Source organism: Hippichthys cyanospilos, chromosome 2, assembly GCF_059441005.1.
Source record: "Hippichthys cyanospilos isolate Australia breed blue-spotted pipefish chromosome 2, RoL_Hcya_1.0, whole genome shotgun sequence".
NCBI classification, from domain to species: Eukaryota; Metazoa; Chordata; class Actinopteri; order Syngnathiformes; family Syngnathidae; genus Hippichthys; species Hippichthys cyanospilos.
In genome coordinates, this window is record NC_142370.1 from 28,313,165 (window position 1) to 28,383,490 (window position 70,326).

General features: G+C 41.0%; 5 protein-coding genes and 2 long non-coding RNA genes across 7 annotated transcripts; 4 read left to right on the forward strand and 3 right to left on the reverse strand.

The window, feature by feature from the left end:
* Positions 1-484: 484 nt before the first annotated feature.
* Positions 485-5,578, reverse strand: pjvk (pejvakin). Its single transcript, XM_088408561.1, has 6 exons — positions 5,365-5,578; positions 5,100-5,295; positions 4,614-4,755; positions 2,748-2,865; positions 851-994; positions 485-786 (listed from the first exon to the last, which is right to left on the reverse strand). Exons 1-6 carry the CDS (start codon positions 5,576-5,578, stop codon positions 485-487), a joined length of 1,116 nt encoding a protein of 371 aa, XP_088264687.1.
* Positions 5,579-15,200: 9,622 nt separating this feature from the next.
* LOC148428127 (uncharacterized) lies at positions 15,201-16,019 on the forward strand. Its single transcript, XR_015863939.1, has 4 exons — positions 15,201-15,273; positions 15,439-15,455; positions 15,868-15,900; positions 15,986-16,019. It is a non-coding gene; the product is annotated as an uncharacterized LOC148428127 (long non-coding RNA).
* A 1,635-nt stretch (positions 16,020-17,654) lies between these two features.
* LOC148428128 (uncharacterized) lies at positions 17,655-18,451 on the forward strand. Its single transcript, XR_015863936.1, has 6 exons — positions 17,655-17,710; positions 17,797-17,841; positions 17,914-17,967; positions 18,051-18,095; positions 18,210-18,263; positions 18,352-18,451. It is a non-coding gene; the product is annotated as an uncharacterized LOC148428128 (long non-coding RNA).
* Positions 18,452-18,488: 37 nt separating this feature from the next.
* On the forward strand, positions 18,489-27,541 carry LOC148428129 (uncharacterized). The gene is made up of 35 exons (XM_088436129.1): positions 18,489-18,584; positions 18,658-18,756; positions 18,832-18,885; positions 18,977-19,084; positions 19,214-19,267; positions 19,611-19,709; positions 19,799-19,852; positions 19,930-20,028; positions 20,128-20,181; positions 20,275-20,328; positions 20,840-20,893; positions 20,974-21,027; positions 21,132-21,176; positions 21,262-21,360; positions 21,450-21,557; positions 21,642-21,695; positions 22,470-22,523; positions 22,623-22,676; positions 22,754-22,807; positions 22,891-22,998; positions 23,603-23,656; positions 23,741-23,794; positions 23,873-24,034; positions 24,123-24,230; positions 24,313-24,420; positions 24,495-24,548; positions 24,625-24,732; positions 24,836-24,889; positions 24,961-25,068; positions 25,149-25,202; positions 25,270-25,377; positions 25,451-25,787; positions 25,877-26,067; positions 26,566-26,805; positions 26,886-27,541. Exons 1-35 carry the CDS (start codon positions 18,489-18,491, stop codon positions 27,030-27,032), a joined length of 3,342 nt encoding a protein of 1,113 aa, XP_088292255.1. The 3' UTR covers positions 27,033-27,541.
* Positions 27,542-32,201: 4,660 nt separating this feature from the next.
* LOC148428130 (calcitonin gene-related peptide type 1 receptor-like) lies at positions 32,202-39,103 on the reverse strand. Its single transcript, XM_088404398.1, has 13 exons — positions 38,919-39,103; positions 37,480-37,545; positions 37,253-37,397; positions 37,074-37,184; positions 36,667-36,779; positions 36,513-36,604; positions 35,208-35,334; positions 34,983-35,136; positions 34,848-34,908; positions 34,263-34,329; positions 33,753-33,971; positions 33,566-33,607; positions 32,202-33,478 (listed from the first exon to the last, which is right to left on the reverse strand). Exons 2-13 carry the CDS (start codon positions 37,522-37,524, stop codon positions 33,272-33,274), a joined length of 1,383 nt encoding a protein of 460 aa, XP_088260524.1. The 5' UTR covers positions 37,525-37,545; positions 38,919-39,103; the 3' UTR covers positions 32,202-33,271.
* Positions 39,104-40,831: 1,728 nt separating this feature from the next.
* On the reverse strand, positions 40,832-48,114 carry fam171b (family with sequence similarity 171 member B). Its single transcript, XM_088404385.1, has 8 exons — positions 47,760-48,114; positions 47,152-47,385; positions 45,819-45,911; positions 45,593-45,745; positions 44,084-44,254; positions 43,901-44,014; positions 43,725-43,839; positions 40,832-43,649 (listed from the first exon to the last, which is right to left on the reverse strand). The coding sequence occupies exons 1-8, from the start codon at positions 47,968-47,970 to the stop codon at positions 42,353-42,355; spliced, it is 2,388 nt and encodes a 795-aa protein (XP_088260511.1). The 5' UTR covers positions 47,971-48,114; the 3' UTR covers positions 40,832-42,352.
* A 2,769-nt stretch (positions 48,115-50,883) lies between these two features.
* osbpl11 (oxysterol binding protein-like 11) lies at positions 50,884-60,661 on the forward strand. Its single transcript, XM_088408701.1, has 13 exons — positions 50,884-51,241; positions 51,522-51,590; positions 51,679-51,854; positions 53,273-53,352; positions 53,428-53,613; positions 53,769-53,955; positions 54,764-54,909; positions 54,985-55,125; positions 57,768-58,230; positions 58,318-58,504; positions 58,577-58,759; positions 59,705-59,858; positions 59,942-60,661. Exons 1-13 carry the CDS (start codon positions 51,126-51,128, stop codon positions 59,996-59,998), a joined length of 2,145 nt encoding a protein of 714 aa, XP_088264827.1. The 5' UTR covers positions 50,884-51,125; the 3' UTR covers positions 59,999-60,661.
* Positions 60,662-70,326: the final 9,665 nt, after the last annotated feature.

Genomic DNA, 70,326 nt, shown 5'->3' on the forward strand with positions numbered 1-70,326 from the left:
GAACTTGGGACTCTGAAATATGAAGCGGATGCGCTAAACACTCTACTGTACCACACATTCATTTTGTGAATGGATGTGTTGTAATAGAATTGCTCATTTTCAATTGTCTTGTTTAGAGCAGTGAACATTTCTCAGGAGGTAGTTTCCCTGTGTGTGAAACACAGAAATGTGAATAGAGAGTTGAGATATGTGTCATAGTGGCTAAATGAGATGGCAATAAAATGAGAAATAAAAATCATACAGAAAGTTGGCAAAGGTACTCACACTCTATACTTACCATTACAAAACATAGCCTACAGATTTTGTAATACAGTGATCTGATGTCAAATGTAAGGATTACTAGTCCTTACTCATCGATTCTCAAGAAGCTGAAAACAGTACCCAGGACTTTATGAAGAGCTTGGTTACCTCCCACCACGATCAATAATTACTTTTATTTAGGAACAACACAAACATTTCACTTTGAAAACAAAAACACATTTTATCATTTAAGAGTTTTGTGCCAGAGATCAAAGCAGGGTACAACATGCAGCCGTACGTACTTTTGACCACCGAATGAGCATTCCACACAGCCATAGACAGTTTCTCTCCTTTGTTGGCCCATGCCGCACAGGGCACATGGCCCCTTGGGGATGTTGTGTTTGAGTAGGTTGACACGTGTATGGGAGCTTTCTCTCAGGTAGGCAGTGGAAACATCGGTCATGCTGGCGGCTTTCTCGTAGTAGTCGGTCATGGTGTCATCCATGAAGGTATCAGAGTGAGTGAGCTCTTCAAATGTTCTATCATCTGCATAAACAAAAAGCCCAATGTCACTATATGGTGGAAGACTGAAGCTCATGGTAGTGAACACCTGCTCTGAAGGGATTCCCGTAGATGATGCCTGACAGGAAGCGACGTAGTCGGCCCATGGAGAAGTCACCAATAAAACCACCCAGCTGCTCCCTGATTTGCTCCTGTTCAAAACCACCTTGAGACCCCGGTGCAACACAGATATCTGATACAGCAAAATAATACATAGTTAACTTACTTAAATAGACTGCCAAGCTTTTAATGCTGGTGTGTCAAACTTTTCACATCAAGTAGCATCTAAAATATTTGTTCATTTATGAGACAGAGGTTTTATTGCTAAGAGAATATTCAATATAATTGCAAACTGCTGTAACTTTGTGTTGAATTAGGAATCATTGTACTTGTACTTGAACATGGGAAACTTAAAAAAACAAAAACAACAACCTTTGATTCATTAATTTCACTGCTAAATGCTAAATAAAAAAAAAAAAAAAATTGTACCTAAATTAAAAGGTGGGCAGTTCATCGGGACTGACTGACTGTCTGTAGGTCCGTCACTGAGGAGCAAAGTTTTGTCGATGGACCCCCGAATGACTAAGATCGACAGAACAATTAGATTATTTTAATCCATCGCTGTGATGGTCGCCACCTGTTGACTTGTCACTGTTGGTAATCGTTTGGGACCTCGCCCAGTCAAATCTTCCAAATTTCTGAGAAATGGTTAAAGTGCCATATACTTGGGAGCATGGAAGTGTACATACCGTCTAAGTAAGTAGCAAGCATTTCTCCATGCTCCCAGGATTAACTGGCTGAGAGCTAGAGCATCGGCATGCAAGATATACTATTAAGATGAAAAGCCTCCATAATATACTGCTCTGAGCAAAACTTTCTCTTTTTTGAAAAGATGCGGCATGACTGGCAAGTCATTGTGCTACATTTCAGAGTCATGGTTTCATGAACAGAATTGCATACTGCCTAAAATCTTGCTCAGCGCATTCATTGCATTGATCCATAGTAAAATGTTTAGAATTAAGTATTGAAAGATTTTTGTGTTATTTTGCTTCTTAATTATGAACAAAATGAACAAATTGCTTGCACATAGTTAGCAAAGCATGAGGTCAAATGTGGATTTTGTGTAATGCAACTGTCACTTAAAATGTTTTTTCAAGCGGTAAAATGATTGGTTGAATGTAAAGACAGTAGAGGTTAATAACTCTTTGAAGCACAATAATGTTTCATGATGGACATGATGACTTAACTCCAGTGTAATTCCATGGTTACACAGGGTCGGCATTGTGTACCTGTGGTTTATTGTGCCGCAAGATCTTCGACTTAATTTGGGTGATTAATGTGAGGACTGTAAAATCTAGCTTTTGCTTTATGTTCAAAGCCAAGCTGTGGAGATTACCGCTTAACAGTATTTTTCAGAGATTTCATTTTTTTAGTAAGATGTTGGAGGTTTTTTTTGTTGTTGTTGATGACGGACATGATCGAAGAATGACAGATGGAGCGACGGACCGACAAACTAGAATTTTTGGCTTGAAGGCATGGAGAACAAATGACAAAAGCGCGGCGGGGCACCGACCTCTGACATCAGACGGACCAAGAAAAAAAAAAGTAAAATACCCACCTCTGATAACAAGCAAATTCATTTGAAGCCAATATATTGTACTAACATTTAGATACAACTTAACTCTACCAATACCATGAGAGGGGTACCATCTTTTGAAAATCACTGCTGCACAGCATTTTATGCAAAAAAAAATGTCATCATGGAGATGTCTTAGGTGTCAACCACATGAATTGTTTTCATGCGGTCCTAAATACAATACTACCAAGTACACACATTTCTAATCCTTGAAGTGACCTTTCTGCTATATTACTTAGTAAAGTACAGTATATGTGTTTGGAAGGTGCACCAGCGGGCTTGATTCCAACCTGTATCTAACCTTTCTTACCGAGTCGCCCATCCAGTCGAACAAACAGCTCGCATACGCTATAGGCGATAGTGGTGTGAGCCGGGATAACAATGGCTTTATCTCGGCCTTTTGGGTTTCTGCCATCGTCAATCTGAAACTGCATCAAAACACATGAACGTCATTTTAGTTCATTTGCTTCCTGTTCTGGAAACCTCAGTATTACATGAATACTGCCCCATAATTAAATGCCTTCTAACAGAATGTTGAGAGGATGTTGAGTTAAACTAAACAACGTCAGAGACTAAAAAAAAAAAAAAAAAAGTTTTTTTTTTTTTTTTTAATTACATTATCCGAATAATTGCATATCCGAATAAGAATTGCTTGGGCTCCGTTCAAGTCAAGAAAAATGTGATTTTCAAAACTTTAGTAGCATGCAGAATTACTTTAGTGGTATCAAAAGAATCTCAGAATAAGATATTCTTTTTTTTTTTCCTGTACAGTTCCCTGGTTGAGCATTCAATTTTTAAAAAGTATCATATTTGTTTTCAAACATTTTCAAGTTGTTTTTTTTGTAACATGTATAATAGGCATTGTACAGCCTCTAGTTGTTGTCTGAAAAAGACTGTCTGAGGTTTCAGCTTACAAACGTCACATGACCAAATGCCAGGAGATAGGTGAGCTGCTACGCTGTCGTTATCGGGAACCCTTGGGCACTGTGATTCATTTTCAGTCGACAACAAGCAGCACTAATAGCCAAAACGCTGTCCCCGGAGATGAAAAAAAAAGGAGTGTGCTCATTTTGTTTCATAGCCCATGAATGCTATATTAATCAGAATATCATGGTTAAACCAGTGGGAGTGCATAGAATATAATTGTATGATTGTATTTTTACCTGACTTCCTCATTAAGTTCAGTGCTAATGTTCAGAATGTGCAGATGCTTTATAACCAATTAATCCAACAATTCTTTCGGTCATGACCCACAACTCGTGGCCATAGGTGAGTGCAGGAACGTCGATCGACCAGAAAATTGAGAGGTTTGCCGTTACTGTAAACGGCAACTCCGGAGTGGAAGAGAGTCCAACCCCTCTCGAGAGGACCGGTACCAGAGCCCAAGCTTTGTGTGGAGGCGAGTCCGACAATATTTAGTCTGAACTTTTCCGCCTCACACACCAGTTCCGGATTCTTCCCTGTCAGAGAGGTAACATTCCACGCCCACCTTTGGCCACCGCCAAGCTTACGTTGCATTCAGCCCATATGGCCCTTCCCACAGACGGTGAGCCTATGGGAAGGGGGAGCCACGTTACTGCGCCAGCTGAGCTCCATGGGTGCAGGCTACCAGGTGCTCGCCAATGAGCCCCAACCTCCAGGCCTGGCTCCAGAGGGAGGTCCTGGTGACCCGCGTCCGGGAAAGGGACAACCAGATCCGATAATATCATTCATCACTAAGGTTGAATGGTCCGTGTCTAGTCTAGTCCCTTATTGAGGACCTGTTTGCCGTGAGTGACCCTGCCTGGGGCATTAAGTCCCAGAGAACTTAGCTCCTATGATCATTGGGACACGCAAAGCCCTTCACCACAACAATGTGACAGCCCACAGAGGGGGCCAATCTAACCAATCTATAAGTACAATAAAGTAATCCAAACCATTAATTTAATAAGAATCGATAAGCCTCCTTTTTTTTTATCACCACTTAAAACCACTCATGCTATTGCATTTTCATGATTGTTGTGATTGTTGTACTTAAAAGGAGTTACAGTAACTATTTTTGTGATGGAAGTTGTAAGGTGTAAAAACCTTGACGTACAGTATTCTGGTTGAGGAACCAAGAAAGTCTTTCTCTTTTGTTTTTATATGTTTATATGTAAAACTTTCTGAAATGTATTTTAGTGTAGGATTTCATTACCCTCATGGTAGCTCCCCTCATGCCAGCATGAACCGTCAGAGAACACTGGCGAGTTGTGCGGATGCTTTCCATGACGACACATAGGACACTCCATCCACTCTCCCTAGACTGGCGGACCAGGCAGTGTTGCACATCCACTTTCCTATAACAGTTCATTTTCAGTACTGTGAGTGTTTTCTACAAAGTCTTAGTTTAAGTGTAGTATAAGTGTAGAATAACAATCATTTATTCAGGGGAGCTCTCGTCTCATATTATCTCAGCCACAAATTGGTCAAAGGTCATTAGGATATATGTTTTATCTTCAGTTTAGGTAAGAAAAGAATGTGCTTTTTGTTGACGATATACGTAACGTATCGGCCCACGAGCCTCACAGGTGTAATAACCGCTTAGGTGGAATAGGATTATCATACTGTATGTCAACAAAACAAAGAACTGAAAGTTCAGATCCATAGAATGTGAATGAAAGTAATTTGTGTAGTGTTATACCTGGAGTTGAGTTCCCGCAGTAACGTGGGCACTTCCACCTCATGTTTGGTCACAATGCCAAAGGAAGCTTTGACAGCCACAGAGTCGGAGCCGCTTACATTGACGCCCACGTCATTGAGGAGGTGGTTTCCAAGGCGACCGTTGAGGGCCACGTCCGATTTGTCCTCATAGTTTAACAACTGATAAGAGGATACACCTGAAGACAGTTCAAAATGAGATCATGGTCATGATCAACCTGTGGACCGTTTCCTCTCACTACATATACCTGCTGTGATCTCCTTCTCCCCCACCAGGATATCTTTGAGGGAGAATGCAGTGGAGGCATACTTGTTCTTCTTTTTCCAGAAACGCCTCTTTCTCTTCCTGGTGACAAGGCTGAGGGGCTGGTAGCGGTCTGCTTCACTCAGGCTTGGTACAGGGATCAACCTCCCGGTATCTCCCACCTGCTTGACAAAGTTCTTGGTGGCCGCTGCAAACATATCAAATGGAGGACCAGCAGCTGAAACTAGTCCAGCATGCTCATCACTGTGTCCCTTCTCACGCTGGCTGTTCAATAATGCAGAGTTTGTAAGTTAATACGTGTGTTCACCTGGTCACCATAAGGTGGCAACTTCCTGTCACATGATGTGTGTTGTGAAAAAAACAATTATGGAGATTTTAATTGCAATTATATTGCAGGGGAACATTTTTTTGGGGGGTGGGGGGGGTTTGATGACATGCGTTCTATATACAGTACATGTGGGCAAACCATCCCTCTTTTGTGGTTCACTTATGATTTGACATAGACAGAAATAGAATTGGCGCTTATTCTCTGTGTCATTTCAACATCACTTAGGGGGGGGGGAATATTTTGGCTTTTCCTTTCCTTTCCTTCCTTTCATTTCAGATCTTAGTTTTCTGAGGGCTTAGACATTGTACCAATCCCGCAAGCAAACAGGCCTTAGTTGAATGTTTTTTTGAAACACAGAAACAAAGTTATTAATTTAATAAAACATCCATCCATCCAGCCATCTTTAAAGCCACTTATCCTCAAAAGGGTTGTAGGCTTGCTGGTGCCTATCCGAGCAAGCTTCGGGCAGTAGGCGGGGGACAATCTGAACTGGTTGCCTGCCAATTGCAGAGCACACAGAGATGAACTACCATTTATGTACCCAATCACACCTAAAGACAATTTAGTATGTCCAATTTGCCTGCCATGCATGTTGGAATGTGGGAGGAAGCCGGAGTCCCTGGAGAGAACCCACACACACTCGGGGAGAACATGCAAACGCCACACAGGATGGCAAGAGCCAGCTGGATTCGGACTTGGGTCCTTTTAATGGTGAGGTTTTCTTTGGAATTTCTTTACAATAATATGTTCTATCCGCCCCCCTACTAGTCTAAAGAAGGTATACTGATCAATACTGTGTTTGCATAATACGAACTAGGCAGTAAAATCTACCTTTTTTTTTTTTTTACCTTGGGGACAGCCATTTTTTTCACTGTCACTTGATTTTCACTAAACTGGTTTTGTTATCACCCAATTGGGCTGAAAGGGTCAAAACTAAAACGTCAAATAGAAATACAGTTTATTTTTACTTTCAACTACTCAAAATGCTAGTGGCATCAGCCCTATCCATACATATGTACATTTATATATGCCTATTTTTGGAACATACGTCCCTTTTATGGACAATAATCCCAGCAATTCGATAATAGCAAAAGTAACTACAGTGTGCTGCATATATATATATATATATATATATATATATATATATATATATATATATATATATATATATATATATATATATATGTATATATATATATATATATATATATATATATATATATATATATATATATATATATATATATATATATATATATATATATATATATATATATATATATATATTATTTTCTATGCACTCCCACTGGATTAATATAGCATTCATGGGCTATGAAATATATGAAATTGAAAGAGGAATATTTTAGTTGTCTTAGTATTGAGTATACAGTAGAATATTGAATAAGTAAAAGAACAACAGAATACATGTATGCAAATGTCCAGACAGATCAAAAGTAATTCTGTATTCTCAAGCTGCGTAGGATGAGATAAGAAAATAACCTGACACATTTAGTTATCCGCACAAGGCTTTCCTTCAATAATATATCCATTGATGCAACGTAAGCATGATGCATGATAGAATTCCAATCCTGCAGATTTCGCTGGCAGGAATATTCGGATACTGTATAATGTTATGTGTTACATGAAATAAAATGTTTCCCAGCAGCAAAATGAAAGCTTTCCTGCAATATTTCGTTCTTGGATCAGGGGAAATGCATGATAAGTATGTTCAAATACGTCCAAAATTGGCAATATTTCTATTTTTCATGGCAGTAAATGAGCCTGACATGAGCTAAATTTGATATCTGCAGGGCGTACCGTTCGATCTCCTGTTTGCAAGCATTTAGAAGGGACGGCTAGATGGCAAATTGAAAGTCAACATGTTTTAACAATCTATCCAATATTTTACCCTCCAAGCGTTCATCAAAAATGAATAAAAGCCTAAATTGGGTCTTAAGCCCGGGGCTTAAAATGCGATCACATTTGCTCAGCGCTCAGGTGATGACCAATCACTTGTTTTCTGAGTTAGATCATGTGACACTCGCAAGGTGAGCCACGATTGGTTGTTTACTGAGCGCTGAATAATGAAGGTGTCATTCTCAGTCAACCGCAAGAGGCAAAATGACCAACCCCTGAGATGGAGAAAAATAAGTCTTTTATTTTGCTCAATCCTTATTCCACTAATGCAATATTAACTTCTTACCCTCTCCATAAAACATTGGAACACCCTTATTAATCTGAGCATCTGATAAACTGGCATCTTGACTATTATGAATTATACACCAAGAGGATGCAACCTACATATGATGACAAATCAGAATTTTGGACACACCTTCTCAATTGTAGAATGACAATGTGTGTCCTAAACTTTGACGTGTTCTGTACTTACGGTGGAATGTGAGATTGTATGTGCACATCAAAATTAAGAGCAAGCAAATTTCATCAACGTCAATCAGCCAATGTAAAGAATTCATTAAATGTTGATGTGCTGGATCTTGATACATTTCCGCAAATTTGGGTCAAAGATTCAGAAAGATTACATTTCTTTCTTTTTGGTGAATTATTGCAAATCTGGGTCAAAGGTTTTTTAAAAAAAAATGTTTCTTTTTTTTGCTTTTCCATCTTTCAAAATTCTTATTTGATCCGGGAGGATTTTCATGCAGCCTTTAATTATGTGCGTTGTTCAAAGACCCAAGTGGCGTCTGTCGGCGGAGGTTGGCCCTCAAGTGGAACGAAAAGCGCTGACGAAGAGGGAGGAGGAGGTGGGAGGAAGATGCAGTGAGGAGGAGGAGAAGGAGCCCAGCTCATCCGGGAGTCCGGTGCACTCAGGGATATTCAGATCTTTCGGGCTGGATGCTGTAGCTCGGGGTCGGCCGCTTTTGAGTGTGTTTGTGTGCGAGGTCCTTGCATGCTTGGCGTGCAGAGATGGACTCCTCTGCGCACATGAGAATTACTGTACTCCTGGCTGCCATCTCCCTAATTCAGGTGATTACTGTCTCCTGCCAGGAAATCCCCAAGAACGGTGAGTATCTTCCCTTCTTATTCCAATGCTTGTCTGCGTGGGTTTTCTCGTGGCATTCTGACTTCCTCCCATATTCTTAAGACATGCATGATAGGTTAATTGAAGACTCTAAATTGTCATTTGATGCAAAAGTTGGTTGTTCTCCATATGTGCTTTGAGATTGCTTGGTGACCACCAGTCCGGGGTGAAGTCCATCCATCGGCCAATGTGAACTAGGCTCTAGGTCACCAGCTATGCCAATGAAAACAAATATAGGTATTAAAATGTGGATGGATGGATGGATGGATGGATGGATGGATGGATTTATTAATGGATGAACTAATGGGTGGATGGATGGATTTTTTTTCCAGTGGTTTTTAATCCAGTTTTTGATAAAGCATCCGTTCACATAAAGAGGATTTATACTCTTTTGTTGTCATGATTATTATTTTTTTTACATTTGCAGCGGGTCTTCCTGCATCACACTGATGTCATTTATGATGTAATGTAAAGAAAATGAAACATATTTTTTTCTAATAGGGTAGATAGGGGAGGGGAGGGGGGGTGTCACAGGCCTAATTCTCATCCAATGGGCCATCACTCCTTAAAGGGGAAATAAAACAAAATGTTCTTTACAGGAATATATTTCAACCCAACTCAATATGGCATCCTGAATAATACTACGCTTGTGGAATATGAATTCAAGCAGAAAATGTACCCATCTTTATTCATCTTAGGGAGCGGCCATTTTGCCACTTGTCAACTGAAAAGGGCAACTATTTCTCAGGCCTTAGGTAACAACCAATCATGTCTCACCTGTTTTCCAACTTTGGTCATGTGACAATTACAAGATGAGTTGTGTCTGGTCGTTACCTGAGCCCTGTGTAATTCTGATGTCAATTTTAGTCAACAAAAAATAGCAAAATGGCCGTCAGCTGAGTGGGATAAAAACTTTTTTTTTTTTTTAAACAAATATTGCTGGTTCCGTAAACACATTACCAGAATGCAGTGTTTGGACTAGTGGGGCCACATTGAACATATTGTAAAGAACATTTTTGACTTGACTTCTCCTTTAGGTTTTCCGAGTGGCAGTCATAACTTTGACTTTTTTTTCTTTTTGAAGAAGCCTCTTATGTGATGTGCAAGAATAAAACAAAATTTAAAACAATTTGGGACAAAATAAAAAGCATGTGTTTTCTTCTTCTTGGGCACTTTTTGTTCATTACAAATATGCCAAACCGGAGAAAAACAATACTTCTTTGCTCCCACTGAGTCCAGTATGTGCTCAAAGGAGCTTGCAAGACAGCCGTTCTATTTCAGTGCGAGGTCGGCTTCCAATGAAGGGGTTTCGAGCTCCACTCCTGTAATGATGTGGCCTAGTGGATGGGACAGACAAAAGCAGGCCACTAATTTTGGTCAGCCTTGGGCTCAGAGGCGCACAAGACACACCCTGAGTGAAAGGATGCTGAATTATGCTCTACTGAAAGAGACAACTTTAATTTGCTGATTTAACTCATTGCTTTTTTGTGCTGGTGGAGGACAGTGTTTTTAACTGGTCTTCCAATATGTTCGAAAGGTTTACATAATATTGGCCTGTAAATATGAAATTTAGGGTATTTCATTACCTAATGTAGTGCCAACATTTGAAATAATAACACAAGGATGACAACATGTTCTTCAACAGTTGGCCAAATTATTTGCCATTTCTAGGCATATCTTGAGAAGTGACCGAATAGAAAGTGTGATTCACTCAAAACACACATACTGTCTTAGAGATTCAATGCTGCAAATAGGATTGAAAATAATCCAAACGTGATACCTCCAAATAGATTTTTGGTTCTGCACCAAAGGTTGCAGAAGACTCCTGCGGGTGTGGCACCCCCTCCCCCCACCCCCTCCAAAATAAAAGACAAACCACACGTTTCAGGCCAAAGCCAACGTATATAACTTTTACTGTGGTTTACCCTAAAATAACTGCTGCTGGTGAGAAGGAGCATCTTGCACGGGGAGAGGCTTCACCACATAATTACAACCCAGATGGAAAGGCTCACAAAGACTGCAGCAGGTGGCCAAAGTCTGGACAAAACTGGCCCAAACAGTTTCTAGATTTTAGCTCATTCGACCATATAGAACAGTTCACCAAAAATAGACATTTGCATTAAATATCCCATAAAATCAATGCATACATGCAATAGAATTCTATGAGGAATAGATGGCAAGATTCATGCACGAAGGAGCTGCTAAAAATCTAGTCAGACTGATGGTTGTTCACTTGGTGGATTCTTGTCATGATTGTACATGTTTTGAACCACATCTTAATTGCTCTTTAATCACTAAGTTCCACCATACACAACGGTGGAAATTCCCAATAAAGTTAATTGTCGAGCACTTTCTCTGTTATTTTCTGGAGGTGCATTATGGGGCGGCATTGCTTGGTGGTAGAGTGGTCATCTCCCAGCTGAGAAGCTGTGGGTTCGATCCCCAGACCATCAAGACAATGTCAAAGTGTCCTTCAGCAAGACACTGAACCCCTAGTTGCTCCAGATGCTGTGTCATCAGTAGGTGAATGACTAGTTAATGTAAGGCGTTTTGAGTACCCAAGGTAGAAAAGCACTATATAAATCGATTTACCATTATGTATTAAATCAATATAAAGATCTTAGTAACACAACTTTACAAACGATTACTTTAAGCATACCCATGAGCAATTTAATGGAAGAAATTTTAAATTAAACCCCACATTCCCAAAACACGAACACTATCTCATGCAATATTACCCTAATCTGTATCGAGCCAATCCATCCTAAGCTTCGATAAAACCTTGCTGCACACCACCAACAAAAAATGGCACAAAAATATATGCATGCTAAAGAATCTGGTGGTCTAGTTTTACTCAGAAATTTACCTAGAGTGGATTTTTGAGCCTGTTTAATGACAAACATGACAAATTGCAAGTAGAAAATTAAGTTTAATGTACCCTCTGGTAGAAGCTTTTAACCTTTGTGCCCGTGCCCATATGTTGCTGGGATAGATAAACAAACATTGTTGGAAAATGAATAAAGTGAATATGGGCACCTTTTTGTCGCACCCCTATGATCTGTCTTGCCACACCAGTGTGCCACAGCATCCTGGTTGTGTCTGATTTGGTGGATATAACTAGGAAGGATGGTTTTTTTGAACCTCAGAGGCAAAGTGCATATCCCACAACAACACAGAGATTTTACACAGTTCTTGCGAACACATTTAAGCTGTGCAAACACATTTTTGTTTGAGCTATGTCTTTAATTTGGTGATTAAAGCTGAATGTTTTCCTTTCAGATTAGAATGTGAAAAATTTAATTTTAAAAGATTTTAACATTAATACAACATGGCTGGTTGTTTTTGTGAATGACTTTTAAAGTACATTTAAAAGGAAGTACCATCAATGGAAAGTGGATGATGTCTGGTGGCATAGGACAAGCAATTCAGCACAAGCTATACTAAATCCATCAAGAGTAAAATGCAACATATACTGCAACGCATTCCCTTTTATTCATATGTGTTAGTTAAGAATTAGCTATTATCTTTGGTATTGTAACTTCCAGGCTTTCTGATTGTTGCAACATCATGTAAATGTATATCTTTTTTTTTCAATAGTTTTGCTATTTAGAGTGTTAGCCACAAATTCCTCGATAAAGAATAAAGAAAAACATGTTCTCGTGTGAAGGATCTTAAACTGCTTTTCATCATTTTACCTTTAACTGATGCCCTGATCATTTTCATTTGGTTGTCAACTAAAGTTCATTCATTCATCATTTTATTCTGTATTGCTTCTCTTCATTACTGTTTTAAGTGAGCTGGATGAGGTGACTTGATGAGAGGCAATGTACACGCTGACATGGTAGCCAGCTAATCATATAGCACATACAAAAAAACAACTATTCACTCTGACTTAAGACTGTACAATGAAAGGAACAAGCATGTTTTCTGAAGTAGGAGTACCTGTTGAAAACACAGGCAGGCATGGGGAGAACATTTAAACTTCACACAAAAAGGGAACCGAAGATTTGCATTGTGGATGTCAGAAATGCAATGCCTGCATAGACCCTGAGCTAGTTACTAGGACACCAACCATCTGACTCTTATATAAATAACATTAAAAGCTGCACATTTGACTTCTTCCAAATAGACACGTGTGCTGACAATGGACAAGTTTATGGCAACAAAGAAATGTGGAGCCCTGAGCCTTGCAGGATCTGCGTGTGCGAGTCCGGCACCACTATGTGTGAGACCGTGGTCTGCGACAACCTCGGTGACTGCACCCAGTCGATGACTCCGGAGGGCGAGTGTTGCCCAGTGTGCATCACTCCCACTGCCAATCCCACGGTTGACCCTTCTGCAGGTTTGTGTGTAAGCTGTGTCACTTTGGCAGTGTTTTCCAAACATTATAGAGCCAAAGCACATTTCTAGAATTCTCAATACACAAAAACAACTCAAAAGCATGCTTTATGTTTCCTCTGCCGCCAGCAAAGAATAGGATTCCTAGATGAATAAAGCTCTCGTCGTCGATTGTGGTACTAAGTTCCCATGTGCCAGATCCCTCCTCGTGTCTAAATGGAGAGCCCCTACACACTTTAGCGTACTGTAGTTCCTTGACAGTAAGAGGCCACAAGATGGTGGAAAAACACTTCATTTGAATGAATGAAGCTCCTCTCAAATTCATAGCTGGCATCCGTATGCTACAGAAGACTCTTTAGACTTTGGTATGAGAACAAACACAACACTGAATAAATTAAAGGGTCAGGTGGTGTCAAAGAATAAACGGGTTGGCTTTTTACTGCAATAATGATGCTCTCAACTCACTTTGTTCAAATTCGTTGCATTTACACATGGTATGTTATAGGCCAGATCCCATAATTGCCAAAGTAATATTTCAATGTTTTTGGAAACAGCAAAAAAAAAAAAAAAAAAAAGCGAAAAGTATTCTGAACACATCCTCCATAGAGCTCTTCAAGAGACATGGTCTTATACCTTCTCCAAGTCTACAAAACAAATGTAGACAGGTTGGATGAACTTGAGGACCCTTGAGCACCCTTGAGGATCTGCCAATGGTTTAGAGCAGGGGTGGGCAATTCCAGGCCTCGGGGGCCGGTGTCCTGCATGATTTCCTGTTTTCTCTGTCAAACACACCTGATTCAAATGATTAGGATTATTCTCAAGATCCAGCAGAGCTTGTTGATGAGCTAATGATTTAAATCAGGTGTGTTAGGGAGAGAAAACTGGAAAACATGCAGGACATCGGCCCTCGAGCCCTGGAGTTGCCCACCCCTGGTTTAGAGCGAGCCCACTGTTCCACAGCTGAGAGGAAAACCACACTGCTCCTCCTGAATCCGTTTTGACTCCACCCCTGAATAGCCCTTACCCGGGAGGCTTAGAAGTATGATCACTCTATATCGATACCTTCTTAAAAAGGGGGACCATCGCCCCTCCGTCTACCAATCCAGAGACACTCTCCACAACGGCCAATTGATGTTATACAGGTGTGTCAACCAAGACAGAACTACAACATTCAAAGTCTTTAAGAAGTGCCAGTGTACACAGTATTAATGGTGAACTGCTTCCCCCTCCTGAGACGTTGGAATGTCCTCAAAGACAAATGAACAGAAGTCATACCCCATGGCCTCACCAAACTCCTCCCACACCCGAGTTTTTGCCTCGGCAACCACCCCAGCCGGTACCTGTCAGTTGCCTCGGGTGTCCCACAGCCCAAAAAGGCCCATTATGGACTTCTTCTTCAGCTTGGCGCCATCCCTTACTGCGGGTGTCCATCAGCGGCTTCAGGGATTGCTGTTACGACAGGAACGACAACCTCATGAACACAACTGCGATCAATCACCTCTGCACAGTACATGGCTCACTCTCCAGCGCACCCTCCAAGGATCCTAAAGGATGGGTACTCTGAACTGTCATTTGGTTTGATTGGTCACAAAAAACAGTCAGGGCCTATCCCCCTACCAAAGGCAAAGGGAGGCTACCCACTGCTCTCATCCACTGGGGTGAACCCCAATGTACAGGTGGAGGCATTATGTATCCCCACTCCTGCACTCACTATTCTTAAAAAAACTTTATTTTCCAAAAACTTTGAAATATGACTTACGTAATCATCCTATATGACTGATGGTATACTGTATATGTACTGTAATTCTGCCATCTTTTGGAAGAGTATTTCATTTTTCTGTCAGTCATTACACATCAATGGTGTCGATAGATGTACATACTGTAGGTACTTGCAGTGGTTGGGAATCACTGCCCTATGTTGATTATATCCTTGACTCATTTTGCATTTGCTGCTGCTGCAGATACCATGGAGAAGGGGGGCTCAAGCTGTGAAGTGGATGGTGAGATCTACGCTCACAATGCCATCTGGAAACCCGCACCATGCAGTGTGTGTGTTTGTGACAATGGCGTGAGCATCTGCAGTGACGTGCAGTGTGAGGTGGTACCTAACTGCCACAAGGTGGTGACCCCGGAGGGCGAGTGCTGCCCAGTGTGTGAAAACCTGGCCAGCGCCACCAGGCATATTGGTAAGGCCGCAGGAATCGATCTGTAGTTATGCAACCTACCCAATATCCGCAAGGATGCGCTGCTTTGTACTGTTGAATCATTCATCACTAACTGCAAAATACCTTCCCAACGAAATGATCTTTTTTTTTTGTTTGTTTTCCCTATGTTTTACGACTCTCCTCAAGCAATCATGGGTTATAGGGTAAGTCATGATATTCTCATTTTCGATACCATTGAAGAATTATAGAGAAAATGGGTGGGGTTACATCACATGGATATATACCTGGAATAAAATAGACAGCCTTGAAAATGCTCAGCATCTATGATTTTTTTTAAAATTTTAATTAGGTTGTAGTTGATTTTAAAAACAAGCTTTCATACTGCCTAAATTTCAAATAGAAAGAGTATTCAGAACATTTAGTAGGATAAAATAAAAAATGATCAAGATAACAAAATTGTCCATTTTTGGGGGGGGGGGGGGGGGGCGGGGGTGGGGGGGGGGTGTCTCAAGTTCTTCCAGACTTATTGTAGATGTGGTAAAAGTAATATTCCAAAATATTCAAGTACTTGAAAGAGATGTTGGTGTAATAAAGCTAAAATTCTTTCTTATTCAGGGACAGAAAGGTGAACCAGGTGATATTCCACAAGTAAGTTCTAAATTGTGATTTGTGCAAATTCAAGGATAATGTCGCTCATTAGAAATGTGGTGACATGATACTTTCTTTTGTTCAGCTGGTGGGAATCCCTGGACCTCAAGGACCTGCAGTGAGTTTTTTTTTTATTAGATAACAGTATCAGCAAGATTACAAGTTATGTGTGAATTTAAAAATGGATGTATTTGGTACATTTCCATTCTAGGGTCCCCCAGGTGCCCAGGGAAGACCTGGACATAGAGGATTTAAAGGCAGAAGGGTATGTCGGTTGGGACCTTGAAATTTGACCCTTAGGATAACGATTGGTTCAATCACCTGGGAAAGTGATAAATAATCCTAGTCTTTGTAATTGCATCTGTTATTGCTTTAATGGTTCACATAGCATTAAAGAATGAAATGTTCCTTACCTTTTATATTGTGCTTTATTTAAAGTCTAATGACAAAAATGTTCATGTGAACATTTTACTAAACAATCTACAGGGATTCCAAGGGCCTCCGGGTTTTGATGGAGAGCCTGGCATACCCGGAAATCCAGGTGAGCCTGGCCCCCCAGGCTTTCCTTCCCTTCCTGGGGTGAGATTGCTTCTTCATACAGATTTTCATCATAGACAACCAAGAAAACGAATCTCAAAAACACCCCACAAAAAACAAAACATAAAAAAACCCAATAATGTTTTTTTTCTCTTTTATGTTTGTCAATCCAAAGGGAAACTTTGTTTCCCAAATGGCTTCAGGTTTCAACGAAAAATCAGCTGGCCTAAGCGGAATGGTGTCAGGATCAAGGGTGAGTACAACCCAATATGCACATGTGCCATTTTATAACGCGGCCCACAATCATTTTAATTGTTACTGTTTCAGGGTGAAGCAGGACCACGAGGCCCTCCTGGAGCGACCGGAGCACCAGTAGGTTTGGCGCACGCATAAAATATTCAGGAAAATTATAATAAAACAAAGGGTGCCACGCCCATTTTGCCACATCGCCTTTACAGTTTCCCTCGGAGGAACATTGTTTAAATTACGTCAAGACGGGATTCCTTTTTTTTCGACAGTAGCTTTAAAACATTGATGTGTGACAGGTATGATTAGCTAACATTACCTGCCTAATCTTGTTCAGGGACCACCCGGTGGCCAGGGACTCCCAGGCGAGGTTGGAGAGCCAGGACTTATGGTAATGTCATCTTGCTGCCATTCTGAATTTATACCAAAAAAATGTATGGATGAATGGATGGGATCCATTCAAATGTCTCCAACTTTGATATTTCCTTGTGTTTTTCTTAGGGTGAACCAGGTCTTCGAGGACCAGAAGGGTTGCCGGGAAAAAGTGGTCCTGATGTCAGTGAAATATCACAGCCAAAAATCATTCATCAATTTGTTCAATAATTCCATTAGGCCCTGAACAATGAAGACGTATTTGATTGATGAAAACTGTGGTTATTTAAATTATTATGCATAATTATTGTTTTTATTTGCTCAGGGGGAGCCTGGACCCACTGGTGCTCCAGGAGAGCTTGGATTTCCAGGATCAGTGGTAAACAAAGAATTCTCACGAGCACTGCTTTTATGACATTGTTTTGATCATCTTTGCTCATCTTAAATTGTTTCATCTCCTAAGGGTGCACGAGGGTTGCCGGGTAGTCCAGGAGTTTCAGGTCAAAAGGGTCACAAGGTACAGTATATTTCCAATTGCTTCTTTAAATTTTGTTTATGTTTTTGGGTATTAGTGAAGACCTTGTGAATTTCTGTCCAACAGGGTGAGACAGGCATTTTTGGTTCTAGAGGTGAGGTCGGTCCTGCCGGTATCAAGGTAGGAATTCAATATTGATAACAAAATCCTACACCGGAGTCAATGTTGTCAAAATTTCATTGGCTAATTGTCATTGTGTTATGCAGGGTGCTTCCGGTACTCCTGGTGCCATTGGTGCTCCTGGCCCAGTGGTAGGCTACACAAACAACAAACATGCCACAATTTTTCATCTGGACATGTATTGAGAACTCATGTTCTTTTAGGGCCCACCAGGCTTAGTGGGAGAGAGAGGAAGAGCAGGCCCACCTGGTGCTGTGGTAGGAACAACCTGCCAGCATATGCTTATTTGTAGCATCCAAATTGTTGCAAGATAGAGACATTTGACCTGTGTCTGGTTTAGGGGAAACGCGGTGCAGCCGGACATATTGGCAAATCTGGTCCCCTGGTAAGTAAAATTCATTTCAATGTATGTCATTATGTGAACATTTTCCAAAGCTGGTGTCACTTCACTGAGTGTCAAACTTCACATAGTAATGAAGATGATATCGTTCAACCACAGGGTCCTATTGGAATCCCTGGCGTGCCAGGCTTCCCAGGTGCCCCAGGACAGAAGGTGCAGTGTAGTCTGCCGTTGAAATCTGATGAATAAGGTTAACCGGTCCGTTTAATAACCCCTCGGAGGATACTTTGAAACTCCCCAGGGAGAAGTGGGACCTATTGGTGTGAGAGGAAGCCCAGGTCAGCAGGGACCCAGAGGAGACGCTGGACATGTTGGACCACCAGGGCCCACCGGACAGCAGGCAAGCATTCACAGTGATTTGTTTAATGACATGAAAAAATGATGTTGTTAGTTGTAGTTGTTAGCAAGCATGTTATTGTTTGTGAACAGGGAGCCGTGGGACCTGATGGAGCGCCAGGAGCCAGGGGGGCAACCGTAAGTTAGCAAACTAACAAGTTCTCTTTTGGCATCAGTGAAATGTGTTATTGAATCGGTGGCTTCTGTCCAGGGCCTAGCAGGTGTCCTTGGTCCATCTGGACTGGTTGGCCCGATTGGGCCCCCGGGACCACAGGGAACCACCGGAGCTCAGGGACCAAAAGGCCAAGATGTAACAACTTAAAATTAGAAAAACTACATTCTCTATGTCTTTTGTCATTTACGTAGAGCGTCATATTTTTTACAGGGTGACGTCGGTGTGGCTGGAGTAAAAGGAGAAGCTGGACTTAAAGGCGAAAGAGTATGGAAAACTTAAAAATGCTTTTTTTTTTCTTTTTTTTTTTGCGGATTGGAGCACATACTAACCTTGTGTGAGTGCAACTTGTTATCAGGGCGATCATGGTGCTCCAGGTCTGATCGGCCCCATGGGCGATGAGGGAAAGCGTGGCCCTCGAGGTGATGCGGGGTCTGTTGGTGACCCAGGACCTCCTGGTGAGACAGTGAGTTGTCCCAGTATGTTATAATACGGAAGCTTTATTGGCTAAGTGGTTGCAAGTGTCAACTGCAATGGCAAACATTGTTCTAGCCCCATTATAGGCATACCATATTATTGTATGGATTTGTTACAGGGCGCCCCTGGAAATCGTGGGTTCCCTGGCACGGATGGTTTTCCAGGTGCAAAAGTAAGTTTACTAAATATATTCAAGACCTTTGAGTTCCCTTGAGACTTTCCAGACCCTAAGGGTTATCGAGTCTTTCCAGAACCAAAACAAAACAAAGCGAAGTGAAGCAGCATCGTGTCTCTATTTTCTTCAAACGTGCAGCGCACTTCATGAATAAATCTGCTCAAGCTGTTGGTACATTAGTATCTGACCCTAAAACGTTGTTTGCTTTGCTTTTTCATAAATCAGAAAGATCATTCAAATAAACCTGCCTTCACTTGGTTTGCCTTATAAGCAAAGCAGATCACCATTGTATTTTTCCTCATCTGTAACATTTTCAAAACGTGACATCTTGCTGTCAAAGGGAGCTCAGGGCGAACGAGGACTGCCAGGCACAGCAGGCTTGAAAGGTCCCACAGGAGATATGGGACGACCTGGAGAGCCCGGTTTAACTGGTGCTCGGGTAAGACCTTTTTAAATACACACTTGTACATTAAGCCTGTAGGAGCTCATTCGTTGTTGCATAGCTTTATCTCATCTTTTGTCTACCAGGGTCTGTCTGGAATTATTGGTGCTGAGGGAGAAGAAGGAAAACTAGGACCACAGGTTTGTAAGAATTCTTTTGATACGTTTCTCTGCAACCACTGCAGCATTTTTGAACATTTCATACTGTCTTCTTTCAGGGCTCCGCTGGAGACGACGGCAAACCAGGCCCAGCTGGTTCTACAGGAGGTCGAGGTTTAGCTGGACCCATGGGCATTCCAGGACCAAAAGGCCTTGCTGTTCGTTTGTCTTGAAAAATAGAATAATTTTGTGTAATATTCATGAGAAACCATCTTCTTATACAATATAGCCGATACTGACTCCTCTGTAACTGTTAGGGTGATCCTGGGAAGAATGGCGAAGCTGGAAGTACTGGCTCACAGGGTCAAAGAGTAAGTTATTTTCTGTTAGAAATCAAAGAAAAATTTACTCTCAAACCAGTTAAAGGACTGAATCCATGATCAAACACAATAAATGTCCTTCAGGGAGTAAATGGAAAAGATGGCGAGGAGGGCGCTGCCGGTCCAGCTGGCCCAGCGGTAAGTGGCTCATTTATCATCTGAAACCTTGATAAAAGCATGCTCAGGTTACATTTAGTAATATACATACAATATTTAGAGAAAGAACAGGAGTATATAAAAGGTTGCAGAGGATTGGGGAACTGAAATGCAGCCAAAACCAAAAACATCTACAGATCAATATTGGATAAAACAAGCACATTCCAGACAAATTCTTAAAAATTATGAATATACCAGTACTACGACTACTACTTTTACTATTACTACTGCAACAACCAATATTAATAATAATAATAATAATAATAATAATAATAATAATAATAATAATAATAATAATAGTAATAATAGTAATAATAATAAAATATAACCTACATGCAATATTATGTTTTTAAATTGGTCTTTGTATGAATACAATAGTTATATGGCAGTTTAAATTAGAGTTCGTTCCAAGTGTCTAACTGAATATTTCCTAAATATATCTGCAAAATGCTGCTCACCTTTTCTACTTTTCATACCGTGTGCTCTCATGCAGGGTCCTGCAGGGAAGAGAGGCGAGCAGGGACCACAAGGACCCATTGGGTTCCAGGTGATACACCACTACTAAAAACTGATGATTTGACCCTATGCATGAACTTGCTTTTTGATATTAGTGTGAATGTTTTTCAGGGTTTGCCTGGTGTGCCAGGCCCACCCGGTGAATCTGGGAAACCAGGAAGTGAGGTTTGTGAATAAATTAGGCATACAATACAGCTCCCTTGAAAAAAAGTATTACAGAATGTGTTAGTATTGACCCACGAATGAAGTATTTGTAATATTGTGCTCAGGGACTGAATGGTGAGGAAGGCTCTGTCGGAACTTCAGGATTGAGAGTAAGTCAAAAGTTTTTGTGATGCTTCTACATTGTCTAATTTGAATCCACTAGCTGTACATCATGAAGCATTACTGTCACAACAGGGAGAAAGAGGTGCTCCTGGTGGAAGAGGCGAAACTGGACCTAAAGGACTGCAAGGACCAAAGGGTAGTCCAGGTAGTCCAGGCCCAGATGGATTCAAGGTATCAGAGGGATAAATGCTACTGTTTCCATGTTCAAATTATAACGTTTGTTAATACTATTAATCTGTATTTGGATTTTTTATTTTTAGGGAAAAGCCGGTGTAAAGGGAGCTACGGGAGAAACAGGAAGTCCAGGACTTCAGGGTATGCCAGGGGAAAGAGGCATCCCAGGATCCCCTGGACCTAAAGGGGATGTGGTAAGTGATCCTTGCAACTTCAGCCCAATTAAAGTCATTTCAGTTTATGAAACCTGAAGTCAAAATGAGAATCTCGTTCAACAGGGATCTGTTGGTGATATGGGACTTGAAGGCAAAGCTGGAGTAGATGGAATTCGGGTGAGTTGTATGTACTAGATTTCTCAAAGATTAATATTCCTATTCTGATTACTGGTTTCAACCATCTTAAAACATGATTGCCATTTTTATGTTCATTTTTTAAAATCTCATTAACACACATACTGTGTAAACTATGTATTTGCTCAGGATGTGTCGAAAAGGTGAATGTACAGATTGTTTACAGTATTAAAGATGATACAAAAGACAGCTGCGTGCTGGTATTGGTAAACCCAATCAACAATGGAATGTCACTGATCAATTTGGGAAGTTTTGCAAACCTGGTTCACAAACGAGGATGGTTTCCTTTTGGTTTTGTTGAAACCCCATACCCTGCTAACTAATGAATGGCAGAAGATGTGAGGCTCTCTTCAGAAAGGTTTAGATTGAGCTGATGCCCTTCTCTTTTCTGCATGGAAAAAATGGACTCAGATTGTTTTCAGTCTACGGTCTCTTTGTACTGATAATTCCTCAGCCCTGAAAAAAATCTACAAACACTACTGCTCAACTAGTTTTATTTTCTACATTATACAGATTGCTTGTTCTGATTCTTACTGTGGAGTGTTGGCTGTTGCCCAGTGAAGTGACAGTTATATTCTAGTTCAAAACAAGAATTCTAAACAATTGGCCAAATCACCTTGAAGAAAAACCTGAGTCAAAGCAATTTCAAATTACAAACAAGCATTAAATCTTCAGTTCCTTGATCGATTATTTTTAGTGTATTGTTAAGTTGAAGAATTTCAAAGTGACCTTTGTATTTGTATTTGTGTGTTAAAGGGTGGGTCGGGTCCAGTGGGACCCCCAGGTGCAGTTGGAACCAACGGTGCTAAAGTAAGACTTGTTGATAATTTGCATCAAAACACAACACTGACATTCTACAATTTTGATTTGATTGAATTGAGTAAAGTAATGCAATTTTTTTTTTTTCAGGGCGAGCCAGGATCCCCTGGACCCAACGGACGCCGAGGGACAAGAGGAGTACCTGTGAGTTAAACACTTTTGTCATCAGAATTTGTGAAGAACATTTCTGCTTCAGACTTTCAAGTATGTGCCATTAACAGGGTTCGGTCGGTGAGCCTGGTGCAACTGGTGCTGCCGGTTTCCCTGGACCAGCTGTAAGTCACCGGATCAAATCATTCTATCAAATACAATAATTGGTCTAAACTGCACATGCTTCCTTTTTGGGGGGTATTCTCAGGGTGCTGAAGGTCAACCTGGGGTGAAAGGTGAGACTGGGGAACCAGGCCTTAAAGGAGAGGCAGGACCACCCGGACCACCAGGAATGGCTGGTACACCAGGAGTTCAGGTATGCATTACCAACAGAATAAAATGAGAGACATATCATAATTTTTCTTAAAACAATTCCCAGTTATCGTAAAATTCCCTATGTTTAGCATTGTAAAAGTTAGTCTACCCCTCCCTCTCCTGTGTGGCCAAAATAGAGTAGGATTTGTTGCCTCAGATTCGACTACTTGTCGTGATCCCTGAGTTTACAAAACCACAACCTGTAAATTCACAAAAGCCCGCTTAAAGACATCGTTGACTTCATAAGTTGAACTGAAAAAACTGAGCCAACCCTGCTGATGCTAAAATCTGTGCATCTCAAAAAACAAAGTTTTTTTTTTTTTTTTTTTACTTTAGCTTGGACACAGCATGAAAGATGTTCTCTTAGTTTGAAGGAATTTGAACATTGCCCAGCCTTGTTTTCAAGTCATGGTAGAAGAAACATGATGTGCTGGTGGTTATTATGGAATATGTGACATATAATATCAATGTGGCATTCAGTAAGCCATTGGTTTAGATTTATTCAATTCATGTAATAAGTCATAAGTCATTCCCTCCTGCAAAAAAAAAAAAAGGAAAGAAAAAAAAAGTGTTACTTGATGTATTAATGAAGATCTATGTTTCAGGGCCCGGTCGGTCTTACTGGACTCAAAGGTGGCAGAGGAACGCAGGGTGCAGCGGTGAGTTGACTATAGTGCCACCCATCATGGTTCTATTGAGGATCTCAGCACATCCGTTTCATCTTGAGTGTACACTTCCGACAGGGTTCTCCTGGTTTCCCTGGCTTGCCTGGAGGTGTCGGTCCACCCGGTTCTCTTGTGAGTCCACTGGGATGATAGTTCTTTTCTAATTTGTCAGTTTTGTAATTTGCCATTTTACATACATGTATGTGCTAGGGTGCTGTTGGAGCAGATGGGCTCATTGGCCCAACTGGAAAGCAGGGTCCCCCTGGTATTCGTGGGGAAAATGGGGCCCCAGGACTTCAAGGTGAGATTGGCGCTCCAGGCCCAGCAGGCGAACCTGGAGAGAAGGGTGAATCTGGAGAGGATGGTTCTCCGGTGAGTCTAAAGTAGTTTTATTAAGTAAATTCTCACCAGTTGCACATACTGTGGGCAGTATTTTATTGGGCTTGTGTTTCTCTATCAGGGTCCTAATGGGCCTCCAGGACCTCCCGGTGCCACAGGACAACGAGGCCCTGTTGGGCATCCTGGAGTAAGAGGAGAGGGAGCCATGCCAGGCCTGCCTGGTCCTGCGGTATGTAAAAATCACTCTGCAATCGACCATTCCAAGTAGGATAAACCATGATTACAACTTATTGTTTCCTTTTCTTATACAGGGTTTACCTGGAAAACCAGGAGCTCCTGGAATTCCTGGTGGAAAAGGTCCTCCTGGTTCAGTTGGGGCAGTGGGTGCCACTGGGCCAAGTGGAGATGCCGGCCCTGAGGTTGTTGGGTTTTGCAAGAGAGTATGCCAAAATTAATTTCTATGAGGGTGTTTGTTAACTTTGTGTTCAATCAGGGCGTGGCTGGTGAAGAAGGACCTCCAGGAACAGATGGACTCTTAGGGGCAAGGGTAGGTTTAGTACACACATGACCAGGCATGTGGCCAGACACCAGTAAATGTTCATCAATGCTGTGTGAATTTACAGGGTGATCGAGGTAATCCTGGGCCCGAGGGTTTGGCTGGAGGCCCAGGTTCTCCAGGAAATGAGGGTCCTGTCGGACCTACGGGTAGTCCGGGACCAAGTGGCGAAAGTGTGAGTTATACTGCTACAAATTAAAAAACTTTACTGGTCACACCGGTGTCATCGGCATATGTTCTTTATTCCAATGGCCTCCATTTTCGTATTTTGATTTTAGGGCACCAAAGGCTCTCCTGGACCCCATGGAGCACCAGGCGTGCGAGGCAAAGCGGTTAGCATCTTAGCAGGGTCTCACCTTTGCTGTCATCAAACAGGATATTGAATTTCCTTTCAAATATTTAGGGCCCTCAAGGACCACAAGGAGAGAAAGGACCAGCAGGTGAACAAGGGGAGAGGGGACAGAAAGGTCACAGAGGTTTCACCGGTCTCCACGGTTTGCCGGGAATTGCTGTAAGTGTATTTTATATTTTTGCATGTGTCTATAATGGCATGAAATAAATGAAAACCGTCAAGCGCTTTTTGTCCTTCAGGGAGCTACTGGTGATACAGGGGTTCCAGGTATTGTTGGACCGGCAGGACCAAGGGTAAGCTGCAGAAAACACAACTGGGAATACTTACTCAACGGAACTAAATAATTTTATAACTGCACAGGGTCCTCCAGGTGTGGTGGGTCCATCTGGGAAAGAGGGGAGCATGGGCCAGCCCGGAGCAATGGGTGCACCTGGAAGCAGGGGAAACAGTGGGGACATCGGAGTGCAGGTAACACATTGATACAATGTTGATCTGTCTTCCTGTACGCTAAGACCTCGTGCTATTTCCTTTGTATTTTCAGGGCCCTGTGGGCGAACCAGGACCTCCTGGGCCTCCAGGCCCGCCTGGACCTCCTACTGCAGCAGTGAATGATTACTTTGCAGCCCCCATGGATTTCGATGAGCGTGGTGTGCCAGAAGCTGTGGAGTTCTTTAAGGATGACGTGGCGGCTGACCCTCTTCCACTTCCAGATTTGATTAAAGATGAGGCTCTTCCTGATAAGAGTCCCATCATCGTTCATACCACTCTGAAGATCCTCAGCAGACGTGTTCACAACATTCGCAGTCCAGATGGCACAAAGGAGAACCCTGCAAAGACATGCCAGGACATCAGGCAATGCTACCCAGAAAAACCAAGTGGTAACAGTCTTCTTTTCAGTATAATCTAAATTAAAAAGAATTAAAAATACTCTTACTCCCACATAAACGTATGTTCTGTTTATCTCCAGGAGAGTACTGGGTTGATCCAAACCAAGGAAGCACTAAAGATGCCATCAAGGTCTTCTGTAACATGGATAGTGGCGAAACCTGCATCGCTGCCAATCCAGCCAATATTTCCCGCAAATCCTGGTGGACAAAATCCACCCCCAGTGTCAACAAACCAATTTGGTTCGGAGCCCAGATGTACGGCGTAACCCCAGTAAGCCGATGATGTTATTATTGCCGTGCACTAATATTACTTTCTTTACCTTCTTTTGGACACTATTGTCCATGATGCAATGTTTGGAAATGATAGGCTTACCACTTCCTGATGGTAGAACAAAGGAGACTTTTGCAAAACTAGACTGACACTGTGTCAAAAATTTATGCGGGATTGCACTGCAACATGTGCCCGAAACTTTTTGTTGTTGTTGTTGTTGTTGTTGATTTGTCTGGTTTCTCAAAACAACAAAATGCATTCAATGCTTTTAATGCATTTACTGTCATTTCTTGTATTAGTCAAGCAACCCCTTACTGATCATATTAACTACAGTATGTCTTTCCATCTTGTCTGTATTGTGCCACCATCATTTATACTGCTTGGTGGATACTGAAAATGCATATTAATAAGTTGAACGGGTGTGGCTCTAATGAGATCAGTGGTACTTTACGAGCGTTCTTGCAAATTAATGTTCATATGTGGGTAAAACCATTTCAGTTCCGCTACGGAAGCAACGAGGAGCAGCCAAACACGGTGGCAGTTCAAGTGAAGCTCCTGCAGCTTCTTTCCAAAGAGTCCCGCCAGAGTATCACCTACCACTGCAAGAATAGCGTGGCTTATAAAGACAGCAAGGGGACCATGAAGAGAGCCCTGATCCTAAAAGGAGCCAACGGCCAGGAGTTGAGGGCGCAAGGCAATAACCGCCTTCGTTACACCGTCATTGAAGACGGCTGTGTGGTAAGTCCTCAACAGTATGACGACCAAAACATTAGAGATGGGAAAAAAAATGGTTGGTTTTGTGTCTCCTTTCTACGCAGAAGTCTAATGGCAATTGGGCTAAGACAGTGTTGGAATACAGGACTCAAACCCCAATCAGGCTGCCCATTGCAGACGTAGCACCCATGGACATTGGAAAGGCCAATCAGGAGTTCGGCCTTGACATTGGACCTGTGTGTTTCTCATAAAACACAATACCAGGAGGAATATTTGTGTGTGTGCGAATTGTAGAAAATGACTCCACTTCTCGCGAGCGGTCTCAATGAAAGTTACATCATTGTTGTCACTTAGCTGGAAAAGACGTGTGACTGGTAGAAGGCCAACATTATTTATTCATCTTGTCTGTGAAACTTTCATTATAGTCTTTGAGTAAAGGCGTTTCCAACAAATGCCTCACTCTAAGAAATAAGATGCCTTACTTGGCATTTGGATTAAATAGAATAAAGACTATACATTTCAATACAGAACATTCACGTTTGAAGTTTTCACGTGTAGTTCTTAATCTGGATTGAATAAAGTCGTCGATGCCAAATCTAATTCTGTTGAGAAACATATTTAGTATTTCGAACCAAAGGTTTTGTGTGTTTGACTAAAACTCTTTTAATTTCACCTGTAAATGCTACAAGCTTGACTGTAAATTTGAATTTTTTTGTTTTTTTGTTGAGAATTGATTTAGAATAAATGTCTTTTTTCCCGGGGTGGCTGAGCTCATTCCACACAATAAAGCATGAGAATAAAATATTCATTGATTGAACGCTTATCGGGCAGCAAACTACTCTCAATGTAAAGTTTTTCCTCTAGGATGCACCGTTCATTTGCAGCAAGCTTCAGTCTATGGCTCCACCCCACCGCCTCCAGGTGTAGAAGTAGATCCTCGCTGGGTGGATGAAATGTAAGCGACCAGTTCACAAAGTGTGTTTCGTTTAGGCCACAGGTGATCCACTTGTAGCTTGAGGACACATGCTGACATAGCAGGCGTTCCCTCAAATCTCAATGTGTTTAAATGTTGTGCTGTGTGAACGAACACAAAGAGCTTGAACGGAGGAAGGCGTCCTTCCAGGAAGAATAAGGGCCAAAGTTCAGCCTGCACATGTTTCTGGGTCGACCACACCACCTCACCGACGCTGAAAGAAAGCCCACTCTCTCCACTTCCTGCAGCCAGGCCAGGCATCTGTGGGGAAGGTCATTTTTAGATCGCTGGCTATTTTCATAGTGTGAGGAAAATTTCAACATGGGGGATTTGGTGTGATTCTGAGGTGTCTGTGTTGCGTGTGGGTGTATGTTTCAGACAGCGCACTTTCTCACTTAAAGAGTTTTTCAAGTCATGACAGAAAATCTTTTCATGAACGCTGAACATTTGCATATCCATGCATACAATTTAATTTGATTGCTTCTCACACATAGGATTGTAAAATCACAAGTAGGCATAAGTATATGTGTTTAAGCTTCTCACAACAAAACATCAATTCAAAAAAAAAAAAAAACTATCCTTCTACTTAAAAGAGCCACACACTCCATCAAAAAATACCAACAAAGTCAGAAAATGTTTAAATTTAGGAACCCTTTTCTTGCCAAGAATCCTTTTCAACACGATAAAAAAAAAAAAAAAAACATTTTCAATCAAGCTACTTGAATAGCGTCTGCAGTCCTGCTAAACACTTTCCACATTTTGCGTACTTGTATGACATCCGTATACAGCTTTAGGCTAAAAATGTATTTTTTTTCCATTTATATTTGTCACAATACGGCTCCATGGGGTGATCTCAGCGTTTTTTCATTCTCGTCTACACTGCTCAACTCTGCCGATAGGACATAGCCACCTCCTTAGTCTCTCTGCTTACCTGGGTGCACATGTGACTCAGTGCACCTATAGTTTAGGCCTCTGCTTGATCATCCTATGCCAGTCTGATACATAACAGTTCCGTTCTCTTTTTATTCTTTTTTTTTTTTTTCCCAAAACACGCTTTGTCCTTCTGTGAGAAGCACAATTCCTCAATGATCCTGTTTCCAATCTCATGAAAATACCCACACATTACTACAATCTCAAAGTTCTTCTAATTTTGTGGCTCAGTCTCTCTAGGCGCCTGCGACCCTGGGCTGACTTGGAAGTAACGCCTAGCCGAACCCAGCTGGGATTTTCTTTTGCTCACTGAGGATCCTCCGTACAAGATTTCCCAGCAACTCCTTTTCCTTCCTGCACGCCACGGTAACCGGCATCTCACTGCTGTCCCTCCAAAACGCTTACAAAACATCGTAATAACGATTCAAAGAGGTTTCAGCATTCATACCATGCATTCAAGTTGAGAATGGTTTGTGAAATGTGGGAAGTAATTGCTCTGGGATGACACATTTAGTCATTCTCTGCTTGGAGTGTATGATGTATGTAGCGTGGACCATTTTGACACCCCACCTTTTCCAAGATCCTGGGTGGAGCCTCATATGGTGGCAGCACAAAGAACAATGGCAGGAAACTGGAAGAGGAGTGAGGAAGTTCCTGTTGGCAGATGATGCTGAAGACAAGACTGATCATACGCCTTACATGTACTGCCCGATTGAATAAAGTGAAATCTTAAACAATAAAATTCTGTGATTGTTTGGTTATTTGTTCCAATCATCATCGAAAATTAAATCATCACATACTTCCGTTTAGCTAATCTTCCTGATTTTAATTTCCCCCAAAGGCAAGGGATTAATAAAGAACATTTAAAAGTAACATGCTGGTTGAACTCAAATTTGAACTCCCCCAGTATGAATAAATAGTAGAAGTCAGCGCAACTAACATTCAGTCCAGTGTTAAACTTTGGGCACAATGAGGCTTACTTTGACATTCTTAAATGTCATACAAGTTTGACAGCACTAAAGTGTATTCACTATGAATTGAATCATTTATTCAACAAAACAGTGTCTTAACTTGATGGAGAAGGAAGGTGTAACAGCATGTTTCAAGTGTCACAAACATTTTAAACACGTTACTGATATGCCATACTAGTTATAAGAATAGATCATAAAGAGATCATACATACATTTTATAATGGCTGAATTAAAATAATAGACTAGTTCTTGATTTTTTCTCAAAAAGTGGCAGAGACCATATGGAAACCCATATTTGTCTAAATTAAATTGAAACATTTTGAAATAAACGCTTCTGATAAATAATTGACAAATATATAATATGGCCACTAGATGGTAAAATAAGGTATGTATAAAAGTCAAGCGGATGTCTCGGATATTAGTTTTGAGTTATTGACAAAATTGAATCATTTCGACCGCGTCAATATTGAGATTACTCCAAAGCTAACCACTTTAAGGTCTCTATTTTCATTTCCCAGCATCACAAGTACAAATTGTAGTCAGTTGTTTTCTGCTTGACCCCCCACTACCCAGTCTGCATGCCTGGATTGTGACCTTGGTTGTCCCTGGCATGCCTTCATAATTGGACTCTTTTCCGAGGATTGCCTCTATCTATTATTCTCCCGAGTCCCGCCTCCGAAGCTGCCTTGTTAATGCCAGCCATTGTCACCCATTTACCTCCTGTTTCAGCAATCAATAAATGAGCTGTCTCATAGATAGATATATAGATATAGATATAGATATATACAGTATATACATACACACTTGTAGATTTTAAATGGTATTTTAAGTGGTACTATGTGTAAAAACTTTAAGACATTTGTCATATTTGATAAGGAAAAGTTTCACACTTTAACCGTTATTGTGTGAGGTCTCCACCCTTCTGACTCTGTGTTGTGGCTCTTTAGATCTGAGAGGGTCCTGCGGACGTCCTGTATCCCCACCCAGACCTGGTCACATCCACACATGGAAGCCACAGATCTCACCCTTGAATTGCATGGCCTCCACACCCTTAAGTATGGCCAAGAACTTGTTGTATTGTTCTCAAGAGTCCGATGTTCCTGCACTTAAGCGGCTACAGTATGCCTTTAGCAAGATGTGTGTATTTGGAAATATGCATCACACCTATTCTTCACTCTGCTCAGTTTAATTCCAGTTATATATCTTGTGCTTTTCTGTGCCACTTGAAAAAAAATCAAGTTATACATCAGTAGAACTCATTAGAAACCAGCATGTAGAGCCACCACTCCCTATATGTTGAGTATGGACTCTGCGTAGGGCACCATTGTCTGTGGAGGGATGTATTCTGACATCAAGGGGTGGGTGGGGGTGGGGGGTGAATGACCAATCTGGTTGCATTTGAAAAGTCTCTTTGCATGAAAATATTTAATCAAGTGTACCTCATATTATTGGAACAGTACTTTTCATATAACCCAGTCAGCTGGAATAGGCTCCAACTGTCCGTAACCCTAAACAGAATCATGTTATAGAAAATGGTAAACTATTGCGTCTGCCTTTTAAAAGGTGTACATTTCAGCACCCATTCAATTTAGTTCTTTTTAACAAGTTTAGGAACACCACATCTGTAACGTAAGCAGAATGTATTCCTCTTGAATTGACACAGTTGCTACAAATTTTGCGTCAATGGTGGCATATTGCATGTGGAAGTGAAGGCAGCAAACAATTGTTAGTCACGAGATGGAGGAAATGTTTTCTCGCAAGTTTCAAAAGTTCACTGCAAAAGTATTCTTAGAAATAGGAAGTCAATGATGCCTCAAGCATGGAGGTAAATATGGGAGCGTTGGGGCGGGGTGGGGGGCACAAACAAATGATAAACATCCTGCTTTATGTGCACATTGGAGGTGAAGTATGATGTTAAAAAAGTGTCACATTAATTGCTTCTACAGCTTCTCTGTTTTTGGTTGCCAAATGATGCATTCGGTAGGGTTTTCCTCCGGGACTTCCTCTGCGTTCACATGCGAATGAAAAGCAAATAGCAAACATGCCATCACTTTGTCTGGAAGTGAGTTCTCAGGTCAGAAAGGGAAACCCCACCTTTTCTTTAATGAGTCAAAGAGAAATATTGTCTTCCTTTCAAATGTCAGCGAAAGAGTAACAGCAGTTAATCACACACAACCAAATGTATTTACAGCAATATTATAATTCCCTTCCATATCATGTTTATGCTTATTACAAAACAGTCAGCCAAGAACCTCTTTATTTTTTAATGGCTGGTGAAAAAACAGCAAAGGTAAGCATATTTTTCAGTTAAATCAGGTCATTATTCAGTGTTTTGAAGATGAATGTGTAAATACTATATGTAAATTACTGCATATATCTAGTAATCCAAGGGAAGCTGACAGATAGTTAGTGTTATAAAAGGCTAAAGCCCGCAGCTACTAAAGAGGCTGTAATTCAAGCAACTTACTGTATGTAAGTATAATTATCATTTATATATATATATATATATATATATATATATATATATATATATATATATATATATATATATATATATATATATATATATATATATACATATATATATATATGTACATATGGTAGGGCCTCTCCAGCATCTTGGAATAAAAGCATAATCAAACTCCATATGTTTTGAGCATACATGAGAGAAAAGGAATTATAAATAAGACAACACCCATCAATTTTCTATAGCCGCTTATCCTCACAAGGGTCGCTGGCTTGCTGTTGCCTACCTATCCCAGTTGTCTACGGGCAGTAGGCGGGGGACATCCTGAACTGGTTGCCAGTCAATTGCAGGGCACACAGTGACAAACAACCATTCACACACCCAACCACACCTAAGAACAGTTTAGAGTGTCCATACATCTACCATGCATATTTTTTGCATGTGAGAGGAAGCTGAAGTGCTCGGAGAGAACACATACGGGGACAGCGAGAACATGCAAACTCCACACAAGAAGGCTGGAGCAAGGTGGATTTGAACTCAGGTCCCAAAACTGTGAGCCGGACATGCTAACTACTGAGTCACCAAGCCTCCCAAAACATATAATACTTAAAAATTAAAGGTAACGCAAAGAAATGTGACTACAACGCCACGTGGTGCCAAAAACATTCACTCGTCCCAAAAAGATAGGACTGTTTGGGTTTCGGGTGAAATTTCAAGATGAACTTAAAATGTGTTCAGGTGACCTTCTCAGTATGCACAGGCAGATGTCCAATGTCACAATACTTATTGAACAGCTTGCTGTTCCACAACTGATCTGAAAAGCAAAATTCAAAACAGGCATTTGATCGATAGACCAATGCATTTCATTGTTCAATTAAATAAAAAATGTTGATGGCCATGTATATTGGCCAATTATTAGAGAAGTTGACTTTGATTAAGCTAGGTAGCTTCACTTGGTCTTCAAAATGCTGAAAACGAGTGGTTTTGTGGTTTTTGAAGCTACTCTATCACAGTGAAGCTTGTTGAGTGACCCATTTATCGTCATAAAAAGGTCTTGCAAAAGAAAACGTTGTAAAAGGATGGAGGAAAAAAATCAGTTCCTTGGACTCTCTTTGAAAATCGGAGTGCCTCTTGCATTGATGGTCTTCGTCACACAAATGGGCTATCAGATCGGAATATGTCCGAATAGCTTTTGCCGTTAGTATGCTCGGTATGACTTTCGATGCTGTAGCAGCGGTGGACCTCGGTGAGCGATGACGCCACGTAGGAGGCTGAGCGGAAGAGGTCAGCATTGGCAAATGTGCCAGCAAATTGCATCCGCTGTTGATTCCAGTGTCTGCGCAGAACACTCTGAACCTAGCAGGAGGGTGAGGTCAGGATGAACATTTGAAAAATTACATTAGTTATGCTATTTAAGGTTGTAGCCAGGTCTGTTTGGCTTACCTCTCCGTTAAAGAAGCAGAATATGGTGGATACAAGAAGACCCTGAAAGTTCCAGAGAGTGTCCTCATTAAATCAATAAATTGCACAAATCCTTCAACAGCTGGAAATATGTGATTGCTTATGGAGGAGTATTTGCCAATACACTCAGCTGCTGAAGATTTACGTTGGATGCTGCAAAAGCACTCACTTGGTAGTGCATGAGGATCTCCATGACGTAGAGATAGATCTCAGAGACCCAGTGCTCTTGTGGCTTGTAGGGAAGCAACACAAACTGAATTCCAAGAAGTGGAATCAAGATAAGCGTAGCCCTCACTGCCCGCATGTAGAGGCTGGACTCAGCCTGATGGGTTACTCGCAGCTTGGTGATGAGAACCCGAACAATGTTCAGCAGGAAGAAGAGGTTCACCTGGAAGCAGAAGGGTGGATAGATAGATGGATGGATGGATGGATGGATGGATGGATGGATGGATGGATGGATGGATGGATGGATGGATGGATGGATAGATAGATAGATAGATAGATAGATAGATAGATAGATAGATAGATAGATAGATAGATAGATAGATAGATAGATAGATAGATAGATAGATAGATAGATAGACAGACAGACAGACAGACAGACAGACAGACAGACAGACAGACAGACAGACAGACAAACAGACAGACAAACAGACAGACAGACCGGTTGGACACTTACCACCAAAGCAGCACATATCGGCCCATGGATGATGTACAACAAAGATGTATCTGAGCTGACCCAGCATCTGTCGAAACAAAACCTTATTCAAAAATGGCATGAAAGCACCAAAAGATGATGAAGGGTAACTTCATCTCCAGATTATTAGCCGATACTTTGAACCATATGACTCAAAAAAAAAAAAACAATCTTATCATTTTTACGGTCTAAAACACTTCATGCTGCTCATGGATTTAGAGATAATTCCAATTCTAGCCCTTAACCTTTACTTGGCTGTGTTCACAAGCAGTTCAGAAAAAGTGTGTTGAGGATTAAACAAAAGCAAGGAGCTACTACATAGTGCAGTCGAGTGCAGGACTATATGGTGAATGCCGAATAATAGGTATAAGGGTGAACATCCAAACAAGCATGACAGAACTTTTCTTTATTTAAAAAAAAGTGTGCAAATATCCCACGTTACAACGAGGATACCTGTGTCATATAGACAAGTTCGGCTTGTTCGTGTACATTTTTTTCCTTTTTTAAATGACTAGGGTGCAGTAGTCTGGAAATTACAATAATAATTGAGATAAAAACAAAACTCACTTGTCATTATAATAGCAGTGGCGTGCTATGGAATGCAACACTGCTGGCACCAGCGGGAATCCTGGAGAGCAAAAACACATGCGTTTACATGTCCAGAAAAAGATTTTGTGAGAGTTTTTTTCACTCCATCCTTACCCCAGCCAAGGAGATAATACCACAAGAGATGCTGCTTTTCTGCAAACACGGCCACCACAATCAGAGTGTGCAAATAGATGCCTTCACACAACATCCAGAAGTAGTTGCAGCTCAGCAGGTAGAGGTGAATGAACATAAGCAGCTTGCAGCTCACCTAATAATAGGAAAGTAATGACATAGCAATAACTCCATGGCCGGCCTCTGGAAATGGAGCAAGTCACTTACCGAGTCATTGTATGTGTACCCTTGTTTCTTGGCCACCTTTGTTAGCCACACAACGGTGATGATTGAGTTCAGAACAAAAGACACAAAAAGGTTTTTGTGCAAGGTGATCCTCTGGCAGCTCAAACTTCTGCAGAATGAAATACATGGGGAAAGAAATTATGCTTGTAGACCACTTGATAGCACAGGTACATTTCCTCTTTTAAGACAAATGTTTCACACACTTTTTGTTTTGCTTACGTGACATTTAGTTTTCCGAAATGTTTACATATTACGATGGTGGCAAATGTTTGGAAATGCAAAGGTAAATATTTTGGATGCTAAAATAAAAAAAAGTAACTAAATCAGCATGATAAAGGATTCAAGCAAAGAAATCATTTAGAATCAATTTTGACTTTAATTGCTACACTACACCAGCCACAGATCTGGAGACAATGATTTAACAGTCAATAGTCCATAATTGGAAATTTAAAAGTTGTCCTGATATTTGGACAACATATCAGTTCCAACCCCATTGTTAATGAAGAAATTCCACTAATTGAACCCGATAAGTCACATCAGTGAAATGAAAACCATTTCATTGCTTCAAGCTCTTTGAGAAAATGTCAAGACTGTAAAAGCAGTACTCAGAGCAAAGGGTGGCTATTATGAAGAAACAAGAATATAAAACACATTTTCAGTTATTTTACTTTTTTTTGTCAAGTGCGTCACTCTGTGTATGTTCATTCATAGATTTGATGCCTTAAGTCAGAATCTACTGTATCATATAAATAGTGAGAATGTGTGCTAAAACATTTGGCCTGGAATGTATCGTTTCTTGATTTTTTTTTTTTTTTTTGTCTTTCCCTGCCTGGACATCAATCCTATAATCAGGGCTAACTGAATAATGTAGTAAACCTTCCATTTTCTATCGCCGATTATGCTCACAAAGGTCGCTGACTTGCTGGTGCCTATCCCAGCTGATTACAGGCAGTGGGCGGGAGACACCCTGAACTAGTTGCCAGCCGGATGCAGGGTACGCAGAGACAACCAATCATTCATGCACCCAATCAGACCTAAGGAGAATTTAGAGTGTTCAATACACCTATCATGCAGATTTTTGGAATGTGGGAGGAAGCCGGAGTGCCTGGCAGAGAACCCACGCAGGCTCGGGGAGAACATGAAAATCCCACACATAAAGGCCGGAGCTAGCTGGAAGTGAACTTGCGACTCTGAACAGTGGAGCAGACGTGCTAACCACTCTGTCACCGTGCCGCCCTGGAGAAAGTCAGCACATGTTGTATTGCAATAAATTCTGCATGCACTTACTTAAAATGAAAGAATATTGCCAGTGATATGATGAGTGAGACCAGTGAGAGGCCGTGGCCAATCATGACCAGGTAGAAGTGAGTCATGGCCACCTGTAAGGACAACATTTGACTTGAGCAGATTCCAGAGGCTAAATGTTTTGATTTGTTCTCACCGTGCCATGATGGGTTGTGTTTGCTTGGCAGTTGGTAAAGTTGGTCCATGTCCGGTTGCTCTCTGGGTGACGCCACCAATCGCCTGTTTCCGTACAAACTTTGGACGCTAGCGCTGATCGCGTAAAGGAGACTTAAAGTGAGATTGGAGCATGCATCTCAAGAACACTTCACCATTGAACCTTTCCCCACAAAATGTCAAAATAAAGTTATTCAAATCAGTACATACTGTACAAACCTCAAACAGGGAATCGCAAATTCTAACTTAAAGGGGACAATAATTGAAAATACCAATTGCTTGTTTGCGAAGATTTGGGTCTTTAAGTGTGAATAGAAAATTTCACACACACAAAAATAAATGCAGTCCTGCCCCCAACGTAATTGTGCATAGTGCGAACAAAAATATTACCATAAGTGTCAAAGTCTTTATAATAGTCAGGGCAGCTCTGCTCTGTTATGAGCCCTGCTTCGGTTTCATCCCAGCACAACCAACCGTCCCATGTCATGTTGCATACTAGTCCTGCAGGCAAAGCACCAATTAAAAAGACTTTTGCACTTGATCTGCAAAATCAACACCTTCGTGCTCACCCATTGTTGGGGCTTTGCGATGATGGTCTCCTCTCACCATCCGCTGGAAGCACTTGTACTGGGCCATGGCGATTGTTGCTGGATGTTCCCCGTAATGGTTTAAATGTTCCTCGTGCGTGTCTTCGGAACTCTCAGCCGCAAGCAGCTTATGTCGTTCAAACACAATTTTCCTTCCTCATAACATTTATTCAAGCATAGAAACAAGCTTCCGTGTGGATCTTTATTACCTTGATGAGGGCGCACATAACTAGGATGTACACGCAGCTGTCCATGGGTATCGTTGGATCCACTTCCTGGGTATGATGTTTTTTTACACACGCACACGCACACACACACATGCACACGCACACACGAAATTAGTGTAAGTTTGCAATATTGCAATTGCTGCTTGGACTCAAGCAGAACCTTCCTAAGAAGATTTGGGCATTAATTATAGACTGGATATATTTCATAGTCTAGATGTTTTTTGTTTCTGTTCTGTTCTCTTGTCAATTTTGCGTTGGATCTCACAAAACAGCGCATCTTCTCTTTGACAATTCACACATAAAATACAAACTCCAGTTATCAAGAAGAAGGCTGCACTCGTGGTATACAGTATTTCCTTTTTGGTACAGCTGTAAACATTTGCAATCCAACATCTGTTTAGGAAACTTTTCAGCTCCTTTACCCTCCTGATCCGACATATCATAAGGAATTACACTAATGAGCTAATATGTTGCCATGTGTTGGACTTTTGAGTGCATACTTGGTGCCATGTTGCTCTTCTGCCACTACAATGGAGCCATACAGTTTTTTTTGTAGTGGCGACTTCACCCAATATTTCTTTGTGAAACTGAGTTTCACACTTCCTGACTGCATGCTACGCGTTCCATTTTAATTCATGTATTTATTTGACATAAGAAAGTAATTGTTGTCCTAATTACAGTATATGACACGTAGAAACATTGTGTTACAAAGAACTTCTGGGAACTCCTCCTATGCGGTAGAATGAATATACTCTCAATGCACTCTCAATGCAATACTCTCAAAAAATGTAAAGAAATATCCTGGCTGACTTTTTTGAGAAGTGCACACTGGGGGTTAGTTTTGTTTGAGCTTTTTGCAGTTCCTTGGGGAAAAGAGCAAGAAGGTGGGTGCTTCCGAAAAAAGTGTTAATATTAGTGCAATAATAAAAATGATTTGCTGTACGAAACAATACAACACACACAAAATGCAAAGCTGTTTTTTTTTTTCATTTTGTGTGGCAAGATTTGTTGTTTAGCAGTAGATTACAGATTCTTTTTCTCTCTTCACTTGGGCTCCACAGTTTCCTTCCTGTTTGCGTTTTATAGCCTACATATTGAGCAAGCTTAACCAAATGAGTGTTAGTGCAGCTTTGTGTTTGTTCACTTCCTGGTGATACTGACAGAAACCTTTGTATTAATTCATTGCATTCGTGTGAGGTGTGGCTCTGCAATACAGTAATAAGAAAAGCTGTACTCTCAAAAAGCAAAAACAATTCATCCGTTTGTAATATATGCTCTCTTCAATCTTTCACTGTCCTACATTCTAGTCCATGTTCTGTAAATAAAGTCAGCCAAATTCATTTGAATAAGCATGTGATGTTTCCGGCATCATTAAGCAGAATGCATGCCAATGGGGAATGGGAGCATAAACAAGATCTTACCTTTGCAGATGACCGGCGTATTTTCAAGGCTAATCCCTCAATTTTCCTCCTCTTGACGTTGCACTAAAGATTCAACCTGGGCTTTCAAGTAGTCCGTGTGTTACTGCTTGTGTTAGGCTCCACAGTCCGAAGCAACACTGAGGTGTCCTGATAAGGACACTTTGGAGATGACATCAATTGTTCAACTTCCATGGAGGCGTAAAGGGACAACCCTTCAGACAAGATGACAACACTATGCTGGTACACACACACACACACACACACACACACACACACACACACACACACACACACACACACACACACACACACACACGCAAACACACACACATACACACACAGAGGGACACACATAGCAAATACATAGCGCTTATACATGTACACAGTCCCTTATATGAACACATATATTATTACAGTAATCTAAAGTTAAATAGAAAGTAATATAAAGACAGATATAGCACAACATGTTGATTTTCATTTAATTGGGAAAACAAGAAAATTACTGCATTTGTAGACTCACCATGTATTTATTTTAGCAAAAAATATTGGAAGCAATTTAAAGTGAACGTGCTATCTATCCATATTAATATAGTATTTTTCGTGGACTATGGATGAATCAGCAAAACTTCACCATTGTTTGTTATGTTTGATAATGTGAGGTTTGCAAGCTCAGCCATGATAAGTTGTACTTGAGCCCTAAATAACTGTAATGTTAATTTCAGTCAACAGCAAGTGGCGAAATGACCACACCTTGCGATGGATAGAAATTGGTGGCTGATTAATTCATATTACACCGATGAAAATTAATCAGAATGCCGCGTTTAGACGAGTGGAGCATCATACATTTTGACTTGACGTCCCCTTTAAGTGTGTGACCCACATTTATTTATTTATTTATTGTATTTTGTGGTGAAGCCTTGATTTTTACTATTCAGTCTCGACCATTTTTGGCGCCCGATGATGTTGTTGACATTTTGGTATTGTGTTTTGGCTCTTTTTATGATGTTGCTGCATGATAAACAAGAGGCAAAAACCATTTGGTTGCGTTTTTTAGGTTACATTTGTATTCGTTTTTTCATTGCTTTTTCATTGACGATAGCCAGTGCTTTTTAATTAATAAAAGAATGAGTTCAAAAGAAAGGATGGGTTTATTCAGGCGTCTATACTTTTAAAGTTGTGGACCAAATCTGGATAAAATCACCTGAAAATACAAGATGGATTGTGTGTGTGTTTTTTGTTTGTTTGTTTGTTTGTTTGTTTTGGGGCTTGTATTCATGTTGCGATGTCAAACGACGTTCTCGGGTTGCAGGAGAGAGTGGTTTACCTTCAAGTGTTGTTTACAGAGGCAAATACTGCCCTCTTGTGTCCAAACACGTTATTTCGTCCATACATCCACCAATCTATCCATTTCTGAATGTCAATCAGGGTCTCCACGCGTTCTCTGTGGAATTCGTTCTCACCAAGGTCGCGATTAAGTATGTGCTGGAGCCCATCCCAGCTTACTTTAGAGCCCATCCCAGCTGACTTTCGAGCGAAACGCTGCATACACCCTTGATTAATCGCCAGCTGAATGCAAGGAACGTATAAACAAGCTTTCACACTCACTACGAGAAAAATAATCTGTAATTTTGGAGGTGTGTGATCCATCACACGTATTTGAAAACAAACCAAATATTAAAGTCATGTTGAAGTAAAAATGTTGCACCATGCAGGCTTTATTTTCCTCTAGACAGGACAGGTGGCCTTAATGTTAAGTTGTAAGACCATATGGCACTAAATCAAAGTACAGTAGTCAAAAGGTCCTTTGCCAAAGATTTTTCAAGACAGTTCTTATCATGCAGATAAATTGATGTATTCTGGGCCTTTGACTAAAGAATGTTCAGGCTTACCTACCAAACGTACAGACGCTAGTGTTGGCATTTGTATACTTTTAATGTCTCAAATTGTTCTCCTAATACAAATCAAAATGCAAACAAAAGACCAACAGGATGACAAATAATGCCTTCTTTGCATCCTGAGCCAAGCCGCCACATGCTAGGTGGCTGCCAGTGTTTGCGAGAAGGCAGTCGGAGTCCAGTTCATAAAGCCCTGTCAGGAAGAGAAGTGTGCTATGATAGATGTCGTTGGTTTTGGGTCACTTGACTATATTGGTTGGGGATATTTAAAAGTGAATGGTTAAACTGTGGCAAGAGTATGACCCAACACAACACAGCCAGCTGTTGACATTCAATGAAGATAATAAATAAGAAACAACATCACAGACCTTTTTTACAAGGCCTTATGATGAGGGCTCAGCCAAACATTTGAAGCCAACGTTTTTAATAATTTGAAGCACAAAAAAGTAACACAGTACATAAATCATTGCAAATAAACACGGCCTGATTGACAAAGAGAAACAAAGACATTCAGCACTTTAAAGACTACTACTTCAAATGAATGCTCTGTTCTATTATAAGCCTGCTGACTCTTACTGTAAGTGCTCATATTGTTGCTACATTTAAAAATAACAAAAACGTTTCCTACCTGTTTCTTATAAACTCCAAAACAATGAAGGACACATGTTTTGCAACAGCTTTATAAACAAATTAAACTTTAAGAGGAGAAGTAGAATAAAACCGCACAACCAACATTACCTTTACATAACAGAAGCTATTTGAGTATTTACACACAACAAAAGCCTAGCCTGAATCCATAATGGAAGACTACATTCGGCAAAACTGCTCAGCTTAAAACATCAATTTTGCTGCAATTATTTCTGGATTTGGCATTGTGTATGAACGTGAATACTGTGCCATTATTTAAACAATGCATGAAGAAAAAAAAAGTTCAAGCGACTTTCCAAGGCACAAAATGTAACAATTTAACAAGGAGCATAAACTACAGTAACTATGAAAAGACTTGCGCTGCTGTGACGTGGCTGACAATGGATCAGCGGGATGAATAATGCTTACAGTTAGTAAACAACAATGCTTGCACAAATGAGAAGTATGTTTCGCCCCCTAAAATGATCTCTTTTTCATGCACGTTAAAAATGGCAGTTGAGTCTTACAGAAACCGACCCCAGTTGGACTCCATCTTCGTTTGGGGGGAGGGCAGTTTGTGGGCACTCTGGGCGGGCATAGATGGTAAGGATAAGTGCAGAAAATTTGTTGTCCTGTGTTATTTGTGTCCCGCAAACTCACCAGCATTAACTACACCTTATATCACTTCACTGTTGGCAGGACGAAGGCAACCTCAGCGCTTAGATTGTGGGACAGTAGGTCCACAAGATGAATGTTGCTGGTGATCTTGGCAGATACTTGACGCTTCAACTGAACATTTCTGCAATTTTTGGCAAAGTTTGTACAACCACATAATTTGACAACAACATCGCCTGGGAGAGGAAGATCAAGCTGGCAGCTCCAGAGGGAGGGATGCTCGGACTTACGCTTCATCTATTTTCGCTTCGTCAAAGGTCGGCCCTCTCGAACGTGCCTGGTACTTTTTTTCTCCGATTTCACCTTCTCCTTCCCTTTCTTCAGGCGGCGTGGAGGGGGCGTCCCTCCGAGCTCACTGTCTTCCTGAGTGCTGGATGTGTCCATGCCATCTTGCTCCTCGGGAATGTTGGGAATCGTTCCGCTGCTTCCGTCTAGAATGTTCCTGAGGGAGTGGTCCTCCGGAGTGCCGGTGGCTGTGGTGCCACTCTCGCTGCTGCTCAGATCTTGCTCTTCGCCATATCTCCCGCTTCGGCCGTGGTGCGAAAGCGAGGACGCCCTGGTTGACGTTCTTTCCCGTCGCACCTCACGAATATTCTGCTGAGGCTCGTTCATGTCCACCCCAGAGTCCAGGCTGGTGTCGTTGCTGCTGGGAGGACGGTGGCGGCTCTGGAGCTCAATGATGGAGTGGCGCACCTGAGCGGCCGGTTTACCGTCTAGGGAGACGAACCAGGCCCTGGGGTGGGATGACGAAGACTTGCCTCTGGTCAATTCCAGCAGAGTGCGTTCCGAGATCCCTTGCAGCTCGCTGGATATGCCGTGAGCGCCGCTGAAGTCTCCCATCCCTGCTGCTTCATTCAGAGTCCCTGGCACTGAGACGGAGGACTCAAGAAGGTTACTGTAGCGGCCCCATACGGCGGGAGGCCCTTGGCTTGGGGGAGGAGTTTCTAGAGGCTGGGGCTCATCTTGGTTGCTTTGCTTTTGGCTGCTTTGGACTTTGCTAAGCGTCTGAGTGTAGCTGTCTTTACTTGCCGCTTCTGAGTGAGAGTCAATTTCGCTTCCATTGCGTGGGAAGGTGGCAGACTTGCATCCGGCCTTCTGTGGCTCTTGGTTGCTGAAAATATCCGGTGCCTGAATGACGGCTACCGGATGGTTGTAGATATGAACCAGTTTGTCGGGAAAGAAGCTGTCAGAGTTTATGTTGCTGCGGTTCTGTTCCATTCGCTCCATAAGTCGAGATACCTCCTCGTTGTTGATGTAATGAGAACGTACTTGAGGAACTTTGATGCGATCGGCAGAAATATTCTCATATAGAGCAGCTGTTACTTGACTGCCTGGGTCCTCCACGTAGATGTTATAGTTGGCTTTGTGCCTTGGGGTGGACAAAGGATCACACTGGATGTTACAGGAAGCCAGGATATTTTCACCTGAGTGGAACAGCAGACCCTCCTCCATGTGCATGGAGGTGGTTTGGTCTTTTGTCACCACTGTGAGTTTGGAAAAACGGGCTCGTCTTCCCCTGGGCTCTTTGTAGGAACTTGTGGAGAAACAGTTACATTGATTATTGTCAGAAATGTCTTGGCTTGTGATATTAAATAATATAGATGCCTACCCGCATTGACACAACAGCAAAGACAGAAATCCAATCACTACCACAAGAGTCCCTGCCAATATTCCCACCAACTGGAGGGTGTGATAGGAAAATAAATCCAAAGGGCTTCCGTGATCTGGCACAATAAGATCATAATTAGTATTGTAAAACCGCAGGAACTTTTCATGCATACTCACCATTTGACGGCAGGGGGGCAGCGATCCAGTATCCCAGGTGAGAAGCAGTGTATGTCCAAACCAACTCCTCATTAACTGTCTGCACTATTCCCAGACCTTGATTCTCCCAGGCACCTTAAGGAAGAATAATTCATTTCAGTTACTTTAAAAGCCCACTCTTGCCCAACTTACGATGACCACTACCTGTCTGTAGATTCAAGGCCCAGGCTGGCATGGTGTCCGAGGCGCGGAAGTGGGTGCTGCTCCCAAGAGGCACGCTGAACTGGATGGGCCCTCGAACCTGGAGCTCTTCGCCTCCCGCATAAAGCAAGACACTGACTGCTGCCACTGGCTTCAACCCAATGCTTTGAAAGACTGCACAAATAAGCACTCGTGTTATATAATGGTGTACAAATAACTTTGTTGCTGCACTTGTAGAATATATTTGTACTGTTCTCTGTGACTTTTATTTGTTGCACTTCCCACTTTTGCTCCATAACAATTGCTAAATAAAATGGTTACCGGTACTTTCAACGCAACGCGTTACCCCTAACTATTTTCATTACTGGTTACAGCCAAACAAAATATACTGTAAATAAATTGTTCATTAACACATGCAATTTACTGCATCCGTGGATGCAAAGACGAACTATGGTTAACTCTGGTGGTATTATGTTATAAATTATGGAAATTCCGTTTGTTTTTTATGATATCATAAACGAATCAATGGGGAAAAAAAAACACTGTGGGGGGGGGGGGGGGGGGCTGAAATTTCCAGCAGATGATTAAAAGGTGTAAAATTTCAAAATCCAGTGATTCTGACAGTTCTATGTAATTGCAGCTGGATGTGCGAAATTTTGTGTACAAAAATATTCATTATCCAAATTTTGGATGATATAAGACCATTATAATTACTATTTATCAGATGCATCTTAATAGGATTCATCATATTGATTTTCCTGTGATTTTTGCAACATTCCGTTGAGCGGCGGTCAAACTACGTCAGCAAACAGAAAATTCTTTGTTGACTTGTGTTTCACCTCAAGACAGTAGGTGGCGGTAGAGACCAGTTAATGGCTAAGTCTTAAAGTGTCATCATCACGTCACAGACTACCAAGACAGACCAAACCATTTTTCAATTTTTTTGGTAAATTTAACCTACACGGATATGGATATGAATAGAACTGATGGCACTCAACAATTTGAGTGGGTTAAAGGAAAAAATATTCAGGAATAACTTCATTATGCATTTAAAAGCATTTTAAAAAATTAGGGATAAAATGCAATGTGTTCCGTTTGCAAATTGTGTGCACAGGGGTTAAAGTCATGGCCAGATCTAATAATACATTTATTTGTCAGGCACAAAAGGTTAACATACAGTATGCTAACTATCTTCAATCATTAGCCCAACGGATTTTTACATACCCTACACCAGTGGTCTCCAACCACTGGTCCGCGGCCCGATACCGGTCCGTGGATCAACTGGTACCGGGCCGCGTGGGCTGCACCCGAAATAATGTTTTGGAAATGATTTAGTTTAACAGTTCATACGTTTGTGTTTGATCTTTGTTATTTTGGCACCGCTTCTGGTCGCTGTTGATATTACATACATAGTGAGAAGGATGATGTGGTTTTTAGAGCTGATGATCACATAAACAAGATGCTATTAATATACTACTGCATGTTGTATTTGTACATGTAGTCGGTATTAACCTGATGTGTTGACAATTATGCCTGGAATGCAGTTGGCACACTCTTTCCCTAACTGTGGCACAGTCAGGTAAGCTGTCAATGATGACACATTGCTCTTTTCAGGTGGTGTGAGCAGGTTCATGGGAATCCTTATCTTTGGTTGTGAGGCACTTTCTGTAAAAAATAGACAGGGGTCAATGTTTAATTCATTAAATCATTAATTAATCTATACCAAATCCCAACATACCAGGTAACTTGGCTGTGATGAGTACTGTGTCTTCAAAAAGCCAGATGTTGCCTTGCCTCTGAGGAAGCAGCAGCAACGTCACAGCAGAGAAGACTGCAATGAGATGGCCACAAATGCTCATAGTACACATAATGGGTGGGGATCAATAGTGTGCTGAATTAAACGGCTTGATTTAAAGGAAAGTAGTTTTTTGGAACTGAATGTAAAAAACAAAATTATACTTAGGAATGATTTTCAAAAATTCTCAAAATTTTTAGCTATACATATACAATTTTATATGTAAAATTGTATATATATATATATATATATATATATATATATATATATATATATATATATATATGTACATACACACACACATATGTGAAAGGTCTTCATGCCATACATATTATTTAGTAGTAGTAGTAGTGAAGCAGATCAAACTTATGTCTCCAAAATGGACACAGAGATATTTATATATTCTACTTCAACTCTAAATATCCTTTAAAATGATATACAGTACACAGTGGATGCTCAAAGATTTATGAAGTTACAGCAATTCTGGTGTTGCCATGTTGAAATCCCTAGTTTTGAGAAACAAAATGTTTCAAATTTTGGCAGATTCATCTTTCAATCATGCTTTCAATTGTCTACTAACCTATAGGTTATATACTTGGATTACAAATTGAACCTTTTGGTTGCTGGAATGAAAGTAAAGACCCTAAGGAGAGTGTCAGAGGTACCCGATTGAGTGTGTAATATGTCAAGCAAGACGAGCGCAACAAGAGCAGCTCACCAAGTAGGAGTCACTCACACTTGGAAGCATGTAGAGTATCATGAAAGGGCACAATGGAGAGCGATCACATCGCACGCTGCACATCATTCCCATATATATATATATATATATATATATATATATATATATATACACACAGCAGAAACGAAAGCGGTGGAACTGTCATATGCAGAGGGGCATGCCTCAAGCCAGAGGCAGTGGACAGATTGCTTTTCCATGCCAAAAACAAAGAAGGGGAGGTAACAAGCAAACACCTCAGGTCTTGTATATAATAGCCGAGAATGACTTTACTGCAATTGTATAGCAGGTATACAATGCATTTGGCAAAACCTTATCCAAATACCTGTAGTTTTGTTTGTATCCTAAGTGACACAAGTTAAAATGTTTATCTATAAGAATGGTGAAAACAAGTACTGTACATGTACTGTTCTATTTATCGGGGGGGGGGGGGAAGGAACCTGTTTTAGATAAATCGGCCATTACACTATTTTGTGATTTTGCCCCCTAAAAATACAGACAATAATGAAAAAGCAATGTAATATTAGAAGTGCTACTCACTGGGTCTCTTGGTAGAGTTCCAAGGCAGGGGGCTTGGGATATACCCTTCCATGGTTGCCACCAGGGTCAGACTCAACTGTGGGCTATACGGCACCCATAGAAGAACCTCACCTTTTTCCCCTGTCCAAGTGGAGCTGCTCAAGGTGTGGTTCACATAAATCCTAATCGAGGCCCCTAGCAAGGGTTGTCGTGTCATCTTGTTTTTCACCAGAACCTTTAGAGCAAATCGGGGCTCTAGAAATCATACAGAACAATTTGACTGAATTAATTCCAAGCAGGTACTCTCCAAACTCCATAATAATACTAGCTACTACTGCTTTTTTGCTGACACACACTTCCATATCTGTATATCTGCAGAGCAACACGGAATTACGATGTGCGAACTCATCGTATCAACTGATCTGAAGCTTGTGTTCTACACTGTAATCCTACTAGACAAGAGTTGAGTTCATTTTAATTGTCAGCCTATATATTACTTAATGCAGATGCACTGAACCAAAGCAGAGAGGCAAAGCAACAGCGGCAGCAACAAAAGAGACATTATTAGCATGCAATGTTATATGCGATACGTCACCATATGGGCAACAATGAACAGTTCAGATGTTCACCTTCGGTTAAAGTGGAGACCCCGAGAAACATCATCGGTGTGGTGGTGATGTTATGGCCATTGTCCCCGGGCAAGGAAGAAGGAAGGCCGCCGCCCTCATCAGCGGCTCCCACTGGCACATCAGAAATAATCAGAAGCAAGGAGCGTAAAAAGAGCAGTAGCAGCGGTGGCGGTGCAAGTAATAATTTTAGGCGGAGCTCGGCATTGGGCATGGCGAAACATGTATATATACAGACATAACGGCCCGCTAACAGCGAGGAGAACGCGACCAATTGGAGGTGGGGTGTCGTGGGTTTGGCCTGGAGCTGATCAAGACAAGCGCGTCGGGAAGGTGCACTGGTGCTGAGGCAGGGCGCGTTTGGAGTGCAAGAGATCGTTTATACAGAAAAGATGATCCACTTGGCGGTACCAACGCTGCAAGATTTGAAAGTTCAAGTCTTTTCGTAGTTAAACCATTTTTTCTTGAGCTGTCATTTATGTCACTTGAAAAAAAAAACAATGCGGTGAAAAATAGACTATTTGAAAGGACAATTAAAAAAAAGTACGAACGCATCAGAGTAAGATGTCTTGTTAAACATTTTATCTTTGCGAAAGGAAAGCCTCTGACGTCATTCGCTCTTGTTTGCAGTGGTTGCGTTATTGCACCCAAAAATGTTTCTGGACATTTATTCTCATTTGTTTAAGTAAAGACTATCAATTATATTTTTTGATTGTATGGATGTTAGGATTATCTAGAATCTCTGATTCTTTGTACATATTTGTCTTATGTCACCATTTTTCGCCTCTGTTTATCGGAGATTTTTCTTGACCTGCCACTTCAGGGCTTAACTCGAACTGTGCCTGTGGTCAAGTACATCAAAGTGCCGGAAACAACAACAACAAACTCTTATTTTATTGAAATTATACTTCACATGACATAAATATAGTCTTTTCTTTGCAGTCAGGTGTGCCCAAACATTTTCATACCACTGTACTTGTCGTTTCCAACTCATGAATCTTGTTCAACACTTGTGTTCCAACATTTCTATGGAAGGCACACAAGTGTACGATATACAGTATATAAGTTGGCTATTTACTTTCGTGGCAGATGTGGTTTACAGACACAAAGAGCCTTCCATATATACCAGGTGACTTTATTTGTTGGTCACGCCATTTCAGCCAGTGGGTCTGCATAGAGGGTAATGAAAAACAAATCTTTCAGGTTTTACCATAAATGTTGCCTCACTCTCTCTCTCCAAAGACCAAAGAGATGATAGTGAGCATGAGGAAGGAGAGGAGAACTCATCAACCACTGCTCATCCAAGGTTGGGAAGTGGAGAAGATGAGCAGCTTTAAATACCTGGACGTCCACATCAGAGAGGTCCTCACCTGAAAACTAAACATCACATAGCTGGTGAAGAAGGCTCTGCATCGATTAGTTTTTCATCAAATGTTAACCACTGAGTTGAACAGGTTTCATGATCCGGCATCGCATTTTACAATTTTGGCAAACAAAGAGCCCCTTAAATTCAGCAATGGAATAAAAGAAAATATTAATTTGTGTGAACACTTAGAACAAAGTCATTAAAAATCAGTCAATAAAAAATACATGCAAAGATATAAGATAGCAAAACGTTAACAGGTTTGTCATGTCATAGACAATTAGCTTTCCATACAAAAAAGTAAAGGATAATGCCCCTTGATTTACAGTTGTCCTCCATCGATTTGGCTAGTAATTTCTTGAAACTGAAATGACACTTGGAATTAAAAGATAATTTGTCCAAGTAGTCTTACAGCTCTATGCACCAATATAACTCATCAATGCTCATATCTATCTCAAAACTTTGTACAACTGTTTCAAACTAGATCCCTTCCCCATCAAAATTGCAAAACTCCATCACATTTTCTTTGGATCATTAGCTTTCCTATTGTTCTCTTGCCCCCCCAAAAAAATGTTAGGACTTGTATAAACATCTGCTTTTTTCAAACTATTATTATTATTATTATTATTATTATTATTATTATTATTATTATTATTATTATTATTATTATTAAAGTGGTGGGCTGAGTTGGGCCACTCTAAACAGTTAAACAGACTACATATGCATTTCCGGATTTGCCAATATTTTTCTTCTCTGCAGTAACATATAAAGCAAAGTTTAGGTTTTTGTTTGAGTGTTAAGTATATTCTGAACATGTGACCATTTAAAAATAAATAAATAAATAAATAAATAAATAAATAAATAAAAGAAACATTTGGTGTGCCTTCGGTTGATGCCTTGATTCAAAATGTCTGTATCCATTGTGAAATACATTTTTGATGTTTTCTGATACAGTACTTTGATGTTTTTAACCTTTTGCATATGTTATGCAGATTGAAATGATACAATATCAGTTAATTAAAATAAAGGTTTTTACAACAAACAGGTTTGTGACTCGTATAGGTCTTTTTTGTAATGATAAGATTTCTTTACAGAAACTTGTAGTTACAGGAAAGAAAGATCAGAAAAATTAACAACTGTATGTCACCTCAGGTTCATATCTCGTTGATTAAACCATGTTAATTAAACAAGCAAGCGCCTTACAAATTGATTGACTGTACCAGTTTCCCTGGAAGTTCTGACTTTCGTTCTAAGTGTTTTGACCCTAGCTGTACCTATCCAGCCTTACACTGTCCTTTTTGAAAAAAACAAAACAAAACCAAAAACAAAAAACACTTTAGAGGGCTACATGTTTATTTACTCTACTATTATTATTATTATTATTATTATTATTATTATTATTATTATTATTATTATTTTCTGTCGTCATACAGTAAATGTGTACTGTGGAAACTTCGTGTGAAATTTCAGTCAAAATGAAATATTACTTTGATTATTTTTTTAATTTTCAAAATGGTATTAAATTTATAACCGATGAACGTCAGTACAGTACTCGGTGAGTTCGTTTTTAGCACGTTTTAGCCTATTACGTCATAGTAGCGTCGTGGGTCAAGTCAAAACATAATTTCTTCATATTTTTAACATGGCGAGGGTATTTTAAGAAACCAGTTGACCGTCCAAAATTCATATTTTATTTAAAATAATTAAAAAACGCAGATACTTAAAAAAAAAAAAAAAAGCGAATCTCATGATGACGAGTCACGTGATGTGCTTCCGGGTGAGCTATCAGAAAGGCTGTCAAGCTAGTTTAGCAGGTCATGTTTTATCAGGTTTTATTCAATATAGCCTATAGACAAATGGATTTTGGGAGGAAGTGTGGTCATTACGAAATGGATTTTGAACTTAAGTCTACACTTTAAAGGAACGTTGTCTACTTTAGTCGGGTTGTTTTGTTTTGCGGCCAGCAGACTGCGGCTAAGCTAAAGGCAGTGGTGTTGCCAGTGACTATGCAAGGAGAAACAACGGCAATACGAATTACGGAAAACGAAGGCAAACTGGATGTATTCCCTCAGAATAGGACTCCAAGCTCGGGTAGAGCAAGTGCTAAGAGTTGGCAGTATAGGTGAGTATCTTTTTTTAAGCTTGATGACGCTATAAAGCCAGTTACTAAATCCATTCGTATTGTTCGCTTATTAGAGAGTACATGCAGGTGTGATAGAAAGAACGACAACAGCGAGTGATTTGTTTAGGTCCTTGCATTTACCTCAGTTGCTTTAATTTTAGCCTGGAAAAAAAACAAGGCAGTAGAAACTATCACCTTTGTGTAATTATGGCTGTGTGCTTTGTCTCACTGATGTTCCTGTTGTGTTTTTCTGCTTTTGCATTATAACGTTGGCTACCAGTGACCACATGGAGAATATCGATGGCTACTTGATGAAGTACACTAACTTGGTGACAGGTTGGCAGTACAGGTGATACGCTTAACTTAAAGACACCATTCCAATGTGATGACTTTTTCACCACCATATAGAGTTGGACACCTTATTTTATTGTTTCCAGGTTCTTCGTCCTCAACAATGAGGCGGGTTTGCTGGAGTACTTTGTCAACGAACAGTCCCGGTCGCAAAAGCCTCGTGGCATGCTCCCACTGGCCGGGGCGGTCATCTCCCCCAGTGACGAAGATTCACACACTTTCACTGTTAATGCCATCAGTGGAGAGCAATACAAGCTCAGGGGTGTGTATGAATACATTGTTGTCTGGCTCTTACTTCTTCCTTTTCTTCCATTCCGGTTTTTTCTTTTTCCTTTTTTAAGTCCCGGTACGAACACATTACTATAATTTTGCCCCTTCCTTGCGAAGGATGCCATCTTAATTTTTTGTTTCGTAAGGTTTATATAATTTCCTTTGGTTTAAGGTTTGGTAAGAATGATTTTTGCCTTGATACCAGGGTACAATACCGGTTATGGCCACCCATTTAAAACACATGTCAAGCTTCGGTCTTCGAAGGTCAGAGTCCTTCATGTTTTCCAGGTTCCGCTCATTAGAACACTTGATTCCAATGATTGCTCCTCAGCGACCTAATCATTTCGACCAGGTGTGTTTGGGAGCGAAGCATCAAAAACGTGCAGTGTACTTGCCCTCGAGGACTGGACTTTGACATGTATGATTTAAAATATTAAACCTGTTCCAATATTCACAACCAAAAATCCTTGTGTGTGGAAAAAATAGACATTTCCAAATTCATGACTCAACTGTGACATGAAACGCAATCCAACTAATTAGCACCCTGACTAAGGAATAGGGATGCAAGCTTAAATAAAAAGTCTAGTGTTACTATGGGAATACTAACAGCCATGTGCTTGCGTTGAGAATTCATCTATATCACGTGTCAAACTCCTGTCCTCGAGGGCTTGTGTCCTGCATGTTTTTTTTATCCCTTGTTCTCTCATACACGCCTGATTCAAATGATTAGGATCATTTTCAAGATTCCGCAGAGCTTGTTAATGAGCTAATCAATTTGCCGACAAAACGTGCAGGATACTGGCCCTCGAGGACTCGAGTTTGACACCTATAATCTATAGCTTATATCTAAGTAGAATGTAAAGACCAATTTAATGCTGGCTTTAGGACTTTTTCTTCAGTCTCTTGTATTATATTTTAGCTTGGCATTGTATCATTTAAAAATCAACCTAAGACCACCATTATTCCCTCTTCTCACGCATCTTCTGTTGCATCATTTGTTTTCAGGTTGTTGTCATGTTTCTTTTTACTTTTTGGTAAACCGCGTTTGCCACTTTGACATTTTTGCACATTTACATTTGTTTTCTTTGGCTATATGGGATTTCTGTCTTGGAGAGCTGCATTCTAGATAAATGGTGAAACACAGTCTATATGTATGCAGTGTGCTGTTTTGAACATTTTGGAGCACACCACAAACAACTGTAATCAAAACTGTTTAGTACCTGACTTTTTTACTTTTTATATTTCAATAATGTAATAAAAGAAAAACGAACATTCATGCAGTATTGATCTGAATGCTAACTGCTCTCTGCTTCAATACTGTTCAAGTGGGGATCAACATCGATTTGGACGTTGTAAGGGTTACCCGACCATTTATTTTTCGTATTTTTTTAATCCATGCGCCATTTTCAGCCACCGACGCCAAAGAGAGACAACACTGGGTGAGCAGACTGCAAATCTGCACACAGCATCACACTGAAGCCATGGGAAAGGTAAGACGTGCTTTGAAACAGGTGTAAAATATAATTTCACCGTATTTAATTATACTCTATGGTCGGTTTGTTTAGAGTAATCCACCACCCAAGTCACGCAGCTACTCCATGGTGTCTCAAGGCAGCAGCAGCTCACCCATGTCTCTGCGCCGACCGAGCCAGAACCCCACCTCCTTATTTAGCTGGCAAATCCACAAGGGCTCATCATTGTATTCCAGCAAGCGTTCCTTGATGCCAGATCACCTAATGGAAGCCAGAGAAGTAAATCATCAAGCGCTCCACACTGATTAACAGAAATCTAAATTTGTGTATCGGTAGTTGTCGCGTCTGTATCCACCATTAATGTAAAAGATGTCAAAATGATGTTGTTGCATTTTATTGCGATGCTTATACGTAACCATACACCTTTTCTCTAGATGATGAGTCAGGCTCAAGGCCAGCATAGAGACCTAATCCAGGGCATAGAGGGCCTACCTGCAGCTGCTGGACTCTCCTCTTTGGACCAGGACCTGCTAATGCTCAAGGCTACATCCATGGCTACCATGACTTGCCTCAGCGAGTGCTTACATATCCTAAACCTGCAGCAGGTGGCCAGGCAGACAGGTTCGATGGGTGGCATGTTTCCATATGTTAAAAATTGTGATGAATGGTGAACACAGTTTGTACTCGTTATTAGGACAGGCCCATAAGTCAAATCACAAATATGCTTGTACAACCGTCCTTGAGCCAATCTTGACAAACAGTGGAATAATTTTGCATTATTAATGGGAAACTGTACCTATTATTGCCTCTTGTGTCGACAGTAATTGGACCTCAGATGCAACACCGTGGTAAAACAGTTATAATTAGAATGTCAAAAGTACTGTCTATGCTATACACAGTCTAAATTGTCAATCAGTTTTGACTTAAACCTTCATTCTCTATTCAAAATCATTTGAAACAGGAAAACAGCCAGCGAATGTCTCACTTTTCTGAAGAAGATCTTATTACTCAATGCATATTTCATCAGGCAGCCCTATTGGCGACAGCCAATCAGATTAAGTTGCCCGGCAACACACTAGGTGAAATTGAAAAGGATCGGCCCACCCCCTAAACTTGCATAAAAAGATGCCACACCGGCAATCCTGAGCCAATCAGAGGACAAGTATGTTTCCTGCTGGTGGGGCAAGTAGTTTGAGATACAGTCTGACTGAAGGGCTGAGTTGCACTCCGTTGATCTTGAACTAGAGGCATTCGTCCAGCACAAGTCAGGGAGTTGTGGCAGTCCTGCCACCAGTGGCACAGCCTATAGAGCTGTGTGCGTTTGTGCATGGGGCTGTGAATGTCAAGGGGGTCTTGAGAGGGAAGGGGGTGGGGGGACATTAATATAATAAGTACCTCTGAACCTGCTGCTTTTTATTCCCCATGGCAGGATCCACCATTGAGTGGCTTGAGCCCAAGCTGCCTGATATCCTGAAGAATGGGAGTAGTTCCTTGGGTAGCCTGACAACAGGAGAGGGCCTGCTGGAGGAAGGATGTTTGGAGCTCAGCAACCCAGAATCCTGCAGCTTTTCTGGGGTAAGACCACAGGAGCTACACATTGGATTAAGGTTGTTACCCACATCTTAAATCATGATTGTCTTGCTATTTCAGGAGCAGGATGAAATTCATGCAGAGGATGAGGTAGTAGACTCTTTCACAGATGAAGAGGAAGACCTGTGTGCTGTGGAGGAGGAGCGCAGCGTCATCCTACACCTACTCTCGCAGCTGAAGCTGGGCATGGACCTCACACGAGTAGGTTGAGTTGCATTTGCCGACAAAAAAAGAAATGTGTTCAATTATTACTGCCTGCTGTGTGCTGTTAAGTTCACCTGATTATGTCTACTTCAACAGCTTGTGTGTTTGTAAGGGTCATGCAAACATTTCGCTAATACTCAACAACTTTTCCCCATGTCCAAAAAGTCTGCTTTTTGGGAGAAAAAAAAAAAGGAGGGGAATAAAAGCTGTATTGCGGAGAGACATGCTATGACGGTTTCCTGCATGCTAGACTAAATGCACTTGCCACGGATGTGGAATGACTGCAGTACACATATTTACTTAAATCTTAAATTATTAAACCTTATACAGTAACTGAATAGTCACCCCTTTCCATCCTTTGAAGTCTTGCGGAAGCCGCGGTCATGTTAGAGGCGCTTGGAAGACATATTAAAGTCAAATCTGTACATAATCAAACATGATAACAATGAAAGTGTACACTTGAAATACCAAAGAAATGTCAAAGAAATCTACATAGGTAAGAGATTTCCACCGGTTCGGCGAACGTCTTTGCTTCAATCCCTTGTGTCTAGCCAACAGCGTGCGTGTGTTTCATGAGTGACAGAGCACATCTAGGTCTGTATAACAAGTGGGAGTTGGGGGCGGGAGTAGATCACAACTCCTGCCCTCATTGGTTGATGGTCGGGCCGGGAGCCAATTGGGTGTCGTGTAGAAGTGCCAATCTCCTTCTTGAACTCACGTTTGCAGTGTCCTACAAGACACTCAAACTTAATTTCAAGGGGGGGCGTTTTACACCGGCATGTCCAGGTCTGTGTAACAATCGTAAAACGCACAGGTTGTTATGTTACTCTAGCTGAAGCCAAGAAAGAGGAGCAAAGCCCTTCACCAGACCGTTGGAAATCTCTTTGGTAGATTTCTTTTATAATAAAATGGTACAAGTATTTCAAGTGTAAACTCTCATTGTTATCTCGTTTGATTATCTACAGATTTTAATTCAATTAGACTTCCGAGCGCCGCTATTATGACCGTGACTGCTGCCAGACTTCAAAGGATGGAAAGGGGTAACTGTTCAGTTACTGTTTAAGGTTTAATAATTTAAGATCTAAATAAATATGTGTACAGTACTGCAGTAATATTTGTCTTAAATAATATGTATAATATGAAGACTTTTCACATTTAAAAAGTTTTTAAAAACTAAAAAAAAACTTTCCAAACCCTTTTTTTTTTTTTTTAATCGGGGCTAATGGGGGCCGGTTCCAATGAACTGCGAAAAACGAGGAATCACTGTACTGCACCTTTGTATGAGTAAGAATATGCTAAATGTACATATGAAGCGTGGCTATAGGTTGCCATACTCTCAATATAGTATCACGTCTACAAAAGAGCTGACCATCCTTCTTAGATAATTTCAAGGTGAATTATATTGCTGCCGTGCTCTCTTGAAAATGCATTTTTGCAACCACAGACGAGTTGGATGTTATAGACTTAATACTTAGGTGTTTTCCTCATATTTTGAGGAAGAGGTTCTCTGAGGCAGTGGTCCCCAACTACCGGGCCGCGTGGGCCACACCCGAAATAATGTTTTGGAACTGATTTAGTTTAACAGTTCATTTACTCGTGCTTTGTTTGGCTTGATCTTCTTTTATTTGGCTCAGCCTCTGGCCACTATTGATATTGAATAGTGAGAAGGATGTTTTGAGAGCATTCAGTCGGTAACCCCCCCACCCCCCCAAAATGTTGGTGGTGATTAAAAGGTTGGAGACAGCTGCTCTAAGGTAAACGTTTACTAATTTACCTTCTGAGCATGTCCTACTGAAAAGGTGTTTTAGAGTCTTAATTATAATACTGTTCTGTAGAACTCCTCTACAATGAAATCATATTTGCGGCCAGAAGTCTTTCACAGCAAGGGACTTTTCACTATAGCAATGGGGATTTTTCCTTGTATGAGGAAACAAAAAGGAGGGAAAGGTTTCAGTGCATGATTTTTTTAATTTTTTTACACTGGGGGGTATTTTTGCGCATGCAGGTTTAGTTGTAGAAAAGTTATACTGTACTGTGATACAGTAATACCATCAATCTGACACTGGCCTTCGATTGGTGAGAAGTTTTGATTACATATTTTATGAGGATTAGAATTGAAATTGACCAATAATCAAATTTATTTGATTTTTTTAAGATGAAAGGAGTTGCAAAAAGTATGATTGATTAGTTTACATTTGTATATATTTTTGATGCAGATTCAGTATTACATTTAAGGTTATTCTTACCTGACATAATTTGACATCATTACACTACCGAAACCTAACCAAGATCATCTTTGCCAACAGGTTAATTACAAAACTACTGGTTTCATAAGAGTTCAGTCAGCAACTGTTAAGCTGCTTCTCTCGCACTGCCCTCTAGCTCCAATTTACCGGAAGTCAACTTAAGGTGTACTGCACTCAACGGCATCCAGCCGTTCTATATAACACTTTCCACTGACAGTTTCTTGCATTGAGTAGATTTAACAACAATCCTTGAGCAGTGCTGCATACAGAACATATAGTAAAGGTCATTAATCGTAGTATGCATAGAGTTGATGTAATGCTTCAAGCGAAATAACGTGGAATATTTGTCATGGATCAAAATAGAATGGCTATGTCTTCCTTACTCTCTTCCAGGTTGTTCTGCCCACCTTCATCCTCGAGAAACGCTCTCTATTGGAGATGTATGCAGACTTCATGTCGCACCCAGAACTTTTTGTGGCTATCACAGATGGCAGCGACCCTGAGGACCGCATGGTTCGCTTTGTGGAGTACTACCTCACCTCCTTCCATGAGGGCCGCAAGGGCGCCATTGCCAAGAAGCCGTACAATCCCATCATTGGCGAGACCTTCCACTGCTCCTGGAAAGTTCCCAAGACAACGGAGGCCTCCTCTGCTGATTCGCCACAAGGAAGCCCTGAACCCACTGCCTCCCAAGATTGTTACCAAGTGCGCTTTGTGGCAGAGCAAGTATCCCATCACCCTCCCGTGTCGGGATTCTATGCTGAATGCCAAGAGAGGCGCATGTGTGTAAATACACACGTGTGGACTAAGAGCAAATTCATGGGCATGTCCATTGGCGTAACTATGATCGGGGAAGGTTAGCACCACCCACTCACAACCTCACGTAAGCAAAGCAAAGGTTGCTTAGAAATGTTTATGTTGATTTCTTGATCATTTTACTCAGGTTGCCTGACTTTGCTGGAACATGATGAAGAATACACCTTCACGTTGCCATGTGCATACGCACGCTCCATCCTCACTGTTCCTTGGGTGGAACTGGGGGGCAAAGTTAACATAACTTGCGCCAAGACAGGCTATACTGCAGTCATCACTTTTCAAACAAAACCTTTTTATGGTGGCAAATTGCACAAGTAAGGAGTTTGCTTCAATTTTAAGACTAGGACCCGGACATGACACTGAATGTCATTCTTTCCCAAATGTAGAGTAACAGCAGAGGTGAAACACAACCCGACCAATGCGGTGGCATGCCGCATTCAGGGTGAGTGGAACGGCGTTTTGGAATTCTCTTATACCAACGGCGAGACCAGGTTGGTCGATGTTACTAAACTACCTGTAACAAGAAAATGGGTCCGGCCGATTGAGAAACAACGACCAACTGAATCCAGGTCGGTATACGGAGAGCACGCTTCATGCAGTGTCTGGTCTGTACTGCCATCGCATGCGTTAAAAGATTCACTCCGTCATGGTTCCGTCTGTCCGTGTGCTTTTTTTCATTGAAAGAAAAATAGAGGAATCTGTAAACAAACATGTCGTCTCGAGCTGCTGTCAGCAGCAACTCACGCTCGTGCTTGATCACAACTAACTGACTCTCTAAGTCCTCCTCCGCAGGCTTCCTCGTGTCTGACAACAAACATTACATTATGCAAATATTTCTACATTTTCAAGCAATGCCCGGATCACCACTACATCTTAGAAGCAGAAGCTGCTAGTTGCCATCCTTGTGCCAAATAGCTAACTGATCAGAAGGGGGAACATTCACATGATTCGTTCACTCGCCCAGAAGAGAGTCACAATAAGCTTGAGTCATCATCTGAGCCATTACCAGACATTTGTCATTGGTCCATTTTAAATATGTATTTCTTATCAAATTATTTTAATTTACACCTCAGCAGTTAGTACACAGCGCTTTTGTATTTTATGTAACATCAGGACTTCTTTGTGAGTTGTCATACTTCTTCTTTCATGTTGCAAAGAAGTTGTACAATCACATATTTGAAGGTTTCCTGCATGCCAGACAGACGAGGTAACAATAAATCCACTTTGCACGGATGTTTCTCAGACTTCAAAATTCGCGGTTATATGAGCAGCGGCTGGAAGTCTGAAGTCTGTAGCTGACCAAACATGATAACAATCAGAGTTTAGGCTTGAAATTCTCATTTATTCCAAAAGAAACCTACGCGAGAGATTAACAACGCTCCGGTGAAGCCTCTTTAGCATCATCAGAAAGGCATTTTACAATATGATACAGCAGCATAATCTTCAGTTCTACCCAGCTGCACACTTGTCTTGGGTCACACACTGTACGTTGAGTTTTTTTGCATGCGTTTTAGGCGTTTGTGGCAGCATGTTACGGAGGCCTTACGGCAGAAGGACATCGACAAAGCCACGGAGCACAAGAGATTTCTGGAGGAAAGACAGCGATCAGAAGAGCGACACCGGGCTGAGACGGAAACGTCCTGGAGGACCCGATATTTTGACAGGGAGGTAAGCCACCATAACGTGAAACCTCTTTCTTTGTGTCTCGGCGACAAGGCATACGATATTAATGCTGGCTTTTTCTTCATCAGGGTGATGGCTGGATTTATCACAAAGTACTCTCTAAAAGTTGCACTGTTAAATCCTAGTATTGTCTCTGCTGTGGTCAATTTGCCTATGGAATGAGAGCAAGAGGACTTGCGCTCTCAAACAGCTGGATTCATAATATTCACAAAGCCTCCCAACCTTTTGTTCTGATCATATATCCGCAGTTACACACGGAGCGTCCACAACATTGCTGTATGACCTCATGCACAATATGACGGTATCCAAGACCAGAGTTGTCGTTTCAATAACAATGTTCCATTTAATTTACACTGGTAAGTGTTGATTTAACAAGATGCTCATTCTTGTGGTTATAAAGGTACTGCATCATCAGAGTGATTTCTAATATTGTAAGTTACTGCAGGTTATGTCGGAGTGCAGCGCTTGTAATATTGTTTCCGATGTATATAATCTAATGTGGATAAAACAGTTTCTTGTACAGATATTCTATAGCCTTAAATAGTCAAATGGATGAGGAGTGACATTGTAGACAGTTTATCACAGGTTACGAGTATGCTGCAATGGTTCTGATGGAATGTCCCCTTCCCCCATTATTTTATATCATTTTTTGTTGCAGTGGCTGAAAAAACCTGATGCAAATGCATGTTGCACCTCTTGCATCTGCATTACGGACTTTATACAATATAATAAAGGTTTTTAATCAATTGTGCTTGTTTTGTAAAAGAATAAATACGGTTTTCTTTAAAGGATGTCTTGATTTCTTCCACAACAGTTGGGAATGGGCTTTTTTTCCCTATTCTGCGGTGAATTTTTGTGTGTAAGCAACAGTTATGTATGTATTGCTGATGTCGGGCCAGAACTTATGTCACAGTTGAGTAAATGGGTGATTGTGTGAATTGTGTAAATGTTTCACTGATCCAGACTACTGCTTGATCTGCATGTGTGGATGTTTTTTTTTTTTTTCTTTTCTCCATACTTATAGGATGGACCACTTGTAAAATTTCAAATATCTTGCCCTCGTGTAATGCTTAAACAAAACGTGCCAAGGCAGCATTTTAACGCAGTACAGTATTCCATGTCATAATTGAATTCATTTTTTTTTTTTTTAAAGGGCATGGGGGCGGGGAACTGATGCTATTTTGACAACACCAGAGAAAATAATTTCGCTTTCATAAAAATTTGGGTTTTAGTATTTAGTCTGAGATTTTTCTGCATATTTTAGAGAAGTAACAGCAACAGTATACGGAAAACTTTCAGTTAGTATTCATGTACTTATACTGTAATTTTAAACTTCTGTATACTTGTCAATACAAGACAAATATATTTAAGGATACTTGTCTGACGTTTATACATGTAGTTTTTATATATAGTTTACTGCCTCCGTTTAAGTAAAAACAAGTAGCTCACAATATACCTGGATACATTGCTTTTTGCTAGGGAAAACAAACTAATCGGATCTATGTTTACATTTCTCTCGAACGCTTTGAGGTCGGACTGAAACAATTGAACTGGGATTTATTCCCACCTTCCTCGAATGCAGCAATACTGTACTTTACTTCCAAAGCTGCTGTACAGTACAGTACAGTTCAGTACATTACAGTACTGGACTTAAGTGCTTTAACAAGCCGTGTTCTTTTTTGCCCACAAGAGGATGCTGTCCTCACGATCTGTAAAGGTGTGACGAAAGAAAATCACTACGTCGTCTAACAACAAATAAGAGCCAATAAACAAGTAGGTATATGTATGCGCAGATACACATTTTACAATCAAATACTGTACCGGTTTATTTTTGTTGCTTTCTGGAGTTAGTTTGCTGAAATTCAGGGTCAGGGGCCAAGAAAGGGCGTTCCCATAAATTGATGAATAAAATAAGGACCAACAGAACTTAAAAAAAAGTTTACAGCCTGTGCCTCGATGATGCTATTTTACATTTTCACTGGCTTGGGATTTCTCCATGACTTTTTCACAATCAATGGGTAGATCTTTGCGAGACGGAACCTGTGCAATATAGACGGACATTTTTCTGTTTTATTTGAAGCAACTTCTTGATCACTGTTATCACCACCACATGCAAACATTTTGATGGATTTTATTCACGTGTAACGTTATAGTGAACTGGCCAAACTATCATTAGTTCTCTCCAGGGCATTTCACATATCGTTTAAATGGGCTTCATTAGCTATATGCTTACAGTGGGTTATAATTTACTTATCACATCTGCGTCTCCATTGACTGAATGTCTTAGTGCTTTATCCAAACCTCTTCCCCCAGCCCTCCACAGTTGTGATTTTTTTGCTTCACATGTGGGCCGCCCCCGAGCCAGACCGCACGCCTCACGTCTCCAGATTTACAGCACCCTGTGAAGGAGTGTGAAACCTCACACGAAGTATTGCACATAACTTAGTACAGCTCCTGCCTGCAAACACTTTCGAACTCTTTAACTATTCTGGCCAACTAAAAGATAAACCGCATATATAGGAAAACCTTGATGAGATGATCATCGTATTGAAACGTTTTGGACAATTAGAAGCATCCATTTGTGGATGAAACGTAAATATGTACAACGATTCCTTTCCTTGGCAGAAGATTGGCAGCTGTGACGACCAAATATTTGTTTATAAATATATAATTTTAAGTATAATTCGACTTTATTTTGCTGAACATTTTATCAAAAATCTAATGAGTGCACTATTAATGCAAAGTGGTAAAATATAGTCTGTGTTGAAACTGGTGCCTCGGCCTGTTTAAAATGTGTGCATTCATTCCAATGTGATAGGACATGTCTAATGTCTCTCTTTTGTTTTTGAGAAGAGATCAAAGAAACTCTTATATTTTCAAAGACTTGCTTCAGCTTCCGGGTCACAGATGATCATGTAACATTTTTGCTATGCGACCATTGACCAATGAGGGCGGGAGTTGTAATCTACACCCCTCCCGGAGTTTCATCCCCTCCTGCCCTCATTGGACTAAAGTGCAGCGCTGCACCGTGTGCCGCTGATATAACCGCGGCTCTTTGTGAAACTACAGCCAAGGGAAGGGATAACAGTACAGTTACTGTACAAGGTTTAATAGTATAAGATTGAAGTAAATATGTGTACTGCAGTGGTTTGACATCCAAGGAATGTCCGTGGCAAGTGCAGTTATAGTTACCTCATCTGTCTGGCATGCAGGAAACGTTCACAAAGTGTCTTTCCATATTATAGCTTTTTTTTTTTTTAAATTAAAAAAAAAAAGCCGCGATGCACTGAGGGTGCGATGGGAAGGAGTGAGTAGTAGCGAGGGAACATTGTACTTGTTAAATTTCAGCTCCATCTGCACTTTTAGCGCCCTATTTTCATAGATTTGCCCCGTGTGATCAATGTAAAAAAACTGGCACATTTTTGTGCTGGGGCAAGTCTGATTCAGCATGTTTTTAGTACACCGTGTTGCGCTTTGCCAGGTGTTCCAATAGACCGTGGGCATTTCTAGTACATGCCCCTGCCAATATGACAATCTATCTATCCACCTTTTTGTGTGCAATCCATAGAAAACTGACTGAAACAAAATGGCTTGCCGAACATCTTTGTGTCATATAAATACTAAATAGAAACTTGAAGAGGGAGTTTACTGCTTGTGGATTAACTATAGATTAAGTTACTGCGGCTCGGTGGATGAGGGGTTAGAAAGTCCGCCTCATGGTTCAGGGTTCAAATCCAGCTGGCTCCGGCCTTCCCGTGTGGAGTTTGCACGGTCTCCCCAAGCCCATGTGGGTTCTCTCCGAGCATTCCGGCTTCCTCCCACACTCCCAAAACATGCATGGCAGGTGTATCGGACACTCTCAATTGTCCTTCGGTGTGATTGAGTGCATCAAGGGTTTTTTTGTCCCTTTGTGCACTGTGATTGGCTGCCAGCTGGCAACCAGTTCAGGGTGTCCCCAGCCTACTGCCTGTAGACAGCTGGGATATGCACTAGAAAACTCTGCGGCTCTTGAAAATATTGGATTTTTGGATTAAATTTGTAAATTACTGTATTTACTCTTATTCCAGCCGTATTACTGTGAACAGGCCGAAGAAGGTGCTTCACTGCAATCCCACTTAAATTGCACTTGATGCTTTTTCTTAGTCATTCTTGCACTTTGCTTCATTGATATCATGTCTCGATTTAAAAAAAAAAAAGAGAATGTGAAAAAAAGAGAAAAAAGACAAACACACTTGTGAAGGCCATTTAACTGCTCACTGAACAGGATTTGCTGAGTCTTTGTCACCGTCTACCCCTTACATCTCGGGAGCAGATGAAAGCAGACACTGGTTTTGGAATACCATGGATTCCTCCATTCACACAAAAAGGTCCATGACAGGCAATCGTTGACCATAACTCAATTGAATTAAAATGACACGCGGTAAAGATTTGGCAGGGTGCCCAGCCTTATTTGACACTTAAAAAGCCTCCTTGGGAAAAAAAATACTTCTTCGCATGCAGATGAAACACCGTAACAACCTCCTTGATTTATTGAGATAATATATGTCAGACAACAAAAAAGCTCTCTTTCTGCTTCCCATCTTGCTGGATCTGCAGTAAATCTTTCGAGCTTGATCTTTATTTCCTAGAGTGGCTGACATCGGCACAAAATCCTTCCTGCCAGAGAGTGGACTGCTGTTGCCTTTAAACCAGAACAGAGGATCATAAAGCATTTAAATATATTATCCATGTGTGCTGTAGATTCATCAGTCCATCTGTCCATCCATTTTCTCTACTTAGCATGTTTATCATGCATCACAGGGAGCTGAAGCCTACACCAGTTGACTATGGAAAAAAAGGCAGGCTACTCCCTGAACTGGTCCATAGCCACTTCAGGACACTTATGAAGAAGGCAACTCGTGGATACTGAAGTTAGACTGTCTTCACCAAAGTCAGAAACAAAGGTCAGAAACATAACCAATCACCTTGTTCCTCTAGCTGATGGTGGCATAAAAAAAACAGTAGGCGTTGGCTAAGATCAAGGCGGTTACTCTGGTGCAGGGCCCTATGTGGGGCCTCTGAGAGGTGGATAATTTTGGTCCATCTCAACAACACAACCAGAACCTCGTGGACACTACAAACACATGTCGGATATGGGAGTCTCCCAAATTGTGTTGAGTTTACGAATGGAAAACTTTTGAATACAACTCTTGTTTGCACGATGAAGACCACGGGAGACACCACTTCACATCTTTGCATGAATCTCTCCCTTGAATTCTGATCCTTTGTATTTGTGGATCAGGATATACAAATTGAGGTGACGTCACGCCAAGCTACCAGGCAAAGTGAGTCGATCAAGCGTACGTCTTTTTGATGGCAATTTTACCCCATACATTAGCAGCTGTTAGTTTGCAACGTGAATGTCCAGTTTAATCACAAGTTATTTGAGTAAATTGGACTGACAGACTTATTACTGTAGCTTGCAAGCCACTGACTTGTGTCTCCAAATTCATATATTGTTTGAAAATCATTCATATAAATTATAAATTGGTCCGTCACAATGCTTTTAAGAGATTAACGTAACCACAACAATAAATAGGTAAATAATAAATAATATACACATCTTGATTTGTAATTAGCTAATCTTTATTTAGTTGTAGGATTTCACTTCAATTGCAATTCAAAGGAAAGGCTTATAACGAATCAGCTGCAGCGCTTGTTTCTGCCAGCAGAGGTCACTAGCTGTTAGAGAAGCTTCCCATAATGACATAATTTTCCAATAAAGTGCCACAATAGCGTCAATTTGCAAATGACTAAAAATGCACATACATTATCCTCAAGAGTGAGGCCTCATGAGCGATTGAAAGCTTCTGTTTGCGTTAAGTTCACCTTCAATTTGGCCATTTTTCTGCTTTATGCATGCACGGGTGAATGACTTGCAGATTGACTGATTTTGTCTGGTAGATTGGCATGGCGTCATCTTAATTCGCATATCCAGATCCACAAATGCAAAGCAACAGATCCACGAATCCAAGGGAGAGATTCGCAAATCCAAAGGAGAAATTCATGCAAAGACGTGAAGTCGTGTCTGGTGAGAGTCGTACTCATACGAAATGTGAAACTACTCTTTTTGACAGCGATCTTACTCCATAACCCCCAAAAGTGACCCGATTCATTTAAAGATAAGTTCCTTGCGGCCAAGCAATGAGTTGTTTCTCAGGTTGTGGGTGTGAGAGGAGACGGAAGCAGAGAACGGCTTATGGTTTTAATGGTGTGAGGATTTGTGTTTCTTGACCATAAGCACATGCACATGTTTAGATAAAGCATTTTTCATCTGGAAGTCGTGTGTGAACATTTCACAACAATTCAGCTTAAACGTGGTCACATTATCTACGGCACAAATTGAATGTTTCTGCTAAAAAACAACAACTTGAAACCACATGAGGAAGCTTTGTCATTAAAAAGAACAAGTTAGCAGGACATCCCAAAAGGAAAGGCCATGGTCAATATTGTAATAAACAGTAATAAACTACATTCCATCCAATCCAACGTTTACTATGCGATTAGATTCTGACATTTCGTTGCAATCGAATGCGACAATATCATGAGTGTTTACTGGCACTGGCTAAGCTTAGACATTATTGCTGTTGCAAAAATGACCTTTTGCCTACTACTAAGTCTCACAGCGTACGTTCCTAAGTGTCATTTACCGACTTAATATTGTTACAATGCAGTGAGCTTTGGGGGCAAGAATCCAACAACAGAATGGAATCACGGTCAGAGCAATTGTGTTGATGACTGCGAGGAATGTGCCAAAGACGGGCTCAAGTGGGCCGTTTGTTTGCTGCGGTTGCGCAAGTCAAACAGTGGGCAGCTTCTCTCGTCCAGTAACAACTAACAAACATACAATTTGATTTTAAGTTCATGCGCATGCTCCGAGAAGTTGAAAGACGCTAAATATAACATGCGGGATGAGATTCATTGCACGTCCTTGCGGTCGTGAAGGGTGGATGCCAAAGAGGAATGCAGGGTCCTGCAGAGAAGCCAATGAAAAGCAAAGCTCCAGTGGCTCCGGGCCCGCGCGAGGAGATCTACTTGGCAGTAAACCTTGGAGTCATGTGCGTCCATTTAAATGAGAAGGCAGTGCAGGCAGGACAGACATGCTTGGACTGCCAAGCCAGCACACTTGAGGAATGCAACGGCGCAGCGGCCATGTGAGTCAGGGAAACAGCTCAGCAGCTCCCAGTCTGTGTAAACATATGGCACTCCCCAAAAGGAAAGTTCGTATCACAAAGAAAAACACATTGTCCCCAGTCGAGGAATTCCACGCATAGTAAAGCTTTTGTGTGTTTGTTGAACAAAAAATGCCCACGTCGAAAGCATCGGCCTGCCGCGCACCTCGACTGCGCCGTAGTTAATGAACACAAAGTTGTCAACAGCTGCTGGTGATGTCATATGGAACTTCACTGCACTGTCCGCCCTTCCCAACCCGCCTCCCGGTGTGAGTCTTATTGGGTGTTGCTGCAGACAACCCCACGGGCCCGCAGCCCTGCAACACTTCCTGGAGAATTTGCAGCAGCATGTTTTCAGCTGCCATCAAAGGAAATTCCTCTTCATCCCTCTGTCTTTCGAAGCCAAACACTTCTGAGGGGAAGGGAGCTGTCGAGGTGCCGGCTTCCAACCAGCCTGTTGGAGCAGAGTAAGTGTGCATTCCAGTTAGTCTGTCTTCCAGCTTTGTGTGAAGAGAATTAATGATTTGTAAGCGTGTAACGTAAGCATCTTTCGGTTAAGTTTTTTCAACTACTGTATTGACAGGTAGCAGCTGTCGGCTTCAACATCTATTTGATTTGGAACATGAAGAAACGGTTGCTTGCTTTATTGATTTTATCTGAGCGTAATGTTTCAAACAGAATTCTGTAGATGAACTACAAAATGAGGTTACAACTTATACTCAAAATCAGTAGTAGGTTGAAGTTCAGATAATTCTAAAATATCCTAGCCCTTCTTTGCCAAGTTAAGAAAAATACTGTGGCACATATTCACAGACAGGGGTTTCCAGTAATAATAATAATCGTTATCATAATAACCATCACAATAAAAATGCACAATACTGTTTGCATCACTCAGTTTGATTTTTCTTCATTAAAATGAAAAACAGGTTGCTACAGACATCCTTTGTTTATTACAAAAAATACCACAATGAATAAATAGGATGAAAAAAGGTCTACTGGAAAGCTGGTAGCCACATGTTTTTTTTGTTAATAAGATGACAATACTGTATAGGTGAGTAGGTTCCTACATGCTTTTTTTCCTTTATTCTTATACATATGTTAATATCAAACACCACTTCTGATAACATTCTTCATAGTGGTTCATCAACTAATTTGTTTGGAGTCTGCAATCTTTAGAATTTTAGATTGGCGAAAAAGGGCATTAGTATGATAACAATACCTGGAGATCAGATTTATTTGCATGAGGTTTTAGTCTGGTGCGTAGCCAAATGGTTGTACTGTATATCTTCAAAGAATGCTGCTTCCAGTCGTCAGCGCTGCGTCTTTGCGTTGTGGCCCTAATTGTTTTTCAAGTCAGATTTGGACCTCACTGCCGCTGAAAGAAGCATGCTTTGCTTTTGCCTCTCTAGTTCTGAGCAGCCATCTCATAGGAGGTTGAGATTTCCTTTCCTTTGATGCCTACGTGCCAACCAGAAGTTGTAGGGGGAAAGTCAGTCTTCATCTCCTCTGGGCCCTGGGGGTTATATTTTTGCACCCAAAGTCACTGGGAGCGCATAGCTTCGATTCTGGCCTCCCTGCTCTGGCTGTAAGTGTTCATTTGAAGATATTACTATTTGTTTCAAAATCGGTCTCACCCCCATTTTACCTCGCTGAACTCCTCCACCCCCACACACCTGCACGCTCTGCCGACCGAATGCTACTGGAGCCCACAACTAAGCGGAAGCTCAGCGGGTACCGGGCCTTTTCCGTCCCTTTGGAACCACTTTCCGTTAAATGTCAGACAAGACCCCTCTCTGGCACACTTTAAATCTCACCTAAAGATATACAGTAGATCTATTAGTTGGCAGTTTTTTATTGTATTTTGTTTTGTTTGACCTTAGATGATTTGTATTTATTTGTTATTTTGCTTGTTGGTTTAATTCCTGTTAACTTACTTTTTTCACAGTTTTTTATTGCATGACTAATTTCACCACATGTACAACACTTTTTATGAGGCAATAGCTGTTTTAAAGTGCATACGAATGGAGTTGAGTTGAGCTGAAGCGGAACCATGGGAGAATTGGGCATAGTCGTGTTGCCCAGTCGGGTTTTATTGCTCCCACTTTTGCGCCTCCTTTTCAAAGCATCGCCATAATCTGTATGCTGTGGCTGAGCACTACGTAGGCTATGTAACACATTCTTATTAGCAGCTCATTTCTTTGAGGGATTTTTGCACAATGAACCGGTCCAATGAGTCACTTTAGTCAAGCCTCTGGATGCTGCTGTTTGCATACATTTTCAGTTGCATTTTAGCAGCATAAAGCATAATCAAATATTGACATGTGGAGAATAGAATCCAGCCTGAGTTGAAAAGATGAGGTTTTTTTATGTTTTATGAAAAAGCCCGATGGCAAGCCTTAGCTGGTGGTTCGAAAGTCACCTGACTAAAAACAAAAAGATTCACAATCATCAAGTACTGTATATCTTTGCTTTCATGATTTTTTTAAAACTTGGTGCTGCATTTACTTTAATATTTCATGTGTCCCATTTTGTTCTGATATTATCTCACCCATGTCGTGTGGTTCTTATGATTCTTCATCTTATTCGAGTTATCGTACCCCGCACAAGTCTTACGCACATTCGGCAGATGCTTTCTCATCGGACAACGATACTTTTATGGCTTTTACGAACGTACACATGCCAACTCCCTGTTGTGTGGCTTGACCTTTGTTGAACCCCTCAGACTGATTTACCAAAAGTACCAAGTTTTGTCATCATATCTCCTTGCTTATCAGCACACCTTTGTGTCTGTGTTCGGCTCTTAGGGTCAAAGTTGCCTTTTGACTGCAAAGTATATTGTTACTTTTCCAAATGCTGTAATAACATAACCTCTCTGTGCGCTAACTTGCTCGTCCTTGATGGTTTGACACACCCAGACATTAATAATCAAGATAATTTTTTGAAAACACTTATTATAATGATTTGCAAAGAAAGCATTTTCATCTCTCAGCCAAAAAGGAAGAGGGACTGTGAAAGACATGTCACCACCAGTAGAAACGGGACCAAATAGTCAGCTCGTCTACAGTGAACCTTGCTTTTCACATGCACTTCTTACATACTAAAATGTAATTATAGCTGCCTCTGTGTGGAGGAGCGCTTCAAATGACTTACTGATAAAATGCAGAGTCAACATTCAGCATACCAATTAGGGTACTCATAGAAAATCAGATGAAATACAGTTATACAATCTCAAATTATAATAG

Excerpts from the sequence above, each read along its gene's own strand:
- osbpl11 (XM_088408701.1), top strand. The coding sequence starts at position 51,126 with ATGCAAGGAGAAACAACGGCAATACGAATTACGGAAAACGAAGGCAAA. Across the intron at positions 53,956-54,763 it reads GCAGGTGGCCAGGCAGACAG|GATCCACCATTGAGTGGCTT; the intron begins GTTCGATGGGTG and ends TCCCCATGGCAG. Across the intron at positions 58,231-58,317 it reads CGTAACTATGATCGGGGAAG|GTTGCCTGACTTTGCTGGAA; the intron begins GTTAGCACCACC and ends CATTTTACTCAG.
- LOC148428129 (XM_088436129.1), top strand. The coding sequence starts at position 18,489 with ATGATGTTGTTAGTTGTAGTTGTTAGCAAGCATGTTATTGTTTGTGAA. Across the intron at positions 19,268-19,610 it reads ATGGTTTTCCAGGTGCAAAA|GGAGCTCAGGGCGAACGAGG; the intron begins GTAAGTTTACTA and ends TTGCTGTCAAAG. Across the intron at positions 21,177-21,261 it reads TCGGAACTTCAGGATTGAGA|GGAGAAAGAGGTGCTCCTGG; the intron begins GTAAGTCAAAAG and ends CTGTCACAACAG.
- pjvk (XM_088408561.1), bottom strand. The coding sequence starts at position 5,578 with ATGTTTGCAGCGGCCACCAAGAACTTTGTCAAGCAGGTGGGAGATACC. Across the intron at positions 5,296-5,364 it reads GGAGAAGGAGATCACAGCAG|GTGTATCCTCTTATCAGTTG; the intron begins GTATATGTAGTG and ends AACTGTCTTCAG. Across the intron at positions 787-850 it reads CGGGAATCCCTTCAGAGCAG|ATGATAGAACATTTGAAGAG; the intron begins GTGTTCACTACC and ends TTGTTTATGCAG.
- LOC148428130 (XM_088404398.1), bottom strand. The coding sequence starts at position 37,524 with ATGGACAGCTGCGTGTACATCCTAGTTATGTGCGCCCTCATCAAG. Across the intron at positions 34,330-34,847 it reads CACTGCTATTATAATGACAA|ATGCTGGGTCAGCTCAGATA; the intron begins GTGAGTTTTGTT and ends TTGTTTCGACAG. Across the intron at positions 33,608-33,752 it reads AGATCCTCATGCACTACCAA|GGTCTTCTTGTATCCACCAT; the intron begins GTGAGTGCTTTT and ends TGGAACTTTCAG.
- fam171b (XM_088404385.1), bottom strand. The coding sequence starts at position 47,970 with ATGCCCAATGCCGAGCTCCGCCTAAAATTATTACTTGCACCGCCACCG. Across the intron at positions 44,255-45,592 it reads CATAATTGTCAACACATCAG|TCTTTCAAAGCATTGGGTTG; the intron begins GTTAATACCGAC and ends TTATTTGTGCAG. Across the intron at positions 43,840-43,900 it reads TGCCCCCCTGCCGTCAAATG|ATCACGGAAGCCCTTTGGAT; the intron begins GTGAGTATGCAT and ends TTATTGTGCCAG.